The 72,089-nt window shown below is 31.9% G+C and overlaps 1 protein-coding gene and 2 long non-coding RNA genes across 3 annotated transcripts in view; all 3 read right to left on the minus strand.

The window, feature by feature from the left end:
• Window positions 1–15,667: 15,667 nt before the first annotated feature.
• LOC127730151 (uncharacterized) lies at window positions 15,668–27,412 on the minus strand. Its single transcript, XR_007994977.1, has 3 exons — window positions 27,295–27,412; window positions 25,191–25,325; window positions 15,668–15,875 (listed from the first exon to the last, which is right to left on the minus strand). It is a non-coding gene; the product is annotated as an uncharacterized LOC127730151 (long non-coding RNA).
• Window positions 27,413–31,321: 3,909 nt separating this feature from the next.
• On the minus strand, window positions 31,322–35,719 carry LOC127730148 (uncharacterized). Its single transcript, XM_052238354.1, has 3 exons — window positions 35,623–35,719; window positions 34,505–34,639; window positions 31,322–31,529 (listed from the first exon to the last, which is right to left on the minus strand). Exons 1-3 carry the CDS (start codon window positions 35,696–35,698, stop codon window positions 31,417–31,419), a joined length of 324 nt encoding a protein of 107 aa, XP_052094314.1. The 5' UTR covers window positions 35,699–35,719; the 3' UTR covers window positions 31,322–31,416.
• A 36,287-nt stretch (window positions 35,720–72,006) lies between these two features.
• The window catches only part of LOC127730152 (uncharacterized), an 8,773-nt gene continuing 8,690 nt past the window's right edge, over window positions 72,007–72,089 (minus strand). The window contains exon 4 of the long non-coding RNA XR_007994978.1: window positions 72,007–72,089. This exon is cut by the window's right edge and continues 52 nt beyond it. This is a non-coding gene — a long non-coding RNA (uncharacterized LOC127730152).

Below are 72,089 nucleotides of genomic sequence, written 5' to 3' on the forward strand. Positions count from 1 at the left end.
AGTTTGAATGCTAGGAAGTTTTCACTTTGCTGGCTGTTTGTACATATATTGAAGGTGTGCATGTGGTCAAGGTTTTGATATTTATTGGTATTTGCTCTTTTGGGGAGATAGTTGAACTTTTGTCATTTTTTTGGAGTATTTACTTGCATAAGAGGTGCATAGCGTTTCCGGATAACTATTCCTACAGTGAACCATAAACCTATGTGCTCCCAAGCTCAACTTTGCGTATTTTAGAATAACATTTTGAATCAGCAGTAAACCATGGTTTTCCTTTTTAAGATTTTTAATATTTAAAAAAAAAATGTTTTTCTTAACTTATCAAAAATCTTATTTTCAGATAAGAGATGGGTTTTATATGGATGATTCATTGAAAGAAAAATACTGTGGAGATACAGTTCCACCAATAATCCGTTCCACCTCTAATGGTTAAGTTTCACACATATAGTTCTGTAGATGGAGCAGGATTAATGCCACTTATGTCCAAGAAGATGGTAAGTTATCATTTATCTTCAGCTATTTTTTTAGTGTCATCATTTATTGATGGTTGTAAAAGTGTGGGGAGAGTATGTTTACAAACGAACAAAAAATGAAATTGCCATTTCAGGATAAATGGAAAATACAAAAATTAGCTTATACTTTGCTTTTTAACCAATGTGCATAAAAACACAGTGAATAATGAGATTCATGCAAAAAACATGTGAAATAAAAACTTGCAAACATGTTACATAAAATATCATTCTGGCCTTGAATAAATTGCAATTTCTTTTATATTGCCTGCTAGTATTCAAGGACACATATTAAAAGAGGTATGACTTTTTTTTATTTATTTTTTTAACACTAGTTATAGTATACCCATAGAGTAATTGTAAAGTCCAAAAGATCATTATTTTCTCGTTGAACAAGATTAGTAATGGTGACAGATGTGATGCTGAGCAGAAGAAGACAATACTGTCGATTCATTAATGTTCGTAGGATTCCAATTTGCGTTGATATTTTTGTTGGAATCACGAAAAATTGATTCCAACAAAAATATCTGAATCCACAGTAGTCATTTTAATTTAATTGATTGGTAATGACCATCTATAAAACCAGGTTAAATCCACCATTTTCTAGATGAAAAAATGCCTGTACCAAGTCAGGAATATGAAAGTTGTTTTCCATTCGTTTGATGTGTTTCAGCTTTTGATCTTGCCATTTGATAAGGGACTTTCCGTTTTGAATTTTTCTTGGAGTTCAGTATTTTTATTATTTTACCTTTTTTCTGTTAATCTGTATTATATATTTTATTTAGCATTGTGAGGGGGAACACGTGCAGCTACTGACAGTCCACAGACATTGACTTTACAAGGATATCTAAGTTCTGTTTTCACGCCGATTCGATTTTGCTGGACTATAGATACTCCAGAATCTAACCGACAGGTTCGTCTCACTATGACTGGCTTCGATCTTATGACCAAAACCTCCTGCACTGATGAATATGTTGAATTTAGAGTTTTACCAATAGTAATGTAGTGTTGGGTTCTGTAAACAAGCCTTGCTTTCACCAAATCTTGGTTTAAACAGTATTAATTATTGAATAAGATAGGATAACATTGGAATTATAACAATTATATATAGCATACAAATATGGGTTTGGGAAACAAGTTTGGAATACTTTTATAAATCTGTCTACCAACAAAATATGTATATATAGCAAACAATATGACATGCCAACAGTATAAGTATATATATATATATATATATATATATATACAGTTAAGGTCAAATCAAATTGATACCTTGTTCGTCAGATTCCCATCATGATTTAAAAGTCTGTAGGAAAATTTTTTTTTTCTAAAAACCAACGTCTAATGTGTGTACGCCTGCATTAGATCCGAATTTACACTTAAATATTTTCAGTTAGTTGTGCGTTTGTAAAACAATTCGTTCTTCTAATTTTCTAAGTATATGTAAGAGAATGATAATCCCTTTCTTCATGAATAAGTACGAGCGTTAGCGAGTACTTATCATGAAGTAAGGGATTATCATTCTCTTACAAACTTAGAATATTGTAAAGTGCTCAAGGCTCAAATGATCTATTCAAGAATTAGTTTCATTGTCAGTGCAATGTTTATAATTGATGCATGACTTCCTTTTTCGGCATGTCATTTATGGATAAGTTTTAGTGATGTGAGGATTTTTTTATCATTTGGGAAATATTTAAAAAAAAAATGCGTTATAAATATTAGGTGACACAACAGTAGAAAGAAAAGGTAGGGATTGTATGTTTCCTGAGTGTGAGTATGAATGTAAATCATGTAATATTTAAGTGAGGAATTATCCTTTTTTATTTACAGTTTAAATCAATTAATACATTTGAGTTACAACTAAATTTTATTTCACAGCCAATAACTTAGTCCGGCTTTTTACATCAAATACTGTTTCATTATGTCAGGGAAATGTTCAAAAATAATGCCCTTAAAAGTTTTTAATACTGTTTCATTATGTCAGGGAAATGTTCAAAAATAATGCCCTTAAAAGTTTCTAATATGTTCAAAATTAAATTCCTGTTTTTTTGTTTTATCGGAATACATGTATTGGAAATAACTATTCTCCCCAACCGCTGATCAAGTAATTAAAGTTTTGGAAAGCTAAAGATTTAGGTTATTTTTTATCTGAAAGATTTAAAAAAAATTTTTTTTTGCATTGCTTAGGTATTGTTTAATTTTATGGTAATTTGAAGTTATTAATATTTTCATAATAAAATTCACGGAACCAATTTTACTGCACCAGTAAACTTCAACTTATTTTGAGATTTTTGTTTGTTTCACAATTCAACTTTTAGTCAGTTTCAACCACTGGGTGATAAATCCTTTCAATCTGATAAATGTGCTTCGGGGCAGTTGTAACTCATTTATAGAAACTCTTTGTTTTGAACTGTAAATAGACCTAAATAATAGGATAATCCCTTACTAAGAACATGATTTACATTCATTCTTCACAATTAAGAGGCATCCAATTCTACAATTTCATTGGTCGAGAGTACTTTGCTATATTCTAATAAAAAATAATCCAAAAGCAATGGTCCTCGTTTGTATATAATTCATTCAACGGATTTCGCTTTAAAATTATTTTAATAATCATTGTCACTGGCTAGAATTGTTTTTTTTGCTTATGAAAAATTAAATTTGTAGGAGAAAATTTATAATAAAATTAGGAGTCTGAAGAACTAGAAATAGATTTGGTGTTGTTTGAGGAATAATGAATTTCAATAAATACTTTAAAAAAAACCACAGCTACTTCATGTGACTCGCAGTTTATATCTCGTTTGTGGTGTCCTGGTTTGCTGTCGTAAATTCATTGGAGGTGTCTGTTGTTTTTCGGCGGTTACATGTTGTAATTTACCTTTATATTTTCCCTTATAGGTGATGTGTTTCCCTCGGTTTTAGTTTGTTACCCGGAATTGTTTTTGCTTTATTGAATTATGACTATTGAACAGCAGTTTACTACTGTTGCTTTTATTTACTGTGATTTGTTCTTAGATACTGTCAATGAATCCAGCACACATATCTGATTAAAGCCGCTTTTTAGCGGTACACTTGATTTTTCATCAATGTGTAAAACTGTTAAATACGTACACAAGGTCAATTTTCAAATAATAGGTTTGATTGATACATTAATAAACTTAATAAAGTATTAACCTAAAACCAACTATGATCATGTTCACATTATAAATACATGTACTCAGGGTTGTATGGAAACAATTATAACACTTATTAATACTACCTATATTATCATGTAGAGCAGGATCTGCTTACCCTTCCGTAGCACCTGAGATCACCCCTAGTTTTTGGTGGGGTTTGTGTTGCTCAGTCTTTAGTTTTCTATGTTGTGTTTTGTGTACTATTGTTTGTCTGTTTGTCTATTTAAAATTGAGAATGGAAATGGGGAATGTGTCAAAGAGACAACAACCCGACCATAGAGCAGACAACAGCCGAAGGCCACTAATGGGTCTTCAATGCAGCGAGAAACTCCCGCACCCGGAGGCGTCCTTCAGCTGGCCCCTAAACAAATATGTATAGTAGTTCAGTGATAATGGACGTCATACTAAACTCCAAATTATACACAAGAAACTAAAATTAAAAATGATACAAGACTAACAAAGGCCAGAGGCTCCTGACTTGGGACAGGCGCAAAAATGCGGCGGGGTTAAACATGTTTTTTGAGATCTCAACCCTCCCCCTATACCTCTAGCCAATGTAGTAAAAACAAACGTACAACAGTACGCACAGTAAAACTCAGTTTAAGAGAAGTCCGAGTCCGATGTCAGAATAGGAAACAAAAGAAAATAAACAAAATGACAATAATACATAAATAACAACAGACTACTAGCACTTACTGACATGCCAGCTCCAGACCTCAATTAAACTGATTGAAAGATTATGTCTTCATCATATGAATATCAGGCACAATCCCTCCTGTTAGGGGTTTAGTATTATACCGTCATAAAATATATGAGAAGAACACAACCCGTGTCATGCCAACAACTGGTTTTAGAATAAACATGTTTAATTCCGATGCAAAGACCCTATAAGTGAATCAATATTAAAGCCAAAATATCAGGTTTTTGATTGTACCAAGTGTACTAGTAAGTAGAATAGACAATTTAGTAGTGGAACAATGACTTGATATTTGTCTATTTGTCTGTTGGTCTTTTTCCTTTTTAGCTATGGCGTTTTCAGTTTATTTTCGACTTATGAGTTTGAAAGTCCCTCTGGTATCTTTCGCCTCTTTTTTATATTGCTCTTGTTTAATTAAAAAACATCAGTCTGTTCAAATACTGTAAAAGGACTAGGAGAGGAAACAGATGATTAAATTGTATTGTGTCATTATGAATATTGACAAAAATTAAAACCATTTGTCATGGTGGTGATAATCTGAATTAATCTCTGCAAATAAATATACACTAAATATTTAGACCTCTTAATTGAACTTACCATGAACCATTTGATACTTTACAGGGCACTATGGGTCAGTCTGTACATTTCTGTGTCCAATTGATTCAATAGGAAATACTGTACAATTAAATCTAGCCATGATGGGTATGGCCAGCAGTAATGGTTTCTCACTTAAATACCAGATTGCTAGTTTGTATTAAACACATTTTGAAATTTCATTCCTGTTCAAAGGTTGGAGTTTGCAATTATGATCATACACAATCTTTGTTTTAACTTATACAGCTAGTAGATATGAAGTTGGTGTCCTCCCTTTAATGTGATAACATGTGTTTTTATAGGAAAGTAATTTTTGATGAGGCTGCTACTTCTGTCGCAGAAAGCTTGACATAGGGATAGTGATCCGGCGGGGGCGGCGTTAACTAACTACTTAAAAAAAGGTTTATATTTTAGAAAGTGGACGACCTGGATGCTTCATACTTTGTATATAGATGCCTTATGTTATGAAGTTTCCGTCTGTCCATTGTCCTTGACCTCATTTTCATGGTTCAGTGACTACTTGAAAAAAAAGTTGAGATTTTTTGTAATGTTAATTTCTCTCTTATTATGAGTAATAGTATAACTTTATTTAGTATGTGCATACCTTGCAAGGTCCTCATGCCTGTCAGACAGTTTTCATTTGACCTCAACCTTATTTCATGGATCAGTGACCAAGGTTAAGTTTTCTTGGTCAAGTCCATATATCAAATACTGTAAGCAATATGTCTACTATATTTGGTGTATGGAATGATTGTAAGGTGTACATGTTCAACTGGCAGGTGTCATCTGACCTTGACCTTATTTTCATAGTTCAGTGGTTAAAGTTATGTTTTTGTGTTTTGGTCTTTTTTCTAATACTCTATGCAATAGATCGACTATATTTGATGTATGGAATTACGATGTACATGGCAGTCTGGCAGGTTTTATTTGACCTTGACCTCATTTTCATGGTTCATTGCTCAGTTTTAAGTTTTTGTGTTTGGTCTGATTTTCTTAAACTATAAGCAATATGTCTACTATATTTGGTGTATGGAATGATTGTAAGGTGTATATGTCCACCTGGCAGGTGTCATCTGACCTTTACCTCATTTTCATGGTTCAGTGGTTGATGCTAAGTTTTTGTGTTTTGGTCTTTTTTTCTAATACTGACTGTATGCAATAGGTCAACATTATTTGGTGCATGGAAATATTTTACGGTGTACATGTCAGCCTGGCAGGTTTTATTTGACCTTGACCTCATTTTCACTGTTCATTGCTCAGTGTTAAGTTTTTGTGATTTGATCTGTCTTTCTTAAATTATAAGCAATAAGTAAACTTTATTTGGTGTATGGTATTGTTGTAAAGTGTATATGTCTGTCTGGCAGGCATCATCTGACCTTGACCTCATTTTCATGGTTCATTGGTCAAGGTTAAATTTACATGGTTAAGTTTGTTTCTTAGATACTATAAGCAAAAGGTCGACTATATTTGATGTATGAAATGATTGTAAGGTGTATAAATCTGTCCGGCAGGTATCATCTGATCTTGACCTCATTTTTATGGTTCAATGGTCAATGTTAAGTTTTCATGGTTAAGTTTGTTTCTTAGATACTATAAGCAATAGGTTAACTATATTTGATGCATAGATTGATTGTAAGGTGTACATGTCTGTCTGGCATGATTCGTCTGACCTTGACCTCATTTTCATGGTTCATTAGTCAATGATAAGTTTTCCTGGTTAACTTTGTTTCTTAAAAACTATAAACAATAGGTCAACTATATTAGGTGTATGGAATGATTGCAAGGTGTACATGTATTTCCAGTTTGGTTTATCTGAACTTGACCTTATTTTCTTGGATCATGTTAAGTTTATGTGATACTTGAAGTTGTAGTAAAGCTTTATATTTAGGACTATCAACATAAAAATCAATGATCAGTAAAGCAGGCGATGTGCACCCTTGTTAAATGAAAAGGTTGATTTATTTTGAGAACTTGTTACGTTATAAGCAAAATTGAAAATTACAGAAAAATTGCTCAATTTGGCCTGTAAATTCAGTGGTCTATTAAATTTTATTGATTATAAGCAATGCAAATGTCAGTTTTTCATTTGATCAATATTGCCCATATATGTTATGTACTGTGGATTCATAATTATTCGTGGGTAAATGGAAATTACAAATTTAAATGTCCAAGGAAGTATAAATCTTCTGTAGGCTTTAATACATACTTTTGCAAAACCACAAAATCAAATATTCACTAAAATACATTTTTTTCTAAATCCACGAAAATTAGTACACACGATAATGGATTAATACACAGGTTTCTTATTATAAACAGGTTGCAAAAGAACATATAATGGTAACAATGGAGATATATATAGTCCAGGGTGGCCAGGGAATTACCCTGAAGATAGCTACTGTGAGATGGAAGTGTCCAGTCCTCCAGGAACATCATTATCTTTTTACTTCAACTCATTCCAGATAGAACCACATTCAAGTTGTCATTATGATGGTTTGTTGGTAAGATTTATTACACAGATTTGAAATTACAGAACAAATTATATAAAAAAAACTTTAACAGTTTGTCTCACATATTCTTGAAAAGCTTTTCTTGATGAATTAAAATGTTTAAAAACTGTATATATATCTTAAAAGATCTAAAAAGCTTGAACTTCTTTAGCAGCATTTGTTCTTACAACAGCAACAAAATACATATGTTAAGAATACAAAATCTTTTTGTTTAAATGTTGGAGAAAGTTTTGTGCTATTTAGGATGAAGGTTGTTTAGGAAATGATGAGAGTTAATGATGCATTGCAATTTTTGGCTCATGTTTGTTGTTAGTACAGCAATTAAAAAAACTTTACAGAGAACTTGGGAAGTATTGTAGTTTAAATGCTGTTAGTTGACATTCTAACAATATTCTCTATTGTTTTATCCAAATTGGTTTTTTAACAAAAAAATAATGGGGATGCATACGAACCTATGAATAAAACAATTTATGGGGATACATGTGAACCTGAGGAATAAAACATTTTATGGGAATACATATAAACCTATGCATAATACAATTCATGGGATACATATAAACCTATGAATAAAACAGCTATGTATATTGAGACTTTGAAATATAAGCATGAAGATCTACATTCTTTATAAACAATTAAATGTGTAAAAATAAAGTTTTTGAACATTTCGAATATTTAAATGAATTTATATGTCAAGTTCATGAACTTTTCTATATCATTTGAAAAATTCAAAATTACTAAGTTTCATTCAGAAAAGGTGTAATATAACTTGGATGATTGTAGATACGGAATAGTTTAAGTAGAACAGATATTGCTACATTGTGTGGAATGGCTTTACCAGACCCTATATTTGCACCAGGGAATAGATTATGGATGAAGTTCTATACAGACAATTTTGTTACACATCCTGGTTATTCTATATCATATACAGCTTCTTATAATGATAAGGTATTGTTCTATACAGATAATTCTGTGACACATCCTGGTTATTCCATATCATACACGGCTTCTTATAATGGTAAGGTCTTGTTCTATACAGATAATTCTGTGACACATCCTGGTTATTCCATATCATACACGGCTTCTTATAATGGTAAGATCATGTTCTATACAGATAATTCTGTTACACATCCTGGTTATTCAATATCATACACGGCTTCTTATAATGGTAAGGTCTTGTCTTATCTATCATCAGAAAAACGAAGTTATTTCATTCTGTAAAAAGTGTTGAAGTATATGAGATAGATCTCAATTACCAAAAATTTTAACTTATTAATTGAATTAGATGAATCATGGTCCATCAAAAAGAAATTGTTTTAGAAGTGTGATGATTTGCTAGAGAGAAGTTTTTGTTCAAAGTTAGCATTTAATAAAATCCTTATGGACAAGTTTTAAGTGACACTATTTACCAATCAACATAGACACTGCTAATACAGATATAACTTTACCTTGGTTAAAATGCAAGTACAATGTTTTCGGAACAGCGCAGTGTGAAACAAATTATGTAGGAGCATACAATTGTGGAAGTGAAGCTTCTCCAAAATTTAGTCATTATTGTAGTAGTGTAAGTTGAGTTTGTTCTCTTTATAGTTACTAACTCTGTATATTTTGTATGCTCTTTACAGGTACTTACTATTTAATTTTATCTAATTTTGTATGATACAGATTTTAGCTTCAGAAGAGACTTTACCTGGCTGTCTATTTTGTTATAAAAGAAAATTGGTAACTTAGTTTTATATTTCAGATCATTATGTTCGGTATGTCGGACAACATGATTTCATATTGGCAGGTTTAAGGCTTTGAGCATGATTTCAATAACTGCCTGCATTCTTTGATAATGTAAATTATTTTTGGTTTGAACTTACGTTTTTGTTATTCATCATACAGTTATTTTAGCGTTTAACAGTGCTTTCCTTTAGTGAAATTTATTATATATTTTTTTTAGTTCCTTTTTTAGACCACTGATTGAGATTAAAAAGGGGGTGGTTGTCACAAGTCTGGAACCTCTTCAATGGTTGTCTTTTTTTATTTATAGATTTTTTTTTATTATTTGAAGTATTATGTGTTGATTGCAAGTCATTGATAGTTTCTGTTTAATTTATTCATAACTTTTGTTTTACTCTGGACAATTGAGAGCTTGACAATGTATAGACACCTGTCTATTGTTGAAGACTGTATGTTGTCCTTTAGATGTCTTTTAGTGGTCGAGATCTGATCTTATTTTTAATTATCATATATGTTATGTTTTATTTAGAGCAGTAAAGTTGCGTGTCCTAAAATTTAGGGTATCTGTTCAATGTGAAAAAGCTCAACTGTCATTCATGGATAAAGATTTATCAAGAGAAATGTAAGATTCAAATTTATGTTTTACAAAAACAAAGTTTAAATGTTTTATAGAAATAAGGAGAAGTTGTTTGTTTGCTGGTGAGATATCCATCCACCAAAAACAAAAGGAAGTCTACACCTCTGTACATAGATAGGCTTTGTCTGATGTTATATTCAATTCGTTTATTTTCTTTCAGGAAACCATTGCAACATTGCAAGCTGATACAAACCAAGTTTATGTAAAGTATGTGTCCAGTGGATAAGGATCAGCTGCATTATTCAGACTTGTTTATACCAGCTTATTCACAATTGCTTATCGCTTCACAAAGATATATGTAATTCATGTCATGTTCTGTTACCTTAATTTCATTTGTCAGATTTATTTATCTGAAAAGATAATTGTCTATCAAATAAAAGTCTTTCGATGTCTATTTCGACCTGTAGATTAACGTTTTTCAGCACAAACTTCTATATGTACGAAACCATCTAACTTTATAGCTCACTTGACCTGAAGAGCTTTGTTAGGTTTTGCTATCACTTTGCATGTATTGTCCCTAAATTTTTCTTTAAAAATCTTCTCCTCTAAAATTGCTCAATGGATTGAAACCAAAGTTTGTCTGTTTCATCTTTAAGAATTTTCCCATCAAGTATGTCATTTTCAACCAGGTATATCAACCAACATAGCCACTGTAGGTAAAATCAAACATAGAGGCAAACAGCAGTTTTTGACAAAGCATACAGGGAAAAATGGTAAACAGCATCAAGATCTATTGATGCATGAAATTAATAAAGTGTTATTTTCACTATCTATCTTGAAAGTTTTAGACAAATCTGTCGACATATTTTTGCGGTATTACCCCTGAAATGTTGATTTTTGACTTTAGGCAGTTCTATATTATAAAAAAAAGAACTTACAATTTATAAAGAGCAGATCTTTACAAAGATAACATTTTTTTTCTTTGCAATATACAAGTTGATGTATGTTATGTAAATGCAAGTGCAAGTGCAAAAGTGTGTGTGATTGCTCTTTTTCCCTTTTTGTTATAACGTTGATATTAAAATTATATATATTCACTTTAGTGGAAAAATGTATTCAATCCCCGGGTTTGTACTTACATGAGCAACACGACGGGTGCTACATGTGGAGCAGAATCTGTCTACCCTTCAGGAGCATCTGAAATCACCACAGGTTTTTGGTGGGGATTATGTTGCTCAGTCTTTAGTGTTTTTTTATTTTGTGTGTTTTGTGTACTGTTGTTTGTCTTTTTGTCTTTTTATTTTTTTGCCATGACGTTGTCAGGTTATTTTCGACTTATATGAATTTGAAAGTCCCTTTGGTATCTTTTGCCTCTCTTTTATTTAATTTTTGTTTTATTCATCAAAACCCTCAACTCCAAAGTCAGGTGGTGATGTACATGATGTAAAAGGATTGTTGAAGCCTGAATACTGAAAAACAACTAATAAAAAAAAAGTTCAATGCTCTTGTCTCAACAACTTTAGGAACTATGTTAAAAGCGTAAGTTGCAAAAATGATCAAGAAGACAAGTTCTATTTAGAATATTAAAGAAAAACTGACAATCATATCTGAAAGATTTTTATTCATTTTCACAGTTTGTTTTATTTTAAAAAAATATAGGAGCTAGGTTAAGAATGTTAATTGCAAAAATGGTCAGCCTAACAAGGTCTATCTACCCTAAAATTTGAGAAAATCCAATATTGGTTTTTTTCTTGAAAAAATACTAATCTACAGTGAGCACTAGTTTGTCATCACTGAGGTGAGTTCAACTCTTATCTTCATTAAAGAGGATTGTCAGTTATCATGCCGAATGTCCGAGGTTCTCTCTGGATACACTGGCTTCCTCTATAAAATAAAAAAATGCCCACTATGAAATAGCCAAGTGTGTTTGAGTTAAACATCATCAACAGTCATATGCATTGACCCATATGTCATTTTAATCGCATTTTCATATTTGCTAAAGTAAACTGTATACTGTATAGCCAATCTGAATAACAGAATGTAAGGAAAACAAAGATCCATTGTCCTGTCTTATAACATTTTGTGTACCCCACCTTTTGATCGTATGTACATTTCCAAATTAACTACTTGCACATAAACCGTTTCTGCTAAATTCGTAGCCTTATGTGATTTAAAACATACGAAATTTGGATCTCACTAATTTGTCCTTGTTTTTTATACATAAGATTCACTAAATGTATAGAGTGCATTGTTATGTTCGGATTTATCTTACTTTCTAATATTTTTACTTGCAACATAATTGGGAAATGTAATACACAAAGAGCTACATAATTAATTGCTTAGCGTGAAAATAATATCTAAATCCGTCCAATGTTGAGTTTGCCTCAAGTGTAGAACAGCTCAGCGCAAGTAAGGATTATTACCATAGTAGAAAAGGCAGGTATAGACCAATTTGAAGTATATCCAGTGGCTGGGTAATTCATGTTAGAAAATCAACTTGGTTGAACCGAAAACGTATTTCGAGGAATTTGATATGTGATAAATCGGATGTTATAATCATGAAAACTATTGTGCAATGCCATATAAATTTTGGCTTTAATACATATAATCAGGAACCTTTGTGTAAAAAAATCACAAAACTCCAATTTACGAGATAAATAAAAACAAAAGAAAGGCTCTTATAGATATCTCAATCTTCTATTTTTTAACCTTCAAATAGATATATTAAAAATACAAACTATTGTGTCTTTATCCATAACATTTAAACTACATCAGCAAATTTATTGCACCAAATGCTCATAACTCTTCAGTGATGCTCGAGACCTATATATTTGAAAATCCATAACCTAATACAAACGTTGAAGTGCCCATAACACCTATCGGGACTTAAAAGTAAAGCCAAACCGGCACAAGGAATAAGTCCTTAGACAAGAATTCGAAGTTTGATAAATTCCTGTTTTGATGATAACGACCATTATACATTTTTGGTATTTGTACTTGTACACACTTTTTACCTTTAGCCTTCCTGATGAAAGGTATAATAGAAACACGTGTCATGAAAACTAACCATCTTAGTACTGTAAATTCAGAAATTATTGCGATGTTTTTATTATTGCGAAAAATGCGACAGAGTTATAATCGCAATAATTTAAACTCGCATTTTGAAATTTTTTAAATGAATTAAACAGGATTTTTCTCAATATCGCAAAAATTATAATCGCATTTTAGTCTAAAATGAAAAAAATCGCAATAATAAATGCACGCAATAATTTCTGAATTTACAGTATTCGGAATCATATTTTGAATATTGTTCATTTATTAATTTTCTGTGCCTCTCAAACTTATCGTAATATATTTTTTTTATCTTATGATGTGTTTAGCTGTGAGTTGATAGTATTTCATTTTGTAAAAATGGTTTATGAATTGACATCAGCTTTAACTTGCATTCAGTACCTGCTAGTAATCTTAGACCGGCACTTTGTTATTTTTGTTTTTTGTTGTTGTTTTGAGTAATGCTGTGTGCCGATCTGATGATCATGAGATAAATCCGTTCCAACTGATTATTTTCAATTTTTTTCAAATGTCACATGTAGGGGAGGTTGAACAGGCTTGGGCATATTTAACTCCGCAACATTCGTTATATGCTGTTTGTCAATAGTTGTCGTTAGTTGCTCAACGGCAAATTTTTCATTTATTGTTTTGTTATAAAAGAGGGACGAAAGATACCAGAGGGACAGTCAAACTCATAGATCGAAAACAATCTGACAACGCCATGGCCAAAATAAAAAGACAGACAAATAATAGTACAGATGACACAACATAGAAAACCAAAGACTAAGCAACACGAACCCAACCAAAAACTGGGGGTGATCTCAGGTGCTCCGGAAGGGTTAAGCAGATCCTGCTCCACATGTGGCACCCGTCGTGTTGCTTATGTTATTACAAATCGGGTAAATAGTCTAATTCGGTAAGTCACATTCGTGAAAAGGGAGGGTATTGTAGTTACGACATAAGGAACATATCCGATATCATTTAGGCCGTGGGTTTCTCATTTCTCACTTCAATTGTTTCACATGTCGTTGGCCTTTTATAGTTTAGTATACGGTACGGGTGTTTTTAATTGATGAAGTCCATACGATAACCATTAGTTGTTTACATCCTGGTCCTTTGGGATCTGGTAGGTAGTTCTCTCATTGGGATTCATACCACATCTCCTTATTTTTGTAAAGGAACATTGTGAGTTTTTGCTATCACTTGCCACCTAGCATCAGCACTTAAAAGACAATAGGGCCAATTTGAACCTATAATTTTGTTTTCCCCTCAACTCCAAAATCAACTTATTTCAAACTATCTACATGTGAAATAAGGATATTTCCAGTTAGATTAAGACTAAATAGGATATGCAGTACAGTCGCTTTGAATAATGTGTGAATTTAAATGTATTTAGATCTCTTGTGAAACTGCATATCCAATTTCTATCAAATTATCTATTCATGCTAATGTGAAGAAAACAAAGAGTCATTCTCCTTTTTGTCACATTATGTATACCCCAACATTGATATTTTATTCACAGCAGTTCAATCTAAACTACATTAACTAAATATGTAGCCCTGGATAGTTTTCTTTTTTCCATCTAATTATTCTTGACCAAAAATTTTAATAGTATACTAGTAGTACCATTCAAATCTTTTAATCAACTAAATGTTGGGTTTCTAAAGAGACACGCTTTGCATTATACGCTACTGCACAATAATTTGTATGACAACGCAACTCCCTATTATAATACAGTGCAGATGTAACAGATGCATGTTGAAATAATAATGTCATGTAGTGTTTAATATTGTTTCTTAAGGGACTTATGCATATGAAAACATGTTATTGTGTTTCCTTCTAAAATCTATGTTTAATGGTTTACAATTTGAACAGATTGGAATGTATTATAGAGTCCATGTGACAAAAACAATATATTTATTTATGTCTGTAAATATAGTTTGCTTAAATAATTATTTCATATCATGTTTGAAATGTTTTCCACCTATTTGAAGGAACACACTTGCTTATATTCTCATGGAAGATTCTTGATTGTCGACACAGACCTTCACAACCAAACTATTAAGAATTTCCCAATTGAATTCGCTATTTGCTATTACAAATGAATCTTGAATCATTAATATTAGGATCAGTTTTTTTTTTATTGATTATTGATTAATGATTAATAAAAAGTGTCATGCATATTAAAGTGTGCCATTGTATTCGTACTGTTGTGGTTTCAATGAGCACAAAAATCCTAGGTGTCATATCAAAAGAATTCTTTTTCTACGAAATATTGATTGCAATAACGTCAATCATTTAACATTAACAATGTTAATCGGAACAATCAATTGGAAATCATAATCATTCTTCTATTATCTGCCTTATACATATACCTATTTGCATGATTTAGCTTACATGGGCTGAACAATCCCTGAGTGTCTTCTCTTGTATATTGTTTTGTAATCAGTCAACGCAAACCAACTTGCACACAATTATTAACACCCGCCCGGTCTCATCAGGACTATTACTGTTGCGCCGAAGTTGTCATTGGCACTTTCGTCGAAATTTATTCCAGTATCGGCAATACTCACCTTTCAAAATGTTAGGTTCAATTAGCGTCTACCCTGTGCAATGCAACAATAAATGTGAATAAATATCCGACGCTTTCTTCTCTATGTCTCTTTTTCCCCTCACTCTTCTCTATGTCTCTCTTTCCCCCTCACACTTCTCTTTACATCCTCCCTTTCCCAAAAAATATATTAATATTTACCAAGAGCGAGAATTCCGACTAAATCGGAAATTAAGGACAAATCTTTCTACAAAAAGACAAATATTAAAAGAAATGTGTAGCAGTTGTAAAATTTATTGCATTAATTTTATTTAAAGTCATATTTCTATTCTTCATATATGTAAGATATTTATTTCGTTTATCAATCTGTAATAACTGCTGCTAATTGAATGCTATGCAGCAAGACATGTGACCTTCACAAATATTTGCATGTGGTTTCGATCCTACACAGTGGTATTCACAAGAGCCTCCTTGTGCCTGGCAGTCTTTCTCTTCTGTAAATTACAAATAACATACATGTGTTGCTTAATAACATTTGTGATCTGTAAAGTTACACATATAATGGTTTACTTTTACAAATTGTTACTTGGATGGAGAGTTGTCTCATTGGCACTCATACCACATCTCCTTATATCTACATCAATACAAAATTGACGACAAAAATTCTTCAAAATTAAATTCTGGTATTTCTATTTAATGCAAATTATGAACGGCGTAGTATAAAAGTATAACGAACTCCAAGGTAAATTCAAAAGTGGGAGTCCGTTAAAACTGACAAAATCAAACTTTATCAACCAACGAAACAAGTGGAAAACAAGTGTCATATTCCTGACGTGGTACAGGCACTTTCCGAAGAAAACGGTGTTTATACCTGGTTTTATTGCTAGCTAAACCTAGTATCATCGGGAAATGGGGAAGGGTGTCCTATTTCATATAATTTAAGTTGAAATGTTTGATGCATTTCTAAGCTACACAACAAACTATAGGAGCAGAAGATTAAGATGATCTTAAGGTTGTTATTTTTACTTATTGCGCATGTGGTACAGTACAATGTGTACCGTTAAAGTGTTTACTACCACTGGACATGCGTTGATACCTCTTGTAGAGGATGGTTCGTTTTCGATGGTATCACCCGCCCAATAATAAATTAATTATAAGATCTATTTTGTTACATCTTGTGATCCGTTTATTTGGCAATCGCCAATGGCAGTCAGCAGGGTTTTAGAACTTCAGATGTTCGACCTGCTAGTCAAATGCGTTTTGTTAAGATATACTTTTTCACTTATTTGGTCTTTTGGAAAATGTTGTTTGTGCTGTATTTAGACCCCTCTACCAAGAAATTTGATTTACATGCACACGTATAAAAATTGCGGTTTTTATCCAACGCAATCATAGGTTTGAACGTTGTTTTCAATGTAGACTTGTATATATATATATAACTCGAAATGTACTGAATTGTAATCGACCGTAGTCTTGACCGTACTTAAAAGACTTAACTTGTTCTCAAGCAGTCTGATCAAGTCTTAACCTGGGAGAAAGAACCACAGTTTAATAGTTTCTTTGCATATCAATATAGCAATAAACATATTTACAAACAAAGCAAAATGAAGATATAAATCTGTTGTACTCCTAACACAAAGTACATGATAACTGTGAGCTCTTTGGAAATTTAACTACTCTACTATTTTAAACAATATAATAAAAGCTGAAATGAATTATTTTTGTAAATACTTTTTTATGCAAAATAAGATATGCAATTTAGCAAATAAAGCAAAGCTATCCCCTCAATTTAGACCTGTTCTTGATCAGTTCTCAACCAGTTTTTAATGTCTGAACCATCCTCCAACAAAGGTATTCAAAATACTGACCAAAGTTCTTAATAATACTAATATCAACTCCAAGTCATAATCAACCAGCTGTTTATTTCTATTTTCTCAATCTTGAATGTGTCACTTACAATAATTTTTTCAAAAATAAAGTACTTTCCTATGCTTTTTTATGTCTTATTTTCAGTAAAGAGTTTAATAAGAATACATTCATGCCCACACTTTAACAGCACCACATATTCAATATATGAATATATAACCATGCAATTAGATTACTAATATTGCTACAAATGACATGAATTAATTAAATCACTAATGTAAGGTAAATTTCGTTGATTTAACAGGATGCAGACAAATTCAAATCGGCTATAGAAAACTAAAACAGAAAGGTTGATATGCTTTATACAAATCATTTCCTTGACAGGTACAGTCTAATGAATAATATTAACCCCTAAATTAGACATAAAAAAGTTTGTTTTAACAGGAAGTAATTAAAAATCCAGAAAACCATTCTATGACCAGGTATAGAAAATTAATAAAATTAGATTTAAGGCATATGTCATTGATAAAGAAATACAACAACACAAGAAACAAATGATATTTCTACATTACTATTTTACATAAATATTCAGTATGAAATATCAACAGTAGTATATAACATTAAAGTTTAATATTTTCATTTTTTATATGATTTTAAAACATGTAGAATTTATTAGCAACTTCCTGTATTTTTCATTTTTCCAATCCAAAGATCACCTATTAAAACAATGATGTATCTTTGAACTACAAATTTGAATCATCAATGTCCACCTGTGACATTGAATTTAACAGTTACCATGATGGCAATTTGTTATTTAGCCCAGCAGGTAAAAATATGTAGTTCACTCAGCAACGTATTGTTTATTACATCTTATAATTAACAAACATCTGATGTCAGATCTACAGAATCCTGGTGACTCTGTAGATTATGTTCGCGATGTGTTTAAAGAAATAAGGATATTAGGGACGTCAAGTTATCATGCTAAATATAGAGAAAGGAAAGCTGGATATATTCTATATATTCTAAAACATGAATTGCACTTTTGTATATATATTTATATATAACAAAACAACAGCTATAGAACACGTTACATTCGATGTACATGTATATAATGAAAATTTCAGATAATACACATGAAATTGGGGTGTTTTTGATTAATTGAAGAAATTCATAAATTGGTTACGGTAATGAAAACAGCAGCATTGGTGGTTTGACTTCTTAAGTTTAACAGATTCCACGGACTTCTATAACAGAAATCAATTCATTGAACAATTTCTATCTAAATTTGTATATGCATAATATATATCATTGTCCATGGAACGCCAAAACTGTCTTATTATGACCATTTTCATTATATGATGTGCATTTACCTTTATATGATGTGCACTTGTCATTATATGATTTGCAAACACCTTTATATGATATGCAAATATCCTAATATGATGTGCAAATATACTTATATGATGTGCAAACATCCTTATATGATGTGCAAATATACTTATATGATGTGCAAATATATTTATATGATGTGCAAAAGTACTTATATGATGTGCAATGGTACTTATATGATATGCAAATATACTTATATGATGTGCAAATATCCTTATATGATGTGCATTTTCCCTTATATTATGTGCAAACATTTTTATATGATGTGGTTGTGTCATTATATTATGTGCTTGTAACATTATATGATATGCTTTAAAATTTCATCATTGTTATGGTCAATGAACAGGAATACGATTAGAACGATAACTGTCTAACTCATAACTGATTCCGATCTTCTTCTCCGGAATTACTATAAACCCCGCTCAAATTTGTAGATATCGTTTGGAAAATGGTTGAGATTTTAAAAGAGATAAACATTGGCACATTGGTACCTCGTTTTAAAGACGAAAAAATCACATCTTATATAATTGTTTGAAAACTGTCAAAATATGAATTGCAAAGATTAGGTTTATTTGATGGGTCTACAATAATGAATATACGGTTAAAGATATTGAATTATGGGTACTCGACTGTGTATTGAGCACCTGGAGTTCAAATATTTGATATACCAGAGGATATTCTGCATCTTCGTTTTGAATGCCAGTTAACTGTTTCTGATTTAGTAGCTCCAGCCTCGAATCAGCTTCCGAAAGTGTTTCCCTGCTGCGGCGAAAATATGGTAAAACAACTTTAATTGCAAAGACACTTATACCGGTATGTATATTTCCTCTTTGTGAATTGCCGCTTTATCTTAATTCAATTCCTATACCAATTAAATCACAGTCATTTTTAAAAAGTATTTCATAACAATAGCTATATAATGTTCTACTCATGCATACGTATAACGGTATGGATGATTGATTGAATAATTGGTTGATTAATTGGTGTTTAACGCGTCTTTCAGCACTATCGTGCTATTTCGAGGCGGTCAGTTTATATTGGTGGAGGAAGCCGTAGTACCCGGAGAGAACCACCGACCTTCGGTAGGAAAACTGACAATTATAGTCAATTTAGATTGGAGTCGAGCTTACCTGCCTTCTTGTGCAGGATACGAACTCACAACCTCAGTGTTGACAGGCAAGTGATACAGTTTTTCGACTATTTAGACCACTCGGCCCCGGTATGGATGAAAGGAGATATGGGATGAACTTCAACTAAGTGCATTACATTTGCGCACAGCTTTCTATTACGTTTTCGTGTATTTATTCTTCAACTAGACAGTAACCCGCAACATAAAAGGTTTCCTAGGAAGTCGCTCATGTTTACACCTCAAGACTCAAAACTCAAAAACTGTAGACAGGGCTAAGGATACCATTCATCTTTTGTTTTTTTTTCGGGGGGGGGGGGGGGGGGGGGGGCTGGGGGGGGGGGCATTATTTGTTTCAGAAAGGAAGCAATCAAAATAGTTTGTTTTCATTGAAAATATCTTTTCTATTTAGAGGCAGTTTCTTCTATTAGAAGTTGATACATAAATTTCAAGTATGTTCATTTTTTGTAAATTTTGCCTTGCTGATCATTTTAGCTGGTCATGTTTCTCTTTATATATTACTTTTCTCAAGATATTAGTAAAGAAAGACACAAAAATGGACAAAAATCAGACATTGAAAGGGTAATGACTCCTGTAAGGGACCGGTCATTTTTGTAAACTGAAATTAAAGTGACTTCTCATTCTTAACTTCAAGTTATACTTACACAATCATTTCAGTAAGGAATTGTGTTAATATGCACAGTTTAAGCCATTTTCAAGTGATAAAATAGCTATTCTATGAATCCGTTGCTAGGCAACCATCCATTCACCGAAACATAAAAAAATCATTATTTTTTCAAGTTTCTATTCAAAGGGCTATCAATTATATGAATATAAACATATTTGGAGAGGGGGCCAAAATGCCCCTTATCGTACCTTGTCCTTTGCGGCCGTATAATAGTATGGCGATGTCGTCGTCATCCGAAGACATTTGGTGTCCAGACAATAACTTGAGTATAGGTGTATGAATCTCTTTCAAATTGTACCACAAGGTTCCAGTCTACAAAAGGCAGTTTGGGGTTGGGTTTTGGGGTAATTGTCTTAACTAGTTAGGAATTAGGGGCCAAAAAGGGGCAAAAAACAAGCATTTTTCTTGTTTCGAGACAATCACTTGTGTATGCATGTATGGATCTCTATGAAACTGTACCACAAGGTTCCATACCAAAAAATTAAGTTAGGGATTAATTTTTGGTGTTATGGCCTCAAACATTAAGGAATTAGGGAACAAAAACAATACTTTTCTAATACTGTATAAAATGCTTATTTCTTGACCAATTTCAAAGGGGTTCAATAAAAAAACTTGAATTCTTGGATTTCTTTAATATGCTGAATCTAACCATGTAATCAGATTTTTGATTTTGGCCCCGTTTTTATATTGGTCCGAAATTGAGGTCAAAAGGGTCCAAAATTAATCTTTGAATAATTTCATCAAAAAAATAAAGTATTTGGTTTCTTTGATATGCCGAATCAAATCGTGTATTTAGTTTTTTTATTTTGAGCATCGTTTTCAAATTGGTTCACATTAAGGTCCAAAGGGTCCAAATTAAACTATGTTTGATTTCAACAAAAATTGAATTCTTGGGGTTCTTTGATATGCTAAATCTAACCATGTATTTAGATTTTGGATATTGGACCATGTTATAGGTAAATATCCAATTTCAATTTTATAAGATCTTAGACCACATTCATTCTGTGTCAGAAACCTATGCTGTGTCAAATATTTAATCATAATAAAAATTCAGAGCTGTATCAAGCTTGAATGGTGTGTCCATAGTTGCCTCAATTGTTCAGGGTTCGACCCACACCCTACACTTCCCCCTACAGTAAAAAATTATTTTGACTCGAAAGACATCATTTTTTTACGACTCGCTCCGCTCGCCTCAATTGTTAAGACCTCAATCCTAAGTTTCAACTTAAATTGAATGATGGTGTGGTAAATACCAATGAGACAATTACCAGCATATCCAAATAAATTTCCCTGAAGTCGCAAACAGCTTCCTCACTTGAAGTTCTAGATCCACTACTGACGCAATATTTTATACTTATAATAGAATAGCATTAGAAGTATAATGCATTTTTTTGTTATTACGAACAAAAGTATTGAGAAATGTGTGTGTGTGTTTGGGGGTGTGTGGGGTTAAATGTTTATATCTATGGGAAGTGGGGTCTTGAATTAATTTTCCTTCTTCAAGGTGGGGACTTAAAAAAAAGAGAGAAATTTCCATGTTTCCTCCCACCTTCTCCCCTCTTAATGAAAGAAAATGACCCTTAGTAGTTGATTTAAAATTTCAGTCATGTTTGATTATCTATTTGTTAATCTGTTCTTGTCTATACCATTTTGCAATAAAAGGTTACTCTACAGATAAGTTAGCAAGATAATAGGCAATAAAACAACAAAACTCATAAGAGCCCAAATTGCCCAAATGGAACCTTTACTGTAGAGCATATTCAGACTGTTTTCATTGCACCATTCTTTTTTTTTTTAATCTATTGTAGTTTTCAAGATAAACACAAAATATTAATAGCCACCGCCGCAAACTCAATATCCCCGAACTGAAACTTTATCGAAAAAAAATTATTTAAGGGTTCGGAATTTTAGAATGCTTGGAGGGACAAATATTTACAAAACATTATTTTTTACTTGAACAAATGTGTTAAAATTAAGAATACGATACTCGAGTCTTTATCCAAAATCAATATAAAAGGTAGGGCTATCTATTTGGACATTGCTCTAGATCGTGTATTGCTCACCATTTCAACTGTTTAGTTTCTATCTCAAAACTATTATTTAAAGCCAATTACCCCTACAAGGATTCATCGCCGGAATAAATTTGGTGGAAATAGAAATACATGTAGGTATAGATCTTGACATTTCTGGGCAGTTTTTTAATTAAAAAGTGACTTAATAATACTATTTCCCAATTATTTTCAATGGAAACTATGTGCCACTGTGACCAGTATCGGCAACCTATCAATAATAAATGTTAATAGTTAAAAGGGGTCTACTCATCATTAATCATATAGAGTTTCCAGACGTTTATTTTTGCAGTTTCAATGAAAATGATTTTTAAAAATTGACCTGTCAAATTCAAAGATTGACTCTGGTGGTATGATTTTTTACCAATCAGAACTAAATGAAGGTGAAGTGTTTTGTATAGGACTTTCAATACATTATTCTTGCAAAGATTTATTGAAATTGGCTGAGTGGTTTCAGAGAAGAAGGTGAAAATGTGAAAGTTTACGGACGACGTATGCTTAATGACGAGAATAGCTTACATGGCCTTACAGGCCTGTATGACAATAAAAGTTACTGTTGGAAAATTGGACTTTATTTTAAAAAAGATATTTTTAATATCCTCAATCCTCAAGCTTTAATATTTACGGAGCCTTGTTGGTCTTGAGATGTAAAGTCCAGCGCTGGAGATGTAAAGGAAATTTATATTTACAGCGCTGGACATTTTATCTACAGCGCTTGACATTGAATCTATATAGAGCTTTACTTTACTTCTGTAGCGCTTCACTTAAAAAAAATAACACAACTGTATATCTGTGTGAGACCAACAGGCCTCAGTAAACAATAAATTAATGCAGTTTTTTTATGTTCATTTAAACACCAATCTGATTAAAATACAGATCTTGTGTGTCCAAGCTTTAAATTTTGCTTACAAGGATCGGAAAACGCTCCATTATTTTCTGTTTTAAAGACCATTTGGGATTCTCTGGGTTTGTTGGATTGATACACACCTTCAAAGATTTGAAGGCTCAAATTTCATTGGCTGATGTGATAATTACCATAACAGAAAGTAAAATGGATTGGTGTCAGATCCTTGTAACCAAAGCTTTTTTTCATAATTGTTTTATTTTCCCCCTTATTTTCAATTGAAACAAATTATTTTTTCGCTTCCCTTCTGAAAATAAATAATAAATGAAAATTAAGTAATTTGGAATGAAACATTTACAAAAAAAAAATTCCCCACCTAAAAAAAGATGAATCAATGGTCGATACCTTATTCATGTTTGCAGTTCGATTCCATGAGTCTGGATGTGTATGTATGAGCGGCCTCCCACGAAACCTTTCATATTGCAGATTACTGTCTAGTTGAAGCACCGCCTCGGTGGTTTCGTTAAAGCGTGTTCGCCTCGAGAACGGTAGGTCGTGGGTTCGAACCCCGGTCGGACCAAACCAAAGACTTTAACATTGGTATTTACTGCTTCCTCGCTAAGCACGCGGCATTAAGAGCAATGACTGGTCCGCTCGGAATCAGAATAATGTTTCCGGGTGAGGTGACATGTCTTCCTGTGGAATGTTACCTTGTGAACTAGCACGTTAAAAAACCGGCTCAGCGTGTCGGTCTTGTACAAAGCAGGGTAAATATATATTACATATATTACATTAACGCGTCCTGAATATGCATATCAATTTGCGCTGGACGTTAAGCATCCATCCATCACCATCTAGTTGAAGCTGTAAAATAAATGCACGAAAACATAATAAAAAGCTGCGCGAAAATGTAATGTACTTAGTTGAAGTTCATCCCATATCTCCTTTCATCCATACCGGGGGGGGGGGGTTGATCATCAAAGATCATTTAAGTATATTTGCACATCATATAAGGATATTTGCACATCATATAAGGATATTTGCACATCATATAAAGGTGTTTGCACATCATATAATGACAAGTGCACATCATATAAAGGTAAATGTACATCATATAATGAAAATCGGCATAACAAGACAGTTTTGGCGTTCCTTAATTGTCAGATAAAATGAACCTGCAACTGTAATACAAATGATTGATTCAGCTAGCGATTAAAACCAGGTGTAATCCACCATTTTCTACGCACAAGTCAGGAATATGACAGTTGTTTTCCATTCGTTTGATGTGTTAGAGCTTTTGATTTTGTCATTTGATAAGGGACTTTCCGCTTTGAATTTTCCTTGGAGTTCGGTATTTTTTTCATTTTACTTTTTTGAAAGAAAATCAATTTGAACATGCAAAATGCAATGCAACTTTTTTTGCATATACATCATAAAAACTTAACATCAGTTTATTCTTGATAATGGTTCATGATTGGTACAGACCGGCGTCGAGTTTGGTTCAGATTTAAGTTGAGTATGGTTCAGACTTTTTTATATGGATATGAACTGGTAAAGTGAAGTTTAAATAGAAGTTCATAATGTTTTGTATGGTTCTGACTACAGTTTGGCAATGAGGCCTATTCATATGGGCGAGATACAAAAAATCAGTACAGTCACTGTATAAATACTGCCAATTTTAGACTCTAACGGTTTGTAGTGATACCACTAGACAAAAACATTTAATTCTTATTTAAAAGCAAAGTTGGGCGACTGTTTGCGAAAATAATATGTTCGAATGTACTTTCAGTTAAGGTTAAAGAACAAATAAATGTCAATTATAGTTACTAGCAGTTTTCCTGGCACAGCAAGACATAAATTTTCCTGCACATAACAACTCATAGTATTTAATGGCACCAAAACAACGTGCGAACGTCACATTTTGACACTTGCCCTGAATAGCATCACAACCTTCATCCGTGGCTGATAATGAAAAATTATGTCATTTAAATCATTTAATATAGATAATATTTTTACAAATGTTACAGATTGCGTTATTTGGATTTGAATTTTATTGTCAAGGAGAAGATATTTTCTAATCCGGGATAATAATTGAATGTATCAATCACCGGATAAACAAAAGAATTTTTAATTACATACCTTTAGTTTATTTTGTTTTGCGTACTTTGTGAACTTTTAAAAATTAGAACATAGCAAATTGCTCTCGACAAATGAAATTGTAGAATTTGATGTTCATTAATTGTGAAGAATGAATTAAATGATGTTCTTAGTAAGGTATTATCCTATAGGTTAGGCCTATTTACTGCTCAAAACAAAGAATTTCTATAAATGAGTTACAACTGCCCGGAAGCACATTTTCAGCTTGAACGAATTATTATTGATTAAAAGTTGAATTTTGATACAAACAAAAACTTTTTACTGGTGCAATTGAATTGGTGCCGTAAATGTTATTATGTAAATATTTATAACTTCTAAATTACAAAAAAAATACACCAAAGCAATGCAAAAAAGAAAAAAAAAAACTAACTTAAATTTTAATTTTTGTCTGATGCGCTTACTAAAACTTAGATTAATGTTAATGTAATCGCATTTGGTAAGAATAGTCTTATCCAATATACCGATTCAATTTTAACAGGAAATTATATTAACGTTTGAATTTCATATAAAAAGCGTTTTATTTGAACATTTAAATTTAGTTAATTAAGTAGTTATTTTATGTAAAGTAATGGAATACAAATGGTTGTGGAATACAATTTAGTTGTAACTCTGATTTTGATAAAATGAAATGTAAACAAACAAAAAGATAATTCTTCATTAAGTTATTACATAATTTACATGCATACTCATAATTAGGAAACTTATACAATTTCTATCATTTCATTGTACCGTTGTGTCATCTTATGTCAAAACACAATTTATGAAAATTTCCCAAATTAAAAGTAAGTTTTTACATCAATAAGACTAATCCACAAATGAAATGCCTTTAACGGTAGTCATACATTGATTATAAACATTGTATTGACAATGAAACAAATTCTTGATTAAAACCAATCAAGCTCTTTGAGCTCTTTACAATATTCTAAGTTTGTAAGAGAATAATAAACACTTTCTAACGCTCATGCTCATATTCAATCATGACGAAAAGGATTATCATTCTCACGACGGGTGCCACATGTGAATCAGGATCTGCCTACCCTTCCGAAGCTCCTGAGATCATCCCTGGTTTTTGGTGGGGTTTGTGTTGCTCAGTCTTTAGTCTTCTATGTTGTGTCTTGTATATAGTTGTTTTTTCTTGATCTTTTTCTTTTTTTGTTATGGCGCTATCAGTTTATTTTCGACTTATGAGTCAGAATGTCCTTTTGGTATCTTTCGCCTCTCTCTTACATATACTGACCTAAGCCTTTTTCTTCTCTGCATTAAATGTTTTTAATTGTGTTAGTTTTGGTCCGTATGTTTTTTTTACTCTTCAATGTTGTAAATAATCAAACATAACGTAATATAATAACATAAATAGGATATGACAATAAGGCCAATCTTTGGATGACTATATCACCTAGAAGATAGCCTTTCATATGTATTAATACAAACACATTGTTACATTATGTGTTTTTTTTAAATTTTATATCCGTTTACTGTTGTAATTATTTACACACGCAATTGTTTTTGCTGAAGGCTGATTACCTTTAACATGTTGTACACAAGTCAACTATATATGTTATATATAATAGAAAAATATGATATGATTCGATACAAATTTTATTTAGGACAAACAAAAAAGGAAAATGCTTACATGAAAACCTCGTTGCCAAATAATGTCTTTCTCTGTAGTTTAATTAAAAAACGAATAAAAAACATGAAGGATAACAAAACAAGATATAATTTTAAACTTAATCCGATATAACAAGTTCTTTTGAACATATGAAGTACTTACTTGGAGTAGCTGTTGCAATACCCACATAGTAGATTAAAAGAAAAACTCCTACAAACACATTCAGTCGGAACATTATTATCTGCATACGTGGTACAAATAATAATACGTAAATTTATATTGTAAATGTTTATATACCTTAATTCGGAGGTGTCCTAGGGGTTATTTACTATATCTTACAAAGAAATTGTACATTATGTTTTGAAGTCATGATATATAAATCTATACTCTGTTCATATCTTAAATTTCAAGAGTAGCAGCTATGACTGGAATCCATACTTTAGTAAAAATAAGTTAATTATCGTGTTTTCCTGGTCAACTGATTGAAAGGATACACTTAGAGTATGGATTTTCTGAATGTAAGATTTATTGATGTATATATATTTATATATACGCATAAAAATTAATCTCAACAGTGTTAGAATTAGATTTTTATGTTGACAATTTTTTTTTGTCCCTCAACGGGATTTGAACTCACACCTTTAATATATATATATATATATATATATATATATAAACAAGTCTAAATTGAAAACAACGTTCAAACCTATGATTGCGTTGGATAAAAACCGCAATTTTTATACGTGTGCATGCAAAACAAATTTCTTGTTAGAGGGGTCTAAATACAGCACAAACAACATTTTCCAAAAGACCAAAAAAGTGAAAAAGTATATTTTAACAAAACGCATTTGACTAACAGGTCGAACAACAAATGTTCTTAAAGCCTGCTGACTGCCATTGGCGATTGCCAAATAAACGGATCACCGATGTAATAAATAGATCGTAATTATAAATTTAATACTAAACAGAAAACAATAAACTTGCGGAAAAGATGGTATACCGCAAACGAAAGGTGCAAAGGTTTTTGTACACCATATCCGGATTTCGACAATTAATGTCTCTTCAGTGATGTTAGGAATCGAAACGGTATTTGGAAAGCCATACAATTTACCTCAATTTGGGATAGACTCTTGAATTTTGAGGAGTCAAAATAGGATGAACGGATCATATAAACCCGAAGGCAAATATAATACAAGCCCAAACGAAAAAATATAAACAAGTCTAAATTGAAAACAACGTTCAAACCTATGATTGCGTTGGATAAAAACCGCAATTTTTATACGTGTGCATGCAAAACAAATTTCTTGTTAGAGGGGTCTAAATACAGCACAAACAACATTTTCCAAAAGACCAAAAAAGTGAAAAAGTATATTTTAACAAAACGCATTTGACTAACAGGTCGAACAACAAATGTTCTTAAACCCTGCTGACTGCCATTGGCGATTGCCAAATAAACGGATCACCGATGTAATAAATAGATCGTAATTATAAATTTAATACTAAACAGAAAACAATAAACTTGCGGAAAAGATGGTATACCGCAAACAAAAGGTGCAAAGGTTTTTGTACACCATATCCGGATTTCGACAATTAATATATATATATATGTATGAAAGGATAAACGTAGTGTACGGATTTTCTAAATGTTAGATATATTGATATATATATATATATATATATATATATATATCTTACCTCCTATACATTTCTAGGAATATCATTGGTTAAAAGTAACCGCGTGGAGACCGTGTATATTTCATATTGACTAAGTAGGCGTGGTTTATTTCAATACACGGTTAGTAATGGTGTTACATCCCTTTGTAAAAACAACACCGTGTTGAGAAAATATCTGAAAGGTTTCAAAAACGAAGAAATTGATGATGAACGATTGAAGTAGATTCATTAAACACATTTAAAGCTAACAAGTTGTTATTGTTGGAATTTGTTTTTTTATAGACCAATGGAATTAAGTTCTTAATATTGAAAACTTGATCACTCTGATAGACCACTAGTCTAAATACCACATGTTAAGATAGTCGGTAGAATAAATTCGTTACACAGTTTGCTAGTTACCTAATACGATATATATGGGGTCAGTAAATTCCATATGTGGATCCGAGCATCGTTCCCACCTAATATAGAATTTACTGACCCCATAAATATCGTATTAGGTCAATAGCACACTATGTAACTAATAATACACACATGATTATGTCGGTCTTTTACCCTCCCCCGAAATGATGTCCATATTAAGTGATTGAATTGGCTTTTATTTACCATTTTAAGGCTAAAGACGAAAACTGTGTAAATGCCCTGCGGACAATATTAAGCTAGAACACTTTATTCCGACATATGTTGTGCTTTTCAAGTACACATGATGCAAAATTTAAGGCCGGTATGTTCACCCTTCACCTGTTTCCTTGTAAACCTGTGATGTTTTTTTTCAATTGGAGAATGCTTTCTCATTCATAACAAGGGCTACAATAATTACAAATCAACTCAGAATTGCTTTTCCAGCTCAGATAAGTGCAGCCCGCATATACAGTTATTGCAAATAGGATTTTATTAACTACAAACCAGTTAATGTTCAAGCATATTATTCATTTCTCCTCTTAAAAGGTCAATTCCTTGTAAAATGAGTGTTGTAAAATTTATAACTATGGGCAAACAGGTGTAAAAACTGCTTTCATGCTACAACTTATCATTATCAAGTTCCAGACCAAATATAGAAAATTGACGAAAACAATCCGTGTACAATGAGTGTTGTAAAATTAATTATCCGCAGAGAGTAAGGTACTGACGGCATATGTAAAAAATACCTACACGTGCAAGCTACAACGCAACATTATTGAGCTTAAGTCCTAATTTATAACATTTCGCACCCATAGTAGCTAATAATAGTGTTGGAAAACTTTCCGTGTATAATCAGTGTTGAAAAATTCAAAACTATATGCAAACAAGCAATAGCTGCACGACAGATCTAACAATTTCTTATACACTACAACTCAAAATTATCAAGCGGCAGAACAAATATAAAGTCAGTTATAGAAACCAAGAAAACGTTGACGAAAGTTTTCTAGCCAATGTCTTACGGAAGGACTGACGGACGGAGTCGAGCGGTTAATAGACATGCATTCGTCGTTAGCAGTGAACAACAAAACCCCTTCTCACTAGTGTTGAATGTAAGCGTATTAATTAGAACATAAAATACAGCGGATTGAGATCGTCTTGTATCGATTATGATATTACAAAACGTCCACAAAATGCATACAATAAAAACAAGTACAAGAAAAGTACTTAACTGTGAAGTAATGGTATAATAGGTAGCAAAAGAAACAAAGCAAAATAAATGACATATCACACCGTTTCTGACAGCAAGACCAAAGTCCTTAACCTACTGCTATAAAAGCATATTCAATATTGGTTGTTGAACTTAATATAAGATTTCAAAAGTTTGATATATCAATATAAGTTTAGGAAACTTATAGTATCATTAGTCAATGAAATGATTTCTACTACAACAATCATTCAAATTTTTAGCTCATCATATAATGGATAGCATGAATAAGCCTTCAACCCTTCACATCTAAATATATTTGAATTGACCCCAACTCGACGCTATATAGTTACCTCAAGATTTTTGCGAAAAAAAATTTGCAAAATAATGCTATTTTTTGGTATTTTATTTACGTTAAATGGAAATAATTTTATCTTTCATGTGTGTGTGAATTTATGATAGAAGAACATCAGAGGAAAGAAGTCTATCAATTTTGTAGTTGCTAGGTATGATAGAATGTAATAAAGAAAGAATGCTAGTGAGAAAACGATTTATGGACGCCATAATGATTAAGTTGACTGTTATTGCATATATATATCGCAGATTCCCATTGATATGTTCCACCTGTCGTTGTCTTAATCCTGTTTCTCTTTTCTCCAGTTGTTAAATCACCAAATACAACTTATCAACCCTTTAGTGATAACAGAGGAATGCTCAGAATATACAATTGTTTGCTCTGGTCTGGTTGTAAACAAGTTTGTAGCTTTCTTCCCTCACTCTTCTCTCTACATCCTCCCCTTCCTCTGAGTCCCCTGCGTTAACAATACATTATTATTTACCAAGAGGGAGAACTATCGAATAAAATGGAAATGAAGGACAAACTTGACTAAAAAAAAACAAATGTTACCTTTTATTGCATTAATTTTATTTTGAGTCATATTTCTATTCATCTGTGTATTACAATTTATTCCGTTTTATCAATCTGTAATAAGTCCTAATAACTTCTGCTAATGGAATGCTATGCAGCAAGACATGTGACCTTCACAAATATTTGAATGTGGTTTAGATCCTACACAGTTGTATTCACAAGATCCTCCTTGTGCCCGGCAGTCTTTCTCTTCTGAAAATTACAAATAACATATATGTGTTGATTAATTAATATTCTATGATCTGGAAATTCATACATCAATACAAAATTGCCGACAAAAATTCTTCAAATATCAATTCTTGTATTTCCATTCAATGCAATTTACAAACCGCTTTGTATCCTGGGGGTCATATCTCATATAATTTGAGTTGTAAAGTTTGAGGTTTTCCTAAGCTACATAACAAATTATAGAAGCGAAAAGATTAAGTTGATATCTTTACTTATTGCGCATGTGGTGCAATACATTGTGTACTGTTAATGTTGTTACTACAACTAGCCATAAGTCGATATCCCTGGTAGTGGGCTGTCAGTTCTCGAGGGTATCACCAGCACAGTTACCAAAGTACTGGCATGAAAATACGAATATTTTGTTTAATTGAAATTTGCAGTTCAACATATTTTGAAATCAGTTTTAATTAAAAAATAATCTTCCTATACTGTTTAGCTCTAGTCGCTTGTTCGGTCTTAATTATGCATTTTGTCCTTTTTAGTTTTATCAGCTCTAAACATTTATGTTTGGTTTTGGGTTTTTAAACATTTTGCCTCGAGCATAACATTAATTGTTGAAATGCGCTTCTGGTGCAGTAAAATGGTTTCCGCTAATGTTTTTAATTACTGATATTGTACATAACCACATCTAATCACATGTTGATATAATTCTATATTTGTCAAACAGTTCATCATATTCCATAAGTTGAATAAAATGAAAGACTGTTGACACATACTTTTGTCTTCTTCTCATTTTCATTTTAACATTTATTTTTTCCAAGTTGACATATTTTTTAACGCTGCTTAAATTTAACATTGATAATGTCAACTTGGAACAGAGAAAAGCAAACTTATTTATTTGATAAGGGGGGATGATCTGATGTCCATATGTGATTCTTACTAGAATGTCCCACTGCATAACATACCTTACAAACAAATAGACGTCGGCAGTATTTTAATAAACTGTACTAATTTTTACTCGACCATTCTGATTAAATCTAAAATTCACTTGAAATTACTTGACGCCCATCGTACGTGTTACAATACTCGAAATGCACTGAACTATAATCAACCATACTCTTGACTATAGTGAAAAGTCTGAACTAGTTATCAAGGAGTCTGATCAAATCTTAACCCATTCTAGACCTTTTCTCGACCAGTTCTCAACCTAATGTCTGAACACCAAAGATATGAACCATAGTCGACATGAGGTCATAACCATACTAAAATCAATTCTTAATCGTAATCAGCCAGCTCTTCATTTCTATTTTCTCAATCTTGAATGAGTCACTTACTATAATATATTCAACAATTTAGTACTTCTATATGCTTTGTTTATGTCGTATTACAGTCAAGACTTTACTATGAATATATTCATTCATATTTTACCGACACATGAATATTTTGCATGCATTTAATAATTGATATTCTAAAAATGACACGAATAAAGTCGCAAAATAAAGGCAAAACGTGTTGATTTCACAGAAGGCAAACAAATTCAAATCAGCTGTAATAAAATTAAAATTATAATATTAAGGTTGATCTACTTTATAAAAAACAATTCCTGGACAGATAAAGTCCAATAAATAATATCTACCACTAAACTTGAGATAAAACACGTTTTTATTAACAGGAATACATTAGAAATTGAGAAAACCAGTCGCTGACCAGGTATAGACAATTAATGAAATTTAGGGTATAGGTCATTGCTATAGAAACCCAACAACACAAGAACTAAAAGACATTTTTACTTAATATTTTATATAAATTTTCATTATGGAATATAAATAGTAGTATATAACATTAAAGTTGGCAACCATGGGTAAATACAACACTATTCTATGTATTTCAGCTTATTTTTTATTAACTTATTTTTGTTTTGATCTATACTCGTACATCCTTTGGAAGAAATATATACCTAGACATATCATTTATTTTAATACTAATAATAATTTTGATAATTCTTTATTTGGTTATTTATAAAATGTAGAGTTTATTAGTCAATGATATTTACTAATTTTCAACTTTCTATATTTTTCATTTTTCCATTCCAAAGATCACCTATAACAACAATGATGTACCTTTGAAGTACAGATTTGAAGCATCGATGTCCACCTGTGACATTCAATTACACAGTCACCAGGATGGATATTTGTTAGTTAGCCCTTCAGTTAGAAATGTTTAGTTCACTCCGCAATATATTTTTTTTACATTTAATAAATGCCTAACATATGATGCTAGAACTACAGAATCCTGGTGACTTCGCATTTTTTTGTCCCGCGATGTGCTGAAAGTAATAAGGATATTATGGGCGTTAAGTCAAAAAGCTAAGTATATAGAAAGGAAAGTTGTCACAAGCAAGTGAATATATTCTAGAGATGTTAAACATGGCTTACAAAAATTAAGGTTAAGTAAAGTTAAGACATGAGTCGGGTTTGGTTTAGACTTCAATTGAGTATGGTTCATACTTTATTATATGGATATGAACTGGTCAAGTCAAGGTAAAATATAATAGAAAAACAAAGGATGTGTGGTAGCCATGCATGACACAAAATTAGTACATCCCCAGAAATAAACACAAAACGCAAAGGAACAGCGCTCCCATTGCCGCTCCCTACCCCCAAAGCCACAGTGAGGCCTCAAACATGCAAAACAATCCTCAGGTTTATTAAGTTTCAATAAGTTCATAATGTTTCGTATGGTTCAGACTACTGTTTCGTAATATCAAGTTATGTTCAGACCTTTTTAGAATGGTCGAGTAAAAATCAGTATCATAGTTACTGTATAAATATTGGCCATTTTAGACTTAGTACGGATTTATAGTAATACCACCAAACAACAACATTTTATTCTTTTTTTAAAGCAGAGTTGGACGACTTTATGTGCACATAAAATGTTCGAACGTACATTTAGTTAAGGATATAAAGGTTCAAGAAAGAATAAAAGTAAATTATAATTACTAGCAGTTTCCCTGGCACAGCAAAACTGATCAGTTCCTGCACATAACAACTCATAAAATTTATTGCCACCAGTGCAAGGTGCGATCCGTACATTTTGACATCTTCCCTTTATAGCAGCACAACCTTCATCCGTGGCTGACAATACAAAATTACGTCAAATAAATTATTTAATACAGATTATTTTGTTACAAATGTTATGCATTACGTTATTTGAATTTGAATTTTATGGTTAATGAAAAGATATCTTTTAATCCGGGATAATAATTACATTGATCAATCACCGGATAAACAAATGGCGTTTACTATTTTTACTTTTAGTAATAGGATCAGCCAATTTCTCCCTAGTACTAGATGTTTTCAATTGTGTTAGTTTTGTCTGTATGTTCTATTTATTCTTACACAAATGTTAAGTGTTGTAAATAATTAAATATCAACCTTTCACGTTTCATGAAATAGCAAACATACAAGAACACTGAACTAATCAAGTAGCCAATACTGTAATGTTGATGACAGAAATTGCTAAAAGGCTTTTTTTCAAACCAAAAGCAAAACCTTATTGATTTAAGACGTAATACAATAATATAAATAAGATATGACAATTAGGCCAATGTTTGGGTGACTATATCACCTAGAAGATAGCCTTTCATATGTATTAAAACCAGCGCATTATTACGTTATGCAATAATTTTTGTTTTGTACATGTATCCGTTTACTGTTGTTAATATTTACAAACACAATTGTTTTTGATGAATACTGAAGACCTTTAACATGTTGTACACAAATCAAATATATATGTTATATATAAAAAGAGAAATATGATTTGTTTCAATCGAAATTTTCAAGAAAAACGTAAAAGGAAAATACTTAAATGAAAAACCTTCATTTAATGTAAATAGATATCATTACACTCGTTTGGAAACAGTGACTTTCTCTGTAGTAAAGGAATAAAAATGATCAAAGATACCAGGGTTATACTTTTGTATGTCAGACTAGCGTTTCGTCTACAAAAGACACATCAGTGACGCTCGAAAAAAAAAACACATAGAGGATAACAAAACAAGATCCAATTTTAAACTTAATCCGATATAACAAGTTCCTTTAACGTATGAAGTACTTACTTGGAATAGCTGTTGCAATACACACATAGAAGGTTAAAATAAAAATTCCTACAAACACATTCAGTCGGAACATCATTTATCTGCATACGTAGAACAAATAATAGTACTTAGATGTATATTGTAAATGTTTATATACCTTAATTCGGAGGTATCCTAGGGGTTATTTACTATATCGTACAACGAAATTGTACATAATATTTTGAAGTTATGATAAATAAATCTATACTCTGTTTATATCTTTCAAGAGTACCAGCTATGACTGCAATCCATACTTTAAATACTTTTAATTGCTTACATCATTTGAACTTTGGCGGATAGTTGACTCATTGGCAATCACATCACATCTCCGTATTTTTATCTTTAGTAAAAATAAGTGAATTATCGTGTTTTCCTGGTCAACGAACAATTGGAAAGATAAACGTAGAGTAAGATAAAAACAACTATCAAATTAGTAGGTGTTGCATAACTGAAAAATGACGAAACTTCACAAACAAGACATATTAAACGTCTACAGATTTCTGCAACGATACCAACATGAAATATATACGAAAAAGATACTATTGTATCGTATTAAACGACTTTTTCGAATCAACACTTGAGTTTGGACTATGTCGATCTTTCTACTTCCCCGAAATGATGTGCATATACAATGCTTGGATTGGCTTTTATTTGTTATTGAAGGCCAAAAACGAAGAGTGTGTTAATGCCCTGCAAACAATCCTAAGACGGAAAACTTTATTTCGACATTTGTTGTGCTTTTCTAGTACAAAAGATGCAAACTTTAAGCCCAATCGGTTCATCCTTCATCAGTAGGATGTAGATATTACACATTTATTATTAATATGATTAACATTTAAGTTGTTTTGTTTAAATAAATGATTTTCAATAAACGACCCTCGTCCCCTTCGAAAAAAACCTTACATAAAATTATATATCATTAGGACAGCTAATTATAGATAAGTTTGTCTGTTGACCTCTCATACTGATATTTACATTATTAAAACACGTTCTTATGAATTCTATATGGGGAAATTGTATAAATGTATTTAAAAAAAAATCCATACAATTAAAAGTTGTTTGCGTGGATTTTGTCATATGTAGTAAACGCACCAATTCGAATTTTCCTTTTCCGTTTTATTGTTTGTTTTTTAAGTTTGAAGCAAATATGTTCCTACTGTCGTTTAACGATACAAAAAAGGGAAATAGGGTATAATTACCAATTAGACAGCTATCCATAAGAGTCTAAATGACGTGGATTTAAGAAATTATAGGTTTGCGTACGACTCATGACTATGTCAAGTTTGACAATACAAAATAAAAAAAAAAATCAAAAGAGAAACCAAAACACCTGAATTGTGCTAAACACAATAAAGAAAACATGCAACATACATCATCCAAAAAACAAATACTGAATGTCAGGCTTCCTTAATGGGAGAAACACCAAATGTATATGGCGGAGTAAAAAAATGTGTGTGATCGCTCAACCTTCCTCTAACTTAGGAAAATGGTGTGGCATAAAGACATAAGAATAAATCAGTTGGAAAGGGCTTAACTCATCAGATCGACGCAAAAAATAGAAAACATAAAAAAACCACAACGCAACGGTATATCAGTTACTGAGAGATACTAGTAGTTCAAAGTCAATTTCAGCTAATAAATTAACTGAATTTTCTCAGATTAAAATATCAGTCAGTTCACACCTAACATATGTAGTGTTAATACGTTATAAACTGTCTAAGAAAGCATGACATCACGCAATGCCAAAATAAAGTATTGACAGAATGAAGGGGCAATAAGTGTTTATAACTGTATAACAAAACACATTTAATTTACATGATTTGTTAAAAACAAAGTCAATGTAATTACTGATAAATAAAGGCAACAGTAGTATACTCTGTTCAATAGTCATAATTCGATTAAACAAAAACAAATCCGGGTAACAAACTAAAACCGAAGGAAATACATCAACTATAAGAGGAAAACAACGGAACAACAGAAACACTGACCTACAACAAAAGCAAACGCAATATTCAAAGATATAACTTTAGTTTTAAATTGATAACCTTTAAGAAAGTTTATTCAAATGAAAAATAGATTTACCAGGGTCGTATATAAATTTACGAATCCTACAAATAATATCACCTTAAGAAATGTGATATCCCGTTTTCTTCGGGTACAGCCAAACCTTCAAACTAAATCTTGACCTTATAATTTATTAGTTATAAGTAGGTTATATATTGTATCTAAATATATTCGTTAAAATCAAAAATGTCACTACAGGAAAAGACAAAGCGAACGAGTTGGAAAATATACACAGTGGTAAGGCGGGGAAAAAAAAACCAAAAAAAAAAAAAAAAAAAACATCGCCAACAAAAAAAAAAGGAAAGAAAAAAAGAAGGAAATGTACAAATCGACTCTTTTGTCGTACATTTTCGTACTGAGTCTCTTGCGTGAACATGAAATATCAAAAATAGGACAATTATTTCGAGTTATTGAAAGTCAGTTTCCTTGGGTAAATGTTTTGCTGTGTAAAAAGTGAATTCTTGCTTATCTAAAGCTGGAATTTCATCAAAGTAACGGACGGTGTTTTTTCATTTTTTTTGTATTGAATGAAATTAAGACTGATCTTTATTGAGTTTGACAATTATGTTGTGTTACTTCACAATAAAGGAACACATCTGCTATCACCAATAAATAAATTTTAGTCTTTAACGGTCATTTTGATCTTAACATCATCTTAAAAGTCTAAACAATAAAATATAAAGTCATGTTTAGTCTTTCATTTAAATCGCAGACATATTCACTGCGGTAAATTTAGTACTCGGTGGCCAAGCAGTCAAAATAGTTCGTTTACTGCATAATTATTTAAAAATTAGGAAATGTAGTATGATTGCCAATGAGACAGCTTTCCACCAGATTTCAAATGAAGTGGACGTAAGCAATTATAGGCCAACATAAGGCCTTCAACAACGAGAAAACCCCATAACGTATAGTCGGTTATAAAAAGCCCTCCATGAAAAATGTGAAGCATTCATGACGAGAAAACCAACGGCCTTCTTTATTAGTTTATTAGTTCCAAATGGTGAAGTTGAAATCATCCCTTCGTAAATTTTACGGACGCCATCACGAGTTGGTTGACCGTTATGGAATAACCGTTTCACAGATGATATCGGATATGTTCCTAATGTCGTAACAACAATACCCTTCCCTTTACACGAATGTGACCTACCGAAGTAGACTATTTACCGGTTTTGTAATAACATAAGCAACACGACGGTTGCCACATGTGGAGCAGGATCTGCTTACCCTTCCGGAGCACCTGATATAACCCCCAGTTTTTGGTTGGGTTCGTGTTGCTTAGTCTTTAGTTTTCTATGTTGTGTCATCTGTACTATTATTTGTCTGTTTGTTTTTTTATTTTTGGTCATGGCGTTGTCAGTTTGTTTTCGATCTATGAGTTTGACTATCCCTCTGGTATCTTTTGTCCCTCTTTTATAACAAAACAATTTACAAAAAACTAATATCACCGACATTAACCAACGCAACCACTGAACTATGTGCTTCTCACCTGGGACAGGCACACAAAGAATTAGGCGGTGTTAAACATATTTATGAAATCAATTCTATGTAGCAACACATGAGATCACCCCCGGTTTTTTGATGGGGTTCATGTTGCTCAGTCTTAAGTTTTCTATGTTGTGTTTTGTAAACTGTTGTTTATCTTTCGGTCTTTTTCTTTTTATGTTTTGCCATGGTGTTGTTAGTTTATTTTCGACTTATGAGTTTAGTTGTCCCTTTGGTATCTTCCGCCCCTCTTTTTTTGAAAGTTAGTTGAAAGCCAATTACAACTTTCAATCATCTTCTACCATACTAAAGTATCAATCAGTACAGATCCAAATGATGTAGTGTAAATATGTTATAAACATAGCCTGAGGAAGTGGGTTTGCACCCTGCACGTGGCAGGTGCGTTCGATTCCAATCTTAACTGACTAGGATAAACGGTTTTACTGTCGAAGGATGATGGTTCTTTCCGGACACTCCGGTTTCCTCCACTTAAAAAAACTGGCAGCGTTAAAACCAAAAATCAATCAAACAATCAAACAATCACAGTATCAATGAACTACATTCATAATTAGAATTAGCAATAACTTGCGAAAAACGTCCTAATATGTAGCTTTTAAATTTTAATTATGCAAAGGCAGAAGAAGAATAGTGAAGGCGTAAGATTTAATTATTCCTCAAATAGCTGGGTTTGTTTTCAATTGAAAGTTATGAGTACTATTTAATAGCTAGATTTTCAACAATTTCATGTTTTAATTATTGAATGTTTTACATTCACTAATTGAAACCTTTAATTTATGTTTGTTTGCTTACTGCTAGAATGATTTAACCATAAAATATATATCATGACATTAAATGAAACAATTGATCAAGTATTCCCATGTCGATGTTTTTAATTCGGTTTTGAAAATAGTTGTTAAAGGATCATCTTATATGTATAGATTTCAATACAGCATGACAAACAAAATGGATATATTTCAATTAATTTATTTACTAAAAAGACCTGTATCTATATTGTGGATAATGAAACGACAAATTGACTTGTTTTGAGCTATTATTAGACAAATGACTGATTTTTCATTTTATCTTTATATTGGATTTTGTAAATTGAAATAATTGTGTGATCAAATTTATCTCTTTCAATGCAAAGATGCCAACCCCTTTGAGTGCAATCAGTAAAAAGGCATTAAAATTTCCGTAATTTGTGTCTTTTTCAGTAATATTTACGTAACATTTCATAATCAACTGTGCACACAGTGATATGATTGATTGGTTATTGGTTGCTAAACGTCCAGTGGCAAATATTTCATGCATGTTCAGGAAAAGTACACTTTACTAATAAATACAAAAGGTAGGTCCTTTAATTAATAGAGGTCGCCCGGGATGAGAGTCGGAAAAATTTACACTGCCACTGGAAAATGAGGGTGTATGGGATATGGGAACGAAATTTAGCATTGCAACAGGCCACCTACGGATCTCAAAAAGAGTCGTTTCAACGGTTCTTAAGGAACAGAGTGTGTAGCACTCTTTCTTCAAGAGGAATATGAATTAACATCCCCATTCCGAGCGGACGTGGCTGCTTACTTGTACATCCACCACAGCCAAACGGACGCCACTTTGGTAAGAGTATTACTGCCTGTTGGAAGAAAACCTGTAGTGACCATATTTCTTTTCCTCGGTCACACTTCTTGGGTGACTCTCAGTGACAAAATGGTTTCCTATATTTATCAGAACTACGATTCAAAGTTGATGATCAAATGAGGAATACTGACCATCGCGTCAAATGAAAATCTTTTTCATAATTATATACAAAAGGCATAATGGTCCGGATTTCTAGTTTTCTTTCTATGCATTGAAATTCAAATTGTTCCATCAGACATTGCAAAATTGAAAACAATGACTGGTTTCGTTCATTAATTATTCAAATTTAGACAAGAAATATATAGGTGGTTTTGTACTGATAATCCCGATTGATTATTGATTGCTTAACGTCCAGTGGCAAATATTTCATGCATGTTCAGGACAAGAACAAGTAAACAATAAATTAAATAGGTAGGTCTTACAAGAGAGGCCGCCCTGGATGAAGGTCGGGGAAAATTTGTACCACGGGAAAAATGAGGGTATATTGGATATGGACAGAAATTTAGCATTGCAACAGGCCACCTACGGACCCCTCAAAGAGTTGTTGCAAGGGTTCTTAACGAGTGTAGAGCGTGGCACTCTCTACACGAGGCATCAGATTTAACGTATTCATTCTGACTGAACGTGGCTGCGTACTTGATACATCCCGAACAGCCAAACGGACGACCCACTTTGGCGAGGGTTCTACTGCCGATCGGATAAATACCAGTGGCGAACATATATATATTCCCCAGTCACCCTTGGGGGTAGTCCCAAGAAACTCAAAGGAAAGTTCAAGCGCTAAATGTTACACGATTCTAATCAAAAATCATTTATAAACGGCGAACTATTCTAGACAGGTAATGAACGTAAATCCGTAACAAATAGACAGACTGTTAATCGTAACACCGTAATTTGGGACCAAATTTGTAACAATTACGGGAAACCGTACAGGTTGTCATCTATGTCAATGCAGTGCATCTTTTATTTATACATTTTATTAAATAAATAAGACCATCTTTTCCTACAAAGAATTAACAAGTTATTAACATATTTTATTCAGACGATATACTTGTTACAAATAGATACATAAGCCCCTCGTCCATTTAATTATTAAGCATTTTAAATGTCATACAACTAAAAACTAATCCTCCAAATTTGTAGAATATGTTAAAAAAATACGATAAGATGTTATAATGTGTTGAATGTTTATAAAAGACAACATTATGTCGTTCAAACAATTTCTTCCCATCCTGTTACTTTACAAAATAAACCAAAAATAATTGAGTTAATGTACTTCGCCATTTTCATTATCTCCCACTGAATTGAAAAAACAGGTGTGTTAATGTCAGCTCCATCTACGAAATCAAAGCTTGTTTTACTTCTGAAAAGTTAACCAATTAAATGTGTTTCTCAAACATATCTCTAATAATAAAATAAGACGTTTTAAGCACGTGGATTTCCTAGATCACTCGTTACATTTGCATGTACCTGCCCAAAACTTCTTGTTGGTGTGATTATTTTGATTTGTATCGCCAAAAAGAATTTTGCCATGGATGACATATTGTTGATAATCTCTGTTACATGTTTACTTTTTTCTTTGCACTCCGGTAATGCTGGGTATTTGAAAAAGACACATGGGTAATGGTTAAAAACCGTTTGATGACTTCTAGATGTCTTTAGTGGGTTTTTTATATGTAATATGTAGCATAAACTTAAATTGTCTTCAATGGTTTTCTTAAAGGTTTTTACACAGTAAATCAGTAGATTAACGAGCACAATAAATGTTAATAATTATATAATATTTTATATAATTTTATATAACTTTATGGACTTCCCTTTTATAATTCACCTTGACATTCGATATTTTGATATATTTTTTCGCATTATGATATGTTACAGGTGTATGTATGCAGCATTTCCCAAAATCAGTTTAATCAATCTCGCATTTATGTTCATTTTCAAATATCGCAATAATAAATGCACGCAATTATTTCTGAATTTACAGTATGTAAATCTTTAGATGTCTTTTTTGTATATGTTGTTAGACTGTTGCTCAATCCGAAGACCCAAATCTCATTTATGGATACTAATTAATTCACATACAAGGTATTAATCAGAAAAGTAAATAATTTCATTTTAATCATTCAAAAACAACAAACATTTACCCATCCTCTATTGGTTGAGACTTAATTACATCATTACACTCATCAACGTAGTTGAACAGGAACTGCTAACAGGAACAATTAAGTTCACGCCTGTTTTATGGCGGAGTTCACGTTGCCCAAATCGTTTGTTTTGTATGTACAAGTAAGTGGTTTGAGAACTATTGTTTGTTTTATTCATTTCATTTCTTTTTGGTCATGGTTTTGTCTGTTTTTTCCCGATTTCAGAATCGAATACCACGTTGGTATCTAGAATGATTAAAAAATTAACCTTTACACTAGAGTAACCGAAAGGATAAATTCATTTATGCGTTTGCTTCCTTTTGTTGCGGTACATTATAACATTCAACACTTGGATAAACAGCAAAGGCAGTTATTTAATTGTGGAATGTTATATTCGATCTTGATCTAAAACATAAACCTACACAAATATCCTTCTCAAAGAATTTAAAGAAAAATGAAACTGTATATATGTGCGATAAAAACAAAATTGCGAACTAAAATGGCCGGCTATTTCTAGTTTTGCATTTAATTTTAATCCGTGGTTGTTTGAAGAGATTGGACATTGTACGACCAGGCGTAGGCCTAGATGATAAGCATGCACGTTTTTATTTTAATTCATGGGCAATGAAAAGAGAGCCTGATGCCTCGAAATTAAGATACATAGTAGTACACATGTACAACAGTCGAATAGAAAATTGAGTAGCAAATTGAAGATAAAATTCTAATTGTCAACTCTCAAAGTACAATAATGCAACAGCCGAAGTACCTGACTAATCAATGAAGCAAATTTTACATTTTCATTTTATCAATATTTAAGATTGACGTCCATTGCAAATAAGGTACACATTTCTTAATATCTACCACTGTGCTTAAAATTTCTTGCTCACAACTTTTAATTTCATTTGAGCGATTTTGAATCCAAATTGCAAGATTATATAGGTTGTAAAAACTAAAAAAACCGAACTCCAAGAAAATTCAAAACGGAAAGTCCCTTATCAAATGGCAAAATCAAACGCTTATTGAATGTGTCTGACCGGATATGTTAACCTGTTTTCATCTTTCTAACACTAATGAAAGGCTTTAACTTTTGAAACTATGCGACTTAATTTGGCTACCGCATGATATATTTTATGCATTCATGTATTGCTGTAGAAAGTAAATTAATGTCTTGTCCAAGAACATACTTTGAACCGGTAATATTTTAAATATACTTTGTATACTGTGAATATTGTTTCTTTAAGCTTTTCACATTTCAAGATAAATATGCAAAACAAGATATATGCTGACTTATAATGTTCATGGGCATATTTGTTTGATAGGCCATTTATCCGGTATTCGGTTTCATTGTGGTAGATTTGGCGTTATCGTCAAAATAAGTGTTAAGAAAAGAATATAATGTTTTATATATTTTTAAGAAGAAAAACGAAATACAGACACAAAGTTTTGCCTCTTACACATACATTTCATACATATTTATATATATTACAAATCATAACGATTTTGTTGAAAAAAAAACAACCGAAACAAAAACCAATATTTTGTCCTAAAGAATCAACTAAAACAAAATAAAAAAACGTGCATTATAAATTGACACGGACAATAAATTATATGGACCTTAAAATTTTCATATGGATAAAAGGAGGTGTGGGTAAACGTCAAACAGACAGCAACCAAACAATAAAGATAACAGAAGTTGAATATATAGGGCATCATGCAGTCTCCAACAATATACATCTGTTTATACAATATGTTGAACTCTTAATTAAAGATTAAATCAATTGACCGAAACTTATCAAAATATTCAGAAATCACATACGACCATTACTGACGAGGTTCCTAACTTAAGTTATGGAAATAGTTTAGTTAGTGACAAGAAATGAAATCCCCAGAACAACAATAAACAGAGTTATTGCCAAGACAAATGACCAGATGAAATACTAGTATGTCAATTCAAAATTAATACCATTACCTGTTTACCTCGGTCGTAAAAATATAAATCAAAATTTGATAAATTTGATTAATCAACTTTTTTTGTAACTGTTACAAATTTTCGAAGGTCTCAGTTATGAACTGGACGTCGACTTGTGGAAGTAGAAAGACTTCGATTTGAGGCTCATAGAATCTCCCGTCGATTTGGAATCTAACCCAACTATGACGTCAGGTTGGACGCACATTTGAGAAACGGACGCACTAAGAGACCAGATGTCTATCTGAGTCTTGCATATGGGTCGCTGCTGTTACGATATTAATGGTTTGCACAACCTATAATAGATTCCTTGAAAGACGACCACCCCTTACAAGGACTCCACATCATCACTGGTTCCAAAAGGTCATCTCGTTTTATAATATCATTATTTTGGTTGGTAATTATGGATTATCTGTGGTGCACGACAACGGTTATGATCCCCTTGTCGCATCCACAAACCCATCCTCTTTCCCCAATTGTGATTATAATGAATGCGACGTACCACCGAATTTTACTTGCAAGAGTAACACGCCGTGTGCCACACGTGGAACCGCAACTGCTTACATTTGATGAGCATCTGAGTATACCTCTAGTTTTTTTTTCATTTAGGTCGTGTTGTTCGATCTTTGGTTTTCTGTGTAATGTTTTGTTAGTTTTTGTTTGTCTTTTCATCGTTTTTAATATTGGCTATGGTGCTGTCTGTTTTAACGGGACTCATCAATTTCAATTGCCCACTCGGTACGTTCATTCTCTCTAAATAATTGGTCAATCATGTAATATGTTATTAAAGAAATATCTATATTGGAAGATTCAATTTCACTGCAGATATTAGTAAAATCAGGCGCGACAGAAAGCGATTATTGTATCTTATTTGACATTGTAAGAGCAAAAACAAGAATACCACGATAGCTTGGGATCAAAATTAGGTTCTCACTTAAAATGAGGATATACCGTTGTATTAGATTAAAAATGGAAGCCGATGTACGACAAAAAATAAAGAACAGTTTGGAACTGTGAAGGTTCTTTCTTTTAAGGTCAAATGTTTGAAATGCTTCAAGTACTTCAAAATGTTTTACTTTTTTGGAATACATTTTTATCTTTTAAAAAATAATTAGAAAGTTATAGAATTATGGATTTGGTGCTTCTATATAAATTCGGTATAAGCCTGGTGTCTTTTATGAGTTTCTTTATCCCTTTGGATCTGTACTGGACATATTCCATGTAATATAAAACTTGATGTATAAAAGTGATATATAGTAATTTACCGATGTTCAAATTTTGTAAATCGATATAGGAAAAGACAAATAAAGGTAATAAACAAAAACGAGGGAATAAAAAAAAAGAACTCCAAAAGTATCGATACATGGTAAGTTTTTACTCCGATGCATGCGTCACCTCTCTTCGAATCAACACTCTATCAAAATGTCACAGTTGAAAATAGTGCACAATCTGCAAAATTACTGGTGTCAAAAAATATCAGACCTCGAAAATATATCACTGTCGTTCTTAATTCTTAGTCGATCCCAACCATTATAAAAAAAAAGATTGTATGAAAAATTGCAAACCATTCAAAGCACGACACTTTTGTATGCGTCAAACACTTGGAAAAAATATCAATATCGGCCCTGAGTATACTAAAAGTAACTGTGTACCAGAGGTGTATCGTTTTCTATTGCCGTGTGTGCCTTTAAACAGTTGCTACAAGGTCTTTACGGGTTAATCTTGAATTATTAAATGATATAATCAAAGCATCACTAATACGGATAAATCAGCATGTTCAATACTGATTACAGCGACAAATACAAAAACAGTCACTTTAACAGCCGAGACCCAGTGCCAAATCAGAAACAGACATTTGATAACATTAATTCACATAAAAATGACCTCTAGCGTTGATTAAAGTTTAATTTTTAGATAACTATTATATTTGAAATGACGGTCTTTCCGAAATAACGAGATAAGACAGATTGGGGTTTATAGAAATTTACGATAACAACAGCTCTATCGTAAAAATGTTTGATAAAATGGTAAACCTCTCAGACCCTGTTGTTGAAGTGTTCAACAAATTAAAAACTATAACATACAATCCTGAACTGTTGTTCAAATGAATTAAAATCAGCGGCCATTGGTGTAAGCTTGAATATGAGAACGAATGATTGTAACGAATAAGGGACCTAACTTATTCTGTCAAGTCCTTAATGCATATATATTTTGTTATGTCTCAAACGCAACGGTAATCAAAAATCAATCACTACTTTTCGTCTGAGCGTTCTGATTCTAACCATAAAAATTGTAAATGTCACTGCTGATACATTTATTAACTGTAAAAGAGGGACGAAAGATACCAGAGGGACAGTCAAACTCGTAGATCGAAAACAAACTGGCAACGCCATGGCCAAAAATAAAAAGACAAACAGACAAATAATAGTACAGATGACGCAACATATAAAACTAAAGACGAAGCAACACGAACCCCACCAAAAACTGGGGGTGATCTCAGGTGCTCCGGAAGGGTAAGTATTGGCACTCCATAATACTGATTTAAGCTATTATTTGCAATTGGATATTTGCTTCTAAAAGATAGACCAAGAAATACCAATACATACACGAATTGATTCAACTATTCAATTAATTCAATGAAATCGTGCATGAAATTGCTATTTATTCTCAGATGATAGCGTTGCATGTTGTTTGTTTTACCGATAAGGATGGATAATCTAAGCATTACATAAATCAGTTCCAATATCAATTTGGACATAACGTATTTCCCTTAGTTTACATTTATATTTATCAAAATAGAAAGACATTATACATAATATCATATCTTAAAGACTACAAGATGTATGTAAATCCTAGCATATTTTCAATACATATATTAGTACAGTGTACTGCAAACATATCAGTAAAAACTCTAGACAAATCAATAAGAAGTCCCGATGGACTGACAGAAATATTATCATTTATCCTATAATATTCCAGTTGTGACCTCTTCATATATAACTACCAAATAGGATTATTCCATAGAAAGGAATGTAAGGAACTTGGAAAAAATTGAACATTTTAAGTGGTTGAATAAACAAGATATAAAAAATCAATTAATAAATTTTCTATATTTACGTTATATCATAATTTAGAGTTAACAACATTTCAAATTCTTATACCATATAGATATGACATATTCTGTCTGTTTTGATTGGATGGTTTCGACCGTCAACCGTTCGAAGTCATTGGGGTCAAGGTGAAGCAATAGCAATCGACATTTCCATGGTATTTCAAATGATTGAGTTTGAATAATTTGCATTGCATTAAGAATAATTGTTCAGATATACATGTATTGATTAATTTAGGATTTACTTAATTTATGCGTACAATAGTCTACATACTTTAATATACAAACCATCCTGGTTTTCTGCCATACAATGATAATTTGCGTTGTCTGAAGGCTGAATGTTATCAATTATTAGAGTTGTCCATCCACTGATTTGGTTGATAGCATTATCAGCTATTACATGTTTGCTATCTTGAAATATTCTTATATTTTCTCTTGTCCACATTATTGCTGTAACTTTGTGATGTGATTAGTCAATTGTGCATTTCATTGTAAAAACTCCTCCGATGTTGGTGTAATATGTATTTTGCATTGGAGTAAGTATTGGATAATCTACATTAAAATAAAAATAGAACATAAGTCTTTCCATAAGCAGTTGTTATCACATAGTTCGTTACTATGTATGTTGCCGTTTGTTTTTGTAGCAGTTCAGTGTTTCTGTTGTTCCGTTTTGTTTCCTGTTAAAGTTGATGTGTTTCCCTCAGTTTTGGTTTGTGACCAGGATTTGTTTCAGTTAAATCGATTTATGACTATTGAACAGCGGTATACTACTATTGCCTTTATTTTCCATCACCAATTTACTTTATTTTCAATCTGCATTTGTGAACGACTGCATTTTAGGGATGTATATCATTGATATGATGAAGATAACGTATTTGTCTTACATGTGTACAAGATGGCTTTAGTGTCTTTAGTTTTTCTTCTAGATGATCAATAAAGCTGATATTTTATGGTTAAGGATAATTTAGAATTACAAATGCTGGATTATAATTCATCTTGTTATAAAAGAAAAATTTTGATTTCTAAACCAATTGTGATGCCCTTTTTATCCAGCAGGTTGATTTCTTGCATAATTAAGCAATATCAAAATGCAATTAAATGGGGATTACATAATTTCTTTTGTCTGCGATATTATATAGTATTTAATCGATCAATTTTTTTTTTACAGAAAACAGGTCAAAAAGGTATGTGAAAAGGATCGACTTTAAAGTATGGTCATGTTTCTGAAAAAAATTGAATTTAGAAGAAGTTGTTCCATTGAATTTGGTGAAAGATCTTGCTTTACATGACGGAAGCCTTTATCATTTATCGGACACATGTTTACCATACAAAATAAGCAATGGATTTTCCTTCATACTAATGAGATTTAAGTTAGAAACCGTACCACATGTCTCTTCTGCAAAGTCTGATTCAATATATGTATTTAACCAATTTTCTCCTACGTATTTGAACGCTAACTTATTTTAATCTCTATAAAATAGAATTTTTAAAATTGTTTCATCAACAAGAAAGTCATAAATTCATTTTTATGATATGCATGTTTTTTTCTTTTTTTTCCCATGTAAACCAGCAAAATAAACCTACATCAAAGGTATTGTAGTAGCGTGTTTGCCTCGATAGCAGTAGGTTCTTAAGTTAAGTCTCCGTTGGTATTTGGTTCTTCTCGGCAAATAACGTGGCATTTAAGAGAAATTTTTGAGCAATGACTGGTCAGCTCGGAGTCTGAATAATGTGTAATGTCCAGGTACGGGTGATATGGCTTCCTGCAGACTGCTTCCTTGTGATCTAGCACATTTAAATTCCGAATCAGCCTGTCGGTCTAATAAAAAGTTTCTAGTTTCCATCGAACGTTTACTCTCTATCTATCATTGTCAAAGGCGAATTGGTTTGTGAAGGCAGGAAGGACACTCACTACTGGAGGTGAATAATGTGAAAAATGATGCATGAATACATGTAACAGAAGATGCACGTCCTGTTATCGAATCATTCCCATCTTGTTAGAGTGTTTCCGATGTGTTTTATTTTGTATCTTTATTATAAGATATTAACTGAATATCGGAATACTATCTCAATATTCAACATAAGATATACATTTACTTATTATATTAACGTGTCTTACAAATGTTATAATTTTTAAGATTGATAATTGAATGCAATATGCCTTGTCCTTCTATTCTGCGACTGCCCGATGAACACGATGGTTACTTGTATTTGTTTATCTATTTATTTTGGAACGAACTATCATTTGCAACTACATTGGAAAAACCTCTGTCTGCACTTTACTTATAATATTTTGTATATCTGTTTTTCCCAATAGATTGAAGAAATTACAGTTATGTAAGAAATGTGTAAACAAAAATGCCAAACTCAAAGGTAAATTCAAAAAGGAATAAGTCCATTAAACCTGAAAACACAAACGTTCAAGTATATCAACCAACGAAACGACTTGAAAACAACTGTCATATTCCAGACTCTGAACAGACATTTTCTGAAAGAAAAAAAAATGGTGGGTTAAGGAATGTCGCTACTCAGTTTCAAAATAACAAGCTTTTCATAACACTAGTATATATTGACAGGGGATTAATAAAGGAACCAAAAGAGCGAAAAAAAAAATATTGGTCCGTGTGCTTGTTTTCCAAATACTATCCATTGAAATTTTGGCGGGAAAATGTTCTCTCTTGATTGTTCATAGCTTTATCTTTGACAAGTTTAAGTTCTCAAAAACTATAAAAAATAACAAATATTTTATAAGACTTTTACAGATGGCTTATAATTATACATGCAAAAGATTTTTAAAAAGAAAAATGGGGGTTAGTGGGCAAAATTTTCTAAGCTTTCAAATGGATCAAATCAGAGGATTCCGAAAATCTGACAAAAATTCCAAAACATGACGAGCGAACATCCTTATAGCTTGTTAAACCGTTCACCTGTTTGTCAGTTGTTTGTACATATTCACGATTTTGACAAATTTCCTGAGCAACCCAAACAAACATAATTGGTTAACGTGACAATAATACGGATCAAATGACATATGATTTGCTTAAACTAGAAGAAAGCAGCTGCCAATAAAAGCATCAAATTAAAAGGAAGGATTTCATGTTAATTCATGTTTTAGGTAGAATTAAAATGGTTTTAGTGATATACACGAACGTTCATGAGTCAGCAACCCCGATGAATTAAATAGTATTTTTTTTTCTAAATGTAGCTATGAAAAAAGTAAAATCACAAAAATACTGAACTCCAAAGAAAATTCAAAACGGAAAGTCCCTAATCAAATGGCAAAATCAAATGATAAAACACATCAAACGAATGGACAACAGCTGTCATATTCCTGACTTGGTACAGGCATTTTCAAATGTAGAAAATGGTGGATTGAACCTAGTTTTATAGCGCTAAACCTCTCACTTGTATGACAGTCGCATCAAATTCCTTTATATTTACAACGATGCGTGAACAAAACAAACATAATAGGTAACATTGTCAAAATATGGGTAAAACAGTCATCACTGTGTCACAATCTCAAAACAAAACAATCCCATGTATGTAGATTCTAAATAAGCAGATGTAAAAAAGAAAGAAAATCGAAATTCATCAAATGACGTTTATCAGATATTTACTATGGAAAAGCAATAGACGACTTTATTAAAACTTACAATTCAACATTATGTTTCATGGTACTATGTAGACTTTTAATCTAAACACATACATTGTATTCTTAATACCTTTGAAATAATTGTAACCGACAATATTTGTTAAAGAATAACAGTTCAAACATGTCTTACTTTCAAAAATTAAAATGCATTTCTGAAACCTTAATATGGGTTTAACTTCCAAATACGGATTTTACTAAATCTCTTACAATATTTTCAGTGAATTTGTAAAAGAGAGGCGGAAGATACCAAATGGGTAGTTAGACTCATATGTCGAAAACGAACTTTTAATGCCTTGTAAAAAAACGAAAAACGAACAAAAGAAAAACAACAGTCTACGGACAAAACATAGAAAACTAAAGACTGAGAACACTAACCCCACCAAAAATTCGGGTGATCATTGTTACTCCGTAAAGGTAGGCAGATTCTGCTCCTCTTGTGGCACCTGTGGAGTTGCTCGTGTAAGTAGACACCCGGTAATTTTAATTCAGAAGGTCACATTAGAGGAAAAGTAACGACGTGGCATATAAAACATATCAATCTTCATCTGTGAAACAGATATTCCTTAACGATCAACCATTTCGTGAAGGCATACTAACATGTTTCAAAGGGGTGATGACGACCTCACCACTGGGAACTCTTAACAATTTAAAAGACTTTCCAAAATCACTGAAATTGCTGTGATATTCCAAAATAAGTAATTTGTCTGGGATTTCAAAGTCCATTTATTTACAGATTCACTTTAAAACATAAACATATAATGCTTTTCCTACCTAGTTTCAGTATAACACTAGCGACCAAACTGGAATATGGACTGAATCTACAATGTACTCTCTTTGCAGTGTTACTACCTGCATGTTATTCTAATAACATTGCATCAATACAGAAATTGTAATTTTGAAAATAATTCCTTTACTAAAATAATGTTGCAATATTAAGCATTTACTCGCGGCCAAAAGCACAGTCTCTGTAGGCTAAATGTTGAGATTATAACTAAAATAATGTTTAGTTGTTGTCGATGTACTTCTGTCTGTTTTTCAAGTCGATTAACCACTGCTGCATTGATTGATTCTTTACTGTATGACAGTAATAGAATTGAGGAATACCAGCTCGAGCAGTATATCTATCCCACTAACTTGCGTGTAGAATAATAAAAGTAAATTTTTTAAAACAAGTATACTGTTTTAAGGAAAAATGTGTAGATCATCATATGTATCGTCATGGACTGTCTTGATGTTAAAGGTGAACATTTCATTAACCAAAATCTTTAAAGAAAAAATGAGATACACGATGCATTTTTCGAAATTAAAATGGACGAGGTTTAAAGTCATGTTGAATAGGGAAATTCCGATTTAGTTTATTCTGAACAAATGTAACCGCAGATGATGAAGAACTTTTAATACAACAACTTGAACACATCCTGTTAAGATCAGTGTCTGTATTTCTTAATGGTTTCGTGATAGCGTGTTCGACACGAGTACGGGCGGTCGTGAGTTCGAACCATGGCCGGGTCAAACCAAAGACTTTAAAATTGATATTTGCTGCTTTTCCGCTAAGCACGCGGCATTAAGGAGTAAGAGCAAAGACTGGAGGGCTCGGAGTTAGAATAATGTGTCCGGAGAAGGTGACATGTCTTCCAGTGGACTGTTACCTTGTGAACTAGCACGTTATAAATACGGCTCAGCGTGTCGGTTTAGTACAAAGCAGGGTTAATATTCATATTACATTAACATGTTCTCGTCCTGAATATGCACATTAATTTGCCGCTGGACGTTAAGCAGCCAACCATCATTATCATCATCTGTTTCTTAGATATAACAAAAAAGTGATATTAAGTACAATGTTGATTTTATGTCCCATCACTTTTCTGTGTATATGAAAGCAAGAGCTCATTTGGGGATCGGAAAGAAATATTTCATTTTGTATTAAATCTTAAAAGATTATTAATGTAGCCATTGTAGCTTCAGTATGAAACAATATTAAATCAATATCAGAAAAAAATTCTTTGTTTTGTATTCGCACAACCTCGCACTTAGTATCCTATCGTTTTACATGAACCGTTACCTATCGTTTTACATGAGCAGTTACAAATATTTTCAAATGATGTAGTTTCTAAAGTACTTAAAATAAAACTATCAATATTTTGTCTTGACAATACTCTTAAGTATTAAACATTTAATTGAATACTCAAACTAATAAAAAAAGGTGAGATGATAACTTCATACAAGTATATTCATATATGCACTGATACAATCAGGATGCCATTATTGTTTATTTGGTTTATGAAACTTTATAAAACGTTTTATAAAGTTATTTTTCCAAACAACTGGTATCTAGTCAATGTTATTTCAGTAAAATATGTGCGCACTGAAATCGGTTCCATGCTCATTTTATATTGAGATGCATGTGGCGATTGTTGTAAACCAGACATCCTTTAAATCATAGAATCGTTGGTCAGAAACAATATTCAATCTAAAATTTAAATTTTTGGAACATTTGAAAGGCAAAAATAAAATATTTAGAAAAGTTTAACGTATAATGTTTATGACTGTAAACGGAAACACACAAAAACTATTAGTTTATTTTGGTTATATAACTTTAGTTCAGCAAGGAAATTGGAAAAAAATAAAGAACTAAAATTAAGAAAATTACTTAACAGATGTAAAAAAAATACTCAATCACTTTTAATTTTTCAGTATAATGCATTGACCAGTGAGAGAAGTTGTCTAATAACAATCTGTGCAATTACTGCATAGAGATTAATATTTGAAAAATATAATCAACTTCTAAAATTAAAATTTCGGACTATGTTTCACGAAAATGAAAGTACATTTCATGGTGAATCGTAAACAATGAACACCTCTTAGAGTTTATTAGTAAAAGGCTGTAAACCATGATATTTTGTGCTGATTAACTGGAAGAAGAACTTCAGGTTTCTGATTGATATGAAGCTGTTGAAGAATATACCAGAAAATGGGTAAAGCGCAAGCAACATGAACCAAAACGATACCTGAATTTATGAAAACTGTTCAGTCTTTAAAAGCACATTCAAAATCTACAATGAAAAACGGGAATCTGCTTACCCTTGGAACACCTGAGATCTTTTCCGATATTGTTTGGATTCGTGTTTCTCAGTCTCTAGATATCTATGTTGTTTTTTTTTGTAAACGTTTGTTTGGTTTTTGCTTGTTTTTCGTTTTTTGTTATAACGTCGTTAGTTTGTTATCGACTTTTGGTATCATACGCCTTTCTTTCAAAACGCCTTAGGTTTTGTGCGCTTTATTCTGTCTACAGGACAAATATGATGTTATTTTGCAGTCAAAGCCTCCAACAATATCGTTTTAATATTTAAATTTCATTATTTGGAAGGTCTAACTACAGAACTACAGCAGAACTGGGAATTCAACATATTTCATTACATGATTCACGAAAGAGGAGATTTTTTTTTCAAATTAAGAAATCCGTCTTTCCCTGTTTTTGGAGGATGAGCGAGAGAGTATGCGTCGACAAGGTAAATAAAGACAACAATAGTATACATCTGTTCAATAGTCATCAATAGTAACAAACTAAAACCGAGGGAAATACATCAACTATAAGAGGAAAACAACAAGGTAAGCGTCTTCTGATATGCTTTTTAATTTTAGTTTCTTGTGTATAATTTGGAGTTTAGTATGACGTCCATTATCACTGAACTAGTATACATATTTGTTTAGGGGCCAGTTGAAGGACGCCTCCGGGTGCGGGAGTTTCTCGCTGCATTGAAGACCCATTGGTGGCCTTCGGCTGTTGTCTGCTCTATGGTCGGGTTGTTGTCTCTTTGACACATTCCCCATTTCCAATCTCAATTTTATTGCATCACCCGCAATGTTAAAAAAGTAGCAATAAAAATATCGAACTCAAAGTTAAATTGAAAAAAATGGAAGTCAATAAAGCAAATCCATATTCAGTCAAAATTTAACAACAAGGATTGGGACTTAATCGGTAAAATTACAGATTAGACGACTGTACTGGTAGCTTAAGATCTCAGACCGAGAAAAAAACTTGTCGCTAGTGAGTTGAGACATCGACAGGTCATGAAAAACATTGCTTTGTGAAGAACCGAAAAAATCTAGGTATAGAACCACTAATTCAGGCCCGGTCGGAAAGAACATACAAGAAAGTAGTACATATTTTAAACAAAATAGTTCCTACGTATAGCTGTATCTTTGTCAATAGTGGGAACATTTGGGTTGTTTTAGTATCAAATGAAAGCTTAGGGACTTGGAATCAATGTAGAACCCTTGTTGAAAGTTTTATTTGAATAATAAAGAAGTATATGAAATTTTAATAGGAGGGCTCATTTGGCCTGTTGTTCAGATCAGAAGTTCCAGTTTTTGTACTATCAAACTTCCGGGAACCAGTACGCTCTAATATGCAATTAAAAGTATGTTGATTTTTTCAGCACAAGTCAGCATAAGATACAGTTTTGACATGAAATAACTCCCACTTTATTTGAACTTAAGACAAAGTAGCCATTTATGCTTGAAATTGCAGAATTTAACATAGGAAGCAATGGGGCTATAAATTAGTGGTATTATACCAAAAAGCAAATACGCCGAAAATGATATCATCGATATGGTGGCATACACCTGCCATCAAATTGACCAGTTGCCCAGATATATTATCACGATAAGTCGACATATTTTCTCTATATGTCGACTTAATTATCTCAACAAGTCGACATAATGGAAGCATTAAAGCGACTTGTCTAGATAGTTTACACAACATGTCGACATACTTATCGCGACAAGTCGACAAAAGCTATCTCGGCAACTCGTCTTGAAGTCGAGATGAATGCCAGTAACTGCCCTTATCTTGTTGAGTCGTCGAATTAATAATCAAAACAAGTCAGCTTTATTTTCTTGACAAGTCGACATGCAACGGGGTCGGATCGAGACAGATACTGAGATAGTTTTAAAATAGAACTCTATTAATTCTTTCGGAACTTGACTGTAAACGCGGGAGGGATTTTTGCCCTGTCAACTGCAGAACAAGGCCGTGATTATTAATTAACAACTCAACAAGATAAGGGCAGTTACTGACATTCATCTAGTTAAGTCGACATATCGAGATAATATGTCGACTTATCGTGATAATATATAAATTTGCCGTAATAATTATCTGGGCACCTGGTCAATTCGATGGCAGCTGTATGCCACCATGCATCGAAATGCTGGACGTGTTCATCATCAAAACTTTGTTGAGTTTGATAGATTTATATTTTTAAAAGACAATCGATATTCTAATGGTGATGAATATCATCCACATTACACACCAAGTGCTTTGCTTTTGACATTTGAAAGGAAATTATAGGACGCTCATTGGTGGCATAAACTGAGTACATTATATATATATCTTTATACACCAATGGTAAACCTAATATATATATATATATATATATATATATACCCTTTTTTACTATGATTTGAATTATGCGTCCCTACTGATTAATTTTGTTGCACTCAAATGAAGTACAATTAATACAAAACCTTCTAAAAGATAGATACATTGTACAAATTGATGTTTGTTTGTTTGTCAAGGATGTCAAAATTTAAAAAGTAAAGAGGCTCTATCATTTATATAAAAATACTTATTAACCAAATTAGCTTATATTGAACCATGGCAAAAAGTCTCTTTTCATTTTGTTAAATATTGTTATTTTTTATATCAAGTTTATGGTTAACAAATTGTATTGTGATGGGAAGAACAAAACAAATGAAATTCATCAGGTGTCCGATTTAAGGGCTACAAGTTAAAACAGAATGGTTTACTTTTATAAATTGTTGCTTGGATGGAGAGTTGTCTCATTGGCACTCATACCACATCTTCCTTATCTATTTACACATATACGACACTTTGATTTTCGCTTGATCAAAATCTGCGCAGCAATTTTGCAATTGATATATATGGATACAACATGATTTTTGTGAGTGTTTCGGTGTTTGCGATTAGAACCATTTGTGCAAGACTACGATTTTGTCGGAGGCGTCTTTGCAAAAGTTATTCCATGACATACATTTTATGAGGTATAAAATGCTGATGATAAATACGTGTTTCTTCAAAATTAAGCAATTATCTATGAGAAATTGTTTTATTGTATCCATATGCTATTTTAAAAGAAAAAACAAAAACAAAAACAAACATATAAATATGTTGTTTAATCAGATTTAAAAATGTGATTAGTTTTATTTGTGTTTTTACTAATTTTTACATTTTACTCTGTCATATCTTTTTGATTTTCTCATTTCGTTTTTTTGTTGTTGTTCTTTTTCAACAATGTTTAACAAAACCTGTATCATGTTCGAGATAAAGACTGCATGAGATGCAATCAAAACCCTTATGCTACTGTACAGTATTTATCACTACCTTTGATAGTCATTTCTACATAGTGCAGTGCAGAAAAGTGAACATAAATGAGAACCTGATCAATGTCATGCGATAACATTAACAGTACCAATTTTTTCAGGCCAAAATATTTCAAAATCCAAAACTCATAAACAAGATAAAAAGCTTATAAACAAAAAAGATCAACAGGTGTACCCAAAGACGGACAAGGAATCAGAGCTTTGCATGAGGGAGATATATTCCTAATTCCAAATATCTTTTTATTTAGGATATGTTATACACAGGTATTCACATTACCATATGACGTGTACTTCAATAACAATTTTTGTCAAGAAAAGTTTGTTGTTTATAATATAACATAAATTATGCGAGAATGGTTATAAATTAGATTGGACGTATGAATCTATTATAAGAATTCAACTACAAACGTACAATAAAGAACAACGAAATATAAATTCTATTCAAATACTTTGATTTTTTATCTATGATGTAATTAACAACATAAATATTTTGAAAATTATAACAGAATTTTGGGTTCGTGTGTCATTCCATACAATTTGAATAATTTCTGATAAAACAATATCCAGGTTATATGAATTTAACCAAAGTAAGTAATTAGTGGGAAAAAGTCGAATTGATTTGTTTATCTAAAAATGCACGTCCAATAGAAGTACTTTGGTCCAGGTTTCTTACCTATTTTCGTCATTTGTCTTTATTATCATTCATACTTTTGTGCATGAATATTACTTATATCTATGCAGACAACATCTTACTGATATTTAAATTTTCTAAACTGCTTTAGAAAGGTTTGCCTCATTCCCACACTTTTTTTGTCATATACATTTTGTAATATTTCAGGATATTAAGTCTAGATAACTAGCATCCAGTGTTTTAATAATAAAAATAATCGATTTACTTTTTCTAAATTTTCTGAATTAAACGTGTAAAAAACGTGATAAAAATGAATTCCATAATCAATTCAGTCAATATAAAAAAGTCCTGAAATATCAGGTATTTTACAAAATGAGTTTATTAAAATAATTATTTTATATATATGAGATATTTTGTTTGCCATTTAATGTTCTAGTAAATGAACGTTGAAAATTAACGAACTACTGATTGAAACCTTTGATATATTTTATTATTTTCTTACTGCTTGAATCAATATACCCATAAAATATGTATTATAACATTAAATGAAACATTTGTTCAAATAATCTCATGTCGATTATTTCCATTAAAATTTGTAAATAGAACTCAATGGTCATCTTTTATTTATATATTTGAACTTAAAGTGACAAAACATGATAATGCAGTTACACGTTTTATTTTAGATAATAAAACAAAACTTCTAGCTGTGTAGAGAATTATTTAAGAAAGGATTGATAAAACACTTTTTAATTTGGCGTTGTTATTCGAACGTATATGTTATTCATATTCATGGTTTGATTAATGGAATTGTGCCCACATTTATACGTTTCAATTAAGTGCATCCACCTTTCAATACTAGGAAAACAAGGATTTTGTATACACATTTTCACACTAAAACATTTAAAAATAATCCTCTTATTCAATTAATCATCAATCACATAAACTGTCATGAAAGTAAAATATTGCCTAGAAATACTTGAAATATGTAAACATAAGAAAAATAAAACGCTACAGTTGATTCACAGTCGATGAAAGACTTTATTTGATCTCTGGATGAAAAAAGCATTAAATATCTGTAACAACATTGTGACAAGAGTCATGATGATTTATCTTATGCAGTCTGTTTCTCTGTTGCGCTTTATTTATGGCTAATGGTATAATATTTTAATTAAATAGTCATTGTGGTAAACTATTAATGATTAAAGGCTCCGTGATACAATTCTAAATAATATGATACAAATTAAAATGTTTTTACCCTTCTTTCTTTATATAAGTAGTAATAAAGTACTTATTACGTAAAATAAAAAAAAACATATATATATATGTATAAAGTTTGGATACTAGATCTAAACGTAAAACGCAATCAGCAACAACTTAGTATAGCTAACACGATAAATACATAAAAAAGGCAATTTAGAACGCATATGAAATTGATGGGCGGACATGCATTTGACACAAACAAAATGGACGAAATAAAACCGTTTTCAAGGTATCCAGCACTCAATCTGCCTTACATATAAGCTGATATGTGCACCTTATGTCGTTTGAGAAGAAATGCAATTAAATCTGGACGATACAGCACTAATAAACACTAATATGATCTTCGACTTCGTATTTTATTTGACATTTTTGTCTTTTTTTTATTCGAGCGACACTGATGAGTCGTTTGTAGATCTTACTGATATTTAAATTTTCTAACCCACTTTAAACAGGTTTGTCTCTTTCCCTGACATTTTTTGTATATAAAAGTTTGGGATATTTAGTCCAGACAACACGGATAACTAGCATCCAGTGATTTAATAATAAAAATAATCAATTTATCTTTTTTCTAAATTTTCTGAATTAAACGTGTGAAACTGTAAAAAGTTCAACTATATCAGTGATTTCGTAAAATCCCTAGTCAAACTCAGGGATTTTCTAAATTCCATAATCAATTCAGTCTTTATACAAAAGTCCTGAAATATCAGGGATTTTAAAAATCACTTACTTTACAAATTTTCTGTAACCTATGTACCTTTTCCAGATCAGAAATATCTATAAAATTGAAAAGAGAAATTCCTGGGGAAGTATATTCTTAAATGTATATATTAAATTTATTATTGGACAAAGGTATAGACGTTCAGATAAAACTTAAAATTATTGCTTTTGTATATGCTTGCTTACATATTTGAGATATACATTTTTATGCCATTTGATGTCCTAATAAATGAACATTTAAAATTATAATTACGAACTACTAATTGAAACCTTTGATATATTTTTTTTTCGTACTGCTTGAATTGATATACCCATTAGATATGTATTATGACATTACATGAAACATTTGTTAAAATATTCCCATGTTGATTATTTCCATTAGGTTTTGGAAATAGAAACTCAATGATCTTCATTCATTTATATATTTGAACGTAAAATGACAAAACATGATACTGCAGTTACACGTTTTATTTTTAGTTTGGCGTTGTTGGTCAGACGTATATTATTATTCATATTCAAGGTTTGTTTATATCGAAATTGTTCTCACATTAATATGTTTCATTTAAGTGCATCTACCTTTCAATACCAGAAAACAAGGTTTTTTTATACAAATATTTACACTAAATAAAATTTTCATAAAAACAATTTATTATGAAATCAGACAGTAAACATTTAAAGAATAGACCCCTATGCCTCTTATTCAATTAATCACCAATCACATAAACTGTCATGAAAGTAAAATATTGCCTAGAAATACTTGAAATATGTAAACATAAGAAAAATAAGACGCTACAGTTGATTCACAGTCGATTTAATGGCTTAATTAATGGCTAATGATATAATATTTTAATTAAATAGTCCTTGTGGTAAAATATTTATGACTTAAGGCTCAATGATACAATACTAAGAAATATGACACAAATCTACATTGTTCCAACCTCCTTACTCTATTTATATATAAGTACTAATATAGTACTTAATACGTAACATAAAAAACATACATATATATTTATAAAGTTTGGATACTAGAACTAAACGTATAGCGCAACCACGAACAACTTAGTGGAGCTCACACGATACAGATACATAAAAGACACAATTTAAAACACATATGAAATTGATAGACGTACAATCATTTGACACAAAAAAATGGACGAAATAATTTTCTAAGTATCCAACACTCAATCTGCCTTACCTATAAGCTTATATGTGCACCTTATGTCGTTTGAGAAGAAATGCAATTAAGACTGGACGATACAGCACTAATCAACACTTATTTGATATTCAACTTCGTACTTTATTTGGCATTCGAGCTTTTTTTTATTCAAGCGTCATTGATGAGTCTTTTGTAGACGAAATGGGCGTCTGGTGTACAAAATTATAAGCCAAGTATCTTTGATGAGTTTTTTTAAAGAGAAATTAAGATGAAAAATACAAAATTTTAAGAACTCAGATTTTTTACTTTTCCTGAAATAGAGTGAAATATATACAGACTCATATTCATCCCTAGTATGGACAAAATGTGCATATGTGCAACAGTGATTATCTAAGTAAGGACAAATGTGAAAAAACCATGAAATTCTTTGCTTAGATAGGCAAGTCGTATGTGTTTTGGTAAACTAAACAAAAATGTATTTAATCCTTCACATTTAAAAAAACCCAACATTAACTGTTAAGCTATCGGTAATAGACAAAAAGATACCAATGCAATATGATTACATGCGAGCAGAATAAAAACACCTCGCTGTGTCTCAAAACAATCTAGGAGTAAACAAAATTCTGATGAATTATTATACCGTATAGTCTTATATCTCGCGATGTTCTTTTAGGTAGATTTTATGCAACAATATTATTAACAAATATCATAAGTATTTGTGTACAGAATTTCCATACAGATAATACAATAAAAGCAGCATTTAATAGCTCAAAATGAAAATTGAAATAAAATATTCAAAGGAATTATTTTACTTATTTCCTTGTAGCCGATATAAAGATAGAAATCGTAATGTAATATACCATTTCTTATTAAAGTCTGGCAGTTTTAATTAAAAAAAAAGATTTTTTAAGGGGGAAAAAGGGGGGGGGGTCGTGTTGCTCGGTCTTTTAGTTTTCTATATTGTATTTTGTTCTGTTGTTTGACTTTTCGTCGTTCTCCGTTTTTAGCAACGGAATTGTCAATTTGTTTTCAACTTATAAGTTTGGAATATCCCTTTGGTATCTTTCGCCTCTCTTTTGCAAGTCTGATAAAAATTCGCAATAACTCGCAATGTCTGTAATAAAATTTAGTCCTGATAAATTGATGATATATGTATCTCAGTTGTATCACATACTGCATATTGAATCGACTCTAAAATGTACACACAAGAATACAGATTGAAGGAACATTGCCATTATGTGTGCTAAACTATACAAAGTTTAAAGAAAAAGTAACATAACAAAAATACCGATCTCCAAGGAAAATTCCAAACAGAGAGTCCCTTAACAAATGGCAAATTCTATAGCTGAAACACATTGAACGAATGGAAAACAACTGCATATCCTGACTTTGTACAGGCATTTCCTTATGTAGAATATGGGGGATTAAATCTGGTTTTATAGCTAGCTAAACTCAACTCAGTCTAAAAAAAATCTACATGATTTAAAAAAATTAGCTAAGGCTTTAAATATGAATCATGGAGCCTATATATTTAAAATTGGATTTAATTATAGTTGGTCTGTGGTGATAAAATATTTCTATTATACTAACAAATATTACAGATAAAAGATCTTGACAATGTTTATAAACTCATAGAAACGGCTAAGAGTTGATATAAAAAATTTTTTGTCAAATCCGGACAAGCAATCGGTAAAATTATTTAAAATTTAAAATCTATATCAAACCGATTACAATGTCATTGAATAAGATCTTTGTAATACAAAAGGGTTTTTTTTTCAAATCAAGCAAATCAATTAGATTAACCAACAATGATGATTCCATATGCATTTACGTCCTGCACAGCGGTACATAATAACATTCAGCCTGAGACCAAGGTTATGAAAAATTGATTAAACTGTACAAAGGATATTCGACATTGATCTAAAGCACACACAGAATGCCATCTCATCATGTTGTTGTTGTTTTCTACATAAGGAAATACCTTTTTCAAGTAAGGAATAAGACAGTTGTTTTCCATTCGTCCGATGTGTTTGAGCTTTTTATTTTGCCATTTGTTAAAGGACTTTCCGTTGTGAATTTTCCTTGGAGTTCGGTATTTTTGATATTTTAATTTTTATAGAATTAAGCAGAAATAATTTTCTTTAATGTATTACAAATAAGTCAACGAGATATGAAAAAAAGCACATGGAAATTGCCACTTGATTTAAATTTATTCGTAGTTATTGGTTCTTTTCCGATTTTGAATGTACTGTATAAATCTTGTTAAATCTAGGGTAAAAATGAAAATAGCCGGTATAATAAGTAGTATTATCCCACTATAACCTACTGAAACTGCAGATGTTCTGTTGTCACGTACAGATATCTTTCGTCTAATTGCAGCTGTTGTTGTTTTTTTGTCAACAGTCAAATTAGATTTTAGTTCGACTAAGTATTCTTTCATTTCTTCTTTTATTTCTTCAAATGTAAGATTACTATCCTTGAGGTAAGCCCATCTAAACACTAGAAATAAATAAATAATGAAAGGTCACAAGAAAAAATGTCTGTAAAGTAAATGACAGTGCCACATGTGGAGCAGGATCTGCTTACCCTTATGGAGCACCTGATATCACCCCTAGTTTTGATTGAAAGGGGATCGTATTGCTCTTGCTTTAGACTTACGTGTTTTGTTTGTGCTTTATAATTATTCCATGTCTGTGATTTTTATATCGGTAACAGTCTCGTATATCCTTTGTAATAAAAAAATCTAATTTTCGGTCGGTCAAGTTTCAGGATTAGAACATTTACTTTACCGTCTTACGTGTTTTTTTTTGTGCTTTATAATTATTCCATGTATGTGCTGTTTGTATAGGTAACAGTCTCGTATATCCTTTGTCATAAAAAATCCAATTTTTAGTCGGTCAAGTTTCAGGGTTAGAAAATTTACTTTACCGTCTTACGTGTTTTCTTTGTGCTTTATAATTATTCAATGTCTGTGTTGTTTATATCGGTAACAGTCTCGTACAGTATATCCTTTGTCATAAAAAAATCCAATTTTTAGTCGGTCAAGTTTCAGGGATAGAACATTTACTTTACCGATGGGTTATCAATTTGGTGATGTCTTAGGGTTAGACATGAGTCAATTACCATTTCGCAATTTTGTGATGCCTTATCACTTGATATAACTTATAATTTTATTTCATAGGAGTAACACGACGGGTGTCGGATGTGAGCAGGATCTGTTTACCATTCCGAAGCACCCGAGATCACCCCCGATTTTGGGTGGGGTTCGTGTTGCTCAGTCTTTAGTTTTCTATGTTGAGTTTTGTTTACTGTTGTTGTGTTTTGGTCTTTTTTTTTTTTTTGCCATGGCGTTGTCAGTTTATTTTCGACTCATGAGTTTGAATGTCCCTTTTGTATCTTTCGCCACTCCTTTAAGAGGTATCTGTATGTGATTCTGTTTTTATCTTATTTTCTAGGGAGGGTTACAAACTACAAGTTGACGAATTTTTATCCACAGTTTTCAAAGCTGGACACTTGTGTTTGAAAATAACCTGTTTCCACATATAGAGCGCGCTGTTCACTTTCCACTGGTGCACTTAGCTGATCAAGCAATGCTTTGCTTTCAATACACATCTACGTCGAAATGGATACTGTACCGACACTGTGAGCAACGTCAATGTTAAAAAACCAGTCGTTGATAAAGAAGTGATCTTACCTTTCAGGACGGTGCATGCATTTTCAGAATAACATGTACATGAACCTCCTACAAAAAATATCTTTTATTAAACTATATTTGTTCACATCCTGTAGTTTAATATATTGACGAAGGAAACATATCCATAAAAAGCTTTCCTTCACATATGTCAAAAAAAATGCATGTTCCATATTCATACGTATCGTAATCCGACTTGTCACCTTTTTAACACAGTTGACTTTAACATTTTCAACATCAGCAATCATCTACCAAGTGTGAAAGCTAAAGGGCTGAATACTGCATGAGACTAAATTTCATAAACTGGAATTACAACACTCATACCAATGATTTTTATGCGAATTTTGCCAGATTATGATAGAAACGTGAACTTTAAAGCATTTATACTCTTTTCAAGTAGATTATAGACATACGGTCTAAATAATAATACAATTAAAAAAAAACTTAATGGATCTCTTATTGACACACATTCATTCTATCCTCAACGACCTAATGCTGCTCATCTCCAGTCTTTCCTCAATGACCACTGTATTGTTTTTTTTTCTCTCGTGGAGATTACACAAACAATATCGCAATATTGTGTGTATATAATGATTGAAAAGGGAATAAGGTATTAATAATTTACTTTGAAAACCAATATATCGTGTGGATTCTGAATAATTTTGCGATATAAGTACTAGTTTTTGTTGCTTTCATAATTATAAGTAATGACGTAGTTAATTTAAAATTTCCCTTATGCTCGTTCGCAGAAATTTAAAAAACAACGAAATCACATATTCATGAATATATACATTTTCCTCAAGCAACGAAATTTTTAACGTTCTGATAAAAAAACGAATCCACAGCACTCCAACAACACCTTCAAATAGGAATCCCTCAAACCGTGCTAGGACCAATACTATTCCTAATTTACATCAATGACCTTCAAGAATACATCAAACATAGCCGAATCAGACTCTTTGAAGACGACAGTATAATCTATCGACAATTGAATCTCAAAACGACTGCCTCAAGCTTCAAGAAGATCTTGAAGCTGACTGACATTTTTACATTTTTATTTATTACATATTTTTACTACGTATCTATATATACTTGGATTTCAAATATTTAGGCTTGATGGTTACTGGTGATGGTAAATTCAGAAAAACGCTTTGGACGCACAAAATTTATAAAGTGTTGTTTTCATTTACTAGCACTGGCCGGTACCACTGCTGGTGGACTGTTTTCTAACATTCCTTGTTGAGCAATGACAAAACTACTTAGAAACTTAGTCCTTCAGGTAAGGTTAACCTTTGATTGATTTGGCTGCTCTCACAACAGCCCTTTTTTAATCATGTAGCTTCAAACATTTCTTCGGATTGATACATCCCTGGTTTTCAAATGTTTGTTTTGTGTTTGAGCGTTCCTGGTTCAGGTAAATCCAGAAAAGCGCTTCGTATGAATGTAGTTCTGAAAATTAATGATTAATGAATACAGTTCCTACTGTAATATTGTAAAATTAAAGCAATTTTAAATAAAAACCATTAGCGATTCAGGACATTGTTTAATTTGTAATGTTCATAACAATCTTATTATAATTATTTCTTATTACCAGTTACAGCGGTTGTCTGTTGAAGTGTTGTCGTTTCTTCAGTTGTTGTTGCTATTGTCGTTTCTTCAGTTGTTATTGGTATTGTCGTTTCTGTAAAATAAAATAAATTCTAAATCGGAATAAATAAAAAAAAAACCAAACAAACAAACAAAACCAAATCTCAATTCCCTTGATGTGTCAAAATATATTCATTTCTAGTTACTAGTCTTAACTTTGATCCATTCGCGGTGCCCAATTATACACTATCACAGCCTTTATATTTCGATCTTTCAGATGCGAGAGTTCCTTTACGACTTTTCGGAAGATGACAATTTGATATATTCGATTTTGATTGAAACGTTTTCTACGCATTGTTGCAATTGTATGTACTAGCTAAGTGTCTGTGCACTTTAACATGTTTAAAGTCACATTACATTGTAACATTGATTCTAAAGCTTACATCTATCTTTTTTGTACAATGCAATAACGAATTGTTGTGTAATGATAAAAGCGATACCAGTGTATTACCATTTATCTAAGCTGGTTATTTCAAATCAAATTGAAATGTATAAGATCACCGCTCCGCAGTACTTATCGATTATAATGAGGATATTTCAAAACGATTGTGAAATTGCAGAACTTATGGCAATTTATATTCAATCTGAATTTGTTTGGAATGCCGTCTCTTTTTACATGTAACAGTAGCATATTGAGATAAATGTTCTTACGTGCTGTTATTTGAAGAGTAATAGATGAATTGGCTACTCCATCTTGGTTTTCAGCAATACACAAGTAATTTGCTTCATCTGATGACGTTAAACTATTAATTATGAGTGTTGTTGATCCACTATTTTGATTTAAGCCTACATCAAGTATTACGTTTTTAATTCCTGTAGAGAGTGTCTGAGATGCTCCGGCAATGTTTTTCGTCCAGGAAACACTAGTAAGTACATGCACTGACGATGTAATTGTGCATGACAATGTCACGGAACCTCCGATGATAGCGTCAGATGATATTGGTAATGGCGATACAATTGGAAAATCTAAACATTAAATGAAAATAACAATTTGAAGAAGTTCCTGCGATTAAAGCGCTTTTTTTAATTTACCTTTATCAGCAACACTTAAATCGAAATCTTTTAAAGCCAAAGAATGTATAAAACCCGAAACCTTGAAGAGCTTTATGACCTAAAGAGACATAAAAATGAACAGCTTAGTTGATGAAAGTTACTGAGGCTCATCTTCTACACAATTTCTGTTTTATTATGTCCTTATTCCATTCAGTTATTAAAATCAAAATTCAAAATCAACAAATCTTGATTTGATTGTTGCTTTGTTGTTTTTGTTTACTGTTCTTTAACTTTTCTCCCTTTTTTGCTCTTGCAAGCATCACAATAATTATAATGGAAGAAAGAAACACAAATGAAATTAATGTGAGGAAAATATGTCCGCAAGTGAAAAAGATGATATGCTATATAGGGATCGACATTTTGTCTTGTAACGATTTTATATACCACTTTTGTATTTTTGACACCTAAATCGGGACATAATAAAAGAGAGGTGAAAGATACCAAAGGGACATTCAAACTCATAAGTCAAAATAAAACTGACAACACCATGACAAAAAAAGGAAACGATCAAAAGTCAAACAACAGTAAACAAAACAAATAGAAAAATAACGACTTAGCAACACGAACCCTATCAAAGCCGGGGATGATCTCAGGTGGTTCGGTAGGGTGAGCAGATCCAGTTCCACATATTTCGTGCTCATGTAAGTACAAACCCACTGATAATAAATGTAGTTCCTTACTTGCCATTTTTGCGTTTGGAGCATTTGCCTAAATCTGGTATTAGGTAATTTGTATTTCGAAATGTCCAAATTCCGACCGGACTGTATTTATACACACCGCACATTCAAACTGATGCGCTTTAGTATGTATGTTTCTCTCGGATTTATGAAGTCCCGGGATGGGCATATTTATTTCCTTAGTTATCTTACCTGTACTGGGAATAAACGCCAATGCATTATAATAATTGACATTCTTAATTCTTCGTCGATGTTCAAAAATATATATTTTGTATAAGAAATTTTGAACCATTTTAACCATGACACTATCAAAAACCACTAATATTGACATCGAATGCTTAAAAAATGCATCGAAACTCGCTGAAGAATTCTCTGGTTTTTCGTTAGAGTACTGTCGTATACTAAATATGATTTGTTAATTTTTGCTTTTGTGAAATTGGCTCAATTTCTCGGTGTGATATAGCTAATTTGCATTAATACGACGTTAGACATGCATAGTTTAAATAGGAAATTAACATTTAGTGATTACCTTATTTTACAGTATTCTTTTTAGAATTTTTCCCCCAAATTGTCTGATATATTGTAAAAAAAAGGATTTCCTAGAATTTTGTAGTCTTAAAAAAAAAGGTAGAATGTGTTTTATATGCTTGAATGGCTAAGCTTTACTATAAAACAATTGTACGTATATTTCCTTATAAAAACAAATACTTTATATTATCAAAATCTTCATAATTGTACTGCTGTTGAATTATTTCCTTCCCGTACACTAATTAGCCGACATCCAGTATGCAGTTACCTTGAATAAAGGCAACAGTAGTATACCGCTGTTCGAAACTCATAAATCGATAGAGATAAAAACAAATCCGGGTTACAAACTAAAACTGAGGGAAACGCATCAAATATAAGAGGAGAACAACGACACAACAAAATACAACATTAAAATGTAACACACACAGAAACGACCTATAATACAACAATGGCCATTTTCCTGACTTGGTACAGGACATTTTAAGAAAAAAAATGGTGGGTTGAACCTGGTTTTGTGGCATGCCAAACCTCCCGCTTTTATGGCAACGTCAAACACAACACCAAAACGACAACATCACATGACAGGACCACAATACAAATAAATTGGAGAACATATAGGACAAAGAAACACACAAATAATAGCTAACAAAAGGTACTAGGCTTAAAATTCAATACGCCAGACGTGCGTCTCGTCCACACAAGACCAACCAGTGACGCTCAGATGAAAAAAGTTTGAAAGCCAAAACAAGTACAAAGCTGAAGCGCACCGAGGACCAAAACTTCCAAAAAGTTGCGCCTAACACGGCCAGGGTTTTCTGCTTTGGACAAGAACATCCTTATTATTTAGAATAATTTATAATTTTGCAAACAGTAAATTTTATAAAATGACTATATAATAGATATACATGATAAAACCGAAGTGGGGACTAACTACAGAATAAAAACAGATACATTACATTAAACAACTTAATCCAACACATAAAAATACACATACGAGAACTCTCGTTAGAACTTCGGCCACCGCAGAGCGCAAGTGCAAGGAGGAAAACCGTAATGAAAAATATAGGTAAAGGTAAATAGTAATATCTGATTATAAAGGTACAAACTTTATACAACAAATCATTTAACAACTGTTAAGGACAAGTTTAATTCACAAATGGGAACGCATGGAAAAACATATCATGACTCTATCAGTTCACTTATTTGTCAAGTGCTCCACTTGCTCTGTGTTGATTGTTTATTAATGTCACAATCCGGTAAACTTCGGCAACATATGGATCACGATTGGGGAATGTTCAAGTTTTTAAAAGAGGGTTGATATCGTTATCCCATAACCACATATTTTCTTAAAAATGTGTAATACTAATTGAATGATACAAAAATCATTTACGAAATAACAAAATACCATTTTTTTTAAAGATTTAAAGTGTCCTTTTTACATGTAATTTACTTACGTTCCTTTACATGAAGAGTAATATCTTGACTTTTAGTCTGACCGTCCTGATTCTCGCCATAACAATTGTAAATGCCACTATCTGCTGCCTCTATATTATTAATTGTTAGTGTAGGCACTCCATTATTCTGATTTAAGCCATTATTTACTATTGTATATTTACTTCCTGCGGATAGTGTCACTGATCCTTTAGTCCAGGAAATAGCAGTAATTACATGTGCTGGTGATGAAATTGTACATTGAAATTTTTCTGAAACTCCGATGTTAGCGTTGTATGTTGTTTGTACCGATATGGATGGAAAATCTAAAGCATATCATATAAAAAAAGATGTCTTTATGGGCATAGTATATTATTTTTTACCAAAATTAAAAGATGTTATATATGAAACCTAAACACTACACGAGGTAAAAAAATCATAACTGTCATGCAAAACACATATAGACTACAGCTAACAACTCAGTAAAAAATCAATCGCAATACAATTGCGATCCCTTTCCGTGTAACATTATTTTTTTCTAGCCTATTTACTAAATTTTCTGATACTTGAACAAAATATGATGTAGTATGTTTTTACAAGTTGGATAAATATATAAAAAAAGATTACATATTAACGTTCATCTTATGCCAATATGCCGTTTTATGCTAAAAGGTTAATACGAATACACGGAAAACATATGGAGTCTTTTGTTAAAATTGTTCTGTAGAGACAATAAAAATGCACTGTTCAGGTACCGTAGCTCCGACGCATCACGACTGGGGAATGTTTAATTTTCTAAAAGAGTGTTGAGATCCCTATCACATAATCAAATATTTTCTTTTAAATGTGTCAAGACTAATTGAATGATATAAAAACCAATTATAAAATAACAAAAAGCAGTGGTTTTTATAAATTAAAAGTGTCCTTGTTACGTATAAATTACTTACGTTCCTTTACATGAAGAGTAATATCTTGACTTTGAGTCTGACCGTCCTGATTCTTACCATAACAATTGTAAATGCCACTGTCTGCTGCCTGTATATTATTAATTGTAAGTGTAGGCACTCCATTATTCTGATTTAAACCATTATTTACTATTGTATATTTGTTTCCTGCGGATAGTATCACTGATTCTTTACTCCAAGAAATAGAAGTAATTACATGTGCTGGTGATGAAATTGTACATTGAAATGTTTCT

Source organism: Mytilus californianus, unplaced genomic scaffold (assembly GCF_021869535.1).
Source record: "Mytilus californianus isolate M0D057914Y unplaced genomic scaffold, xbMytCali1.0.p SCAF_2, whole genome shotgun sequence".
NCBI lineage: Eukaryota > Metazoa > Mollusca > Bivalvia > Mytilida > Mytilidae > Mytilus > Mytilus californianus.

Excerpts from the sequence above, each read along its gene's own strand:
- LOC127730148 (XM_052238354.1), bottom strand. The coding sequence starts at position 35,698 with ATGATGTTCCGACTGAATGTGTTTGTAGGAATTTTTATTTTAACCTTC. Across the intron at positions 34,640-35,622 it reads TATTGCAACAGCTATTCCAA|CCACGGATGAAGGTTGTGCT; the intron begins GTAAGTACTTCA and ends TTGTATTGTCAG. Across the intron at positions 31,530-34,504 it reads CTGTGCCAGGGAAACTGCTA|AAGAGAAAGACTGCCGGGCA; the intron begins GTAATTATAATT and ends TGTAATTTTCAG.